General features: G+C 42.8%; 1 protein-coding gene across 1 annotated transcript; it reads right to left on the bottom strand.

Annotated features, from left to right (window-relative positions):
• Positions 1–31808: 31808 nt before the first annotated feature.
• On the bottom strand, positions 31809–64775 carry tafa5l (TAFA chemokine like family member 5, like; the record flags this gene model as incomplete). The annotated part of the gene is made up of 5 exons (XM_079273161.1): positions 31809–31899; positions 33945–33987; positions 44618–44745; positions 54771–54920; positions 64679–64775. The coding sequence occupies 4 exons, from the start codon at positions 64773–64775 to the stop codon at positions 33964–33966; spliced, it is 399 nt and encodes a 132-aa protein (XP_079129287.1). The 3' UTR covers positions 31809–31899; positions 33945–33963.
• Positions 64776–72089: the final 7314 nt, after the last annotated feature.

Here is a 72089-nt window from a genome sequence, read left to right as displayed (position 1 = left end):
ATGACCAGTCAAAACAAATGCTACAGTGTCAATATGCAGGATACAAGAAGCCAAAAATTCCCAATAAATAGAAATGTGCATCCGTGCAGCTCACCATATTAATTATAACTGTATATGTGGTCATCCATTGAGCTTTTGTTGTTGTATGTGGAGGTTTCCAACATATCCGCATACTCCTTTACTGTATAAGATACTCTTTACAACCCCCATGTCTATTATTATCGAAACTCTATCTAGCTAAACAACTACCCAAACAACCTGGTGTCCACATGGGAATCATCGCTCACTTTCATCTCTGTCTGAGCCCTCCTCTCCTCCGCCCTTGGCCCTGATGGCCCTGCTCCAAACCTCTGATTTAAACCCTGCAGCACATCAACACGGCTACACTTGCTCTTTCTCTCTAACAGCTCCCTCTTCCTCCTCCTCCTCCTCCTCCTCCTCCTCCTCCTCCTCCTCCTCCTCCTCCTCCTCCTCCTCCATACTTTCTCTCTCTCTCCTGTCCAGTGGCCCTTGTCTAAGTGTGTATTTGTGTCTCTCTCTGAGGTCCAGTGTGTTACTGCCAGATGACCTGAAGCCACCAGTGGTCCACGGCTAAACCGATAAGGCAGGGGACTCCTCTTCTTGCCGTACCTTCTTTACTCTCCTCGCATCACCTTTGGTTTTGTTATTTTTCCTTTCCTGTCCTTGTTTTGCTTATGTCTATTGGATATGTCAAACCATAAGTGGTATTAGAACTGGACAGCATTAGCTTTTCATAACCCCAAAAACTGTGGTTCCATAATCTGGTGAAGAAATAATTTCATAAAAAAACATACATGATTTCTTAATAGGTTAGTTAATACAGTTAGAGAAAGGTGTTATTACCAAGCGTTGAATTAAATAAGGAATAAAAAACATTTCTCTACTTTTTGCAGTCATTTAAAATTTTAATTTAAAAATGTTGCACTATGACTCACCAACCCGTTCTCACTCCCAACGCGCAAATGAATCATGCTAGCTGGTCACCTGACTTTTTGTCAGTCAAGTTAATGTCAACCAATTTCTTTTGTTAAACCTAATTGGTTTCGGTGCCTAAACCTAACTTCTTGTGAAAACTTAATTTGGAAGACACTCTGCATGTAATGAGCACCATTAAAAACTGGGTGATATTCGGTCTGAACCAATTTATTTGAACGTGTTGATGATTTGTATAGTGTGGGTTGATACTTGTCATAAATATGGAAGTATATATAAACTGTGTGCTGCCAACAGGAAGCTCCCAGGACATCGGAATGAGAGCAGTGTACATTCTGTCTGTTCATTCATGTAAAATAAGTGTGTGCTTACTGCTGGAACACGCATGTGCAGGTACTTTGGCTCAGACTGCTTCTACAACTTTGAAGGTGGCACCGGTCTGCAGACATGCGGAGTGAAGTGCTGACGAGATTAAACGTGAGGCTTCACGCTATCTACACACTTTGTAACTACTTGAACTACTGGATTCCAATACAAACCGAAATTAGCACCATTAGTATAATGTTTTGCTGCTCACGATGCGAGCGAGGCTGCTAGCTTGTAGTGCTAGCATGTTAGCTTGTAGCACACTGCAGCATGGACCAACAGTAAACGTAATGTTAGCAACCGTCTTTATGGGCTGTCGCTGTAGCCCAACGTAATAAATTGAGTTTTTAGGCAATTCCTCATCTAAAATACACGACAGAAAGCGAGTGAGGCTACATACAGTTTGAATTGGGAGCGAGTGAATACAACAAGTGCGCAAACAAGAAGCAGGTTTAAAAAACATTGAAAAGGCATTTAAAAAAACGTTATTGTAAAATATGTTCAAAAGTGCTTAAAAAATGTAGAGCACGAACAAATTCACCATTGCAACTCCCAGTGAAATATGGTGTAAATGTGAACGTTCTATCAAAAAGTCTTCAAATAGTCCTTAACAATCGTCACTTTCAAACCAATTTTGAACATCTTTTCACTGGCGACCATCGTCGTCTTTTAAACACCTGTTCAATGGAAAAATGCTCACTGTGCTGACCAGGCTGCTGTATGTGACGCATTGGTGTGAGAATGTGTTGGACACACAAGGACTTTCTCAGGCCTTTATTACTGACCTGCAAACACAATTCTCAGTGGAAAAAGAAATCTCTCCAGCATTGATCTAGTTTCGGACTTTCAACAGCTTGGTATTTCTCTGGTAATACGCATGTGAGTCAATGGGAAATCTATTCATTTCACATCTCCAAATCGAATCCTACAGTATCTCATGCAACCTAATGGCACAGCTCGAAAATGATTTTGGGACAAATGGCCCTGTAGTGACTTTGACTGTAGCTTTGCAGCCCTGTGTTGGCTTCCAGAAACTCCAGAGGGTTTTTATTAACCGCATCTGGTCCCGCTCTTTATTGGAATTCATCACTGCAAACTCTTTGGTAATTACAGAGACCGTCCTTCATGTCCAATCAAAAACATGACTGATGGCCATATGTAATCTTATGAGTGCATGTCCGTGTGTGTTGGTGGTATGCGATAGAAAAATCGGATTAATGATGCTCATCTCGGCCTCCCTTGGCTGTCCAAATGTAAACAGAGGACTCAACTGTTTGCTTGCAGTGTAATTAGTCAGCGGTGACAGGTCTTTTCTCTCTCTCTGTCTTCCTGCTCGTCTTGTCAACAGGACAGATACGCACCATGCTGTCAACAAGCCTGATAGCCAGCACTGGTAGAAAGGTCAAGATTTACATAAAATATAGCAATCTGCTTCTGTTTTTCCCTCCCTATTCTGTTCTTTCTGCGCTCTCTACCTCCATTTCTTCTTTCTTGTAATGCAGACTGCGGCTGCGATTGACTCGCACACAGAGGCAAGAATGCATGCATGATTGAGTGCACACAAACATACACTAACAGTCGTAAACATTCCTCCTTGTTGAGCAGGTAGACAGCAGAATAACGGTCATCCGTCAGAGTCAAGGTAACGTAGTTCTAGTACACGCTGCCCTACATAAAACCTTGTACAATATATATATGTACCCGCCTGTTTTGTTGTGCAAACGCTGCTGTCATTAAGTTATCCTCGTCAACAGCCAGAAAGAAAGCGCTCCTTGAAAGACAGCGATGGATTGAGCAATTCGGGGGTTCGTTTTCTAAAGCCTGAGAATCTCAGGTGCTATATTTCCTTGGAAGAGAAAAACAGTGTATAGGGAGGATGCATGTATTGTACACTACATACTGTTAGTATCCATAGGATGTTTACTGGTTAATGGGTAAAAGCAACAGATGCATAAAAAATGAACAAAACCATGAAAGAGATTTGGTATAAAAGAGCGAGAGAGACAATATTCATAAATATAAATGGTGCTGGTAAAATAGGGAAAGACATGGATTTGGAGATGACTGGTCACCTTGTGTCACTAAAACGTCCACTTCTCCATGTGTGCACACAGCTAGTTGATTGTCACATAAAGTAACACTTGCCCTTGACATTTTGCGATATGCTGAGTATCCCCTTTAATAGGTGCACCTCATCATTTAGAGCAACACCCTGCTCAAGACGGCGAGTCACTTACAAATAAAGCACAAGTGTAAAGCATGAAGGTGGGGTTGAGAAGTTCAGTCACTGTTTTTCTGAATGCTTGAATGAGCAGCGTGCATGTCATTTTTAACATATCCTTACATTAGTACCGCTAGAACAGGTGCATTATTCAACATTGGTTATTTGCTTTTAGTTGCATCTGACTCCTTGTGTCCTCCTTCATACAATTTTAATGATCTTTCCTCTTTCAAGATTGCTTTCGTACTCTGGTTTCTACGGTGGCCCTGAGGGTTCAGACACAACGACATTTCAGGAAACACATTTCATAAAACACATTAGCAAAAGATAAAACACAAAGACATGAAGGTGAGACTCAAACACGGAAATGGTACACATTGTATAGTGATTCGTCGTCGCTGATTGGATGCCATTGGATTGACTTTGCAATACAAAGAGTGCAATTATAAAAGTATTACAATCTTACATTGCAGTTCACAGTGTAGGCTACAAGAATCAGAAGTAGTTTTTAGTCGTGTTTTAACTGAGCGGGAGTGTAGACATCACGATATTATATATTTATTATCAGCTCAACTCAGTGGCAAAAGACATGGGGGCAAGCTGAGCCAAGTGCCACCTATACCGAGCGGCATAGGTGGATGAGTAAAGTTTTTGCTGACCGTTCAAATAAACCAGCACGTATGTCATTGAGGAACCCAAAGTAATTGTTGTACAGTATGTTCTTCTATGTTAAAATGACAATTTAATTGTTGCAAATGTGTAGGTTATAAAGTGTAAGTGGCGAGAGAGTGCCAATGAGCTGAATTATGTAACCACATATAACGGCGGTCATGGCAATAGAAAATTAAATGGACGTAACATTTCATGACATACATGAAACATCAGACACCAATCTGCCAATACAAGCTCAACTTCAGTGATCTGCCCGCACTGACACTACATATCTTTATGTATAGTTTTGAGGAACTTGAGTATTCTCATCATATGTTAATATGATCATCAAAAAACATATAATTTGCATGATACAGTAATAACTCCTTTAAATCGGCCATTCTGCATGATGGGTACTTTGACTTCTGATATTCAAATGTACATTTTGCAGACACACACAATTGTATCTCTACTTTTAGGACTTTGACTTGTACTTTTTTATCTTTTGCGTACATATTGATCTAAAAAATCATCTTAATACCTCATTCATGTACCACAGCTTACACACGTAATTAGTTTAGCTTAACTAGTTTAGCTCAATTATTATTATGTTATTAAAACACTTTGAATTGAAATATCACATACTGTATCATATAACTGTGTTCTTTTGGCTTGGTTGTATATTGGTATCCTGGCAAATCCTTCTCTCAGACCTTGGTGATGATGGGGGAATGATGTGGGATGTAAAGAGAAAGTTGAAGTAAAAAATAAAGGTAGACTTGACCTGACACATATGGTGTGATTGCTGGTGTCAGACACTTCAGTCCGATCTCGGAAATGATTCAGTGTCGGAAAGGATGTGGCACTAACAATACCAATAACAACAGGGCTGTATGGGAAATGTAATCTTGTCATTTTGTGACACATTGTCACCTACACTCACTAATAATGTTCAGGCTGCAAGTCATACGGAGGGTGTTGTTGATGGCAGTTATAGCAACATGTCTCTCTCTGAAATTACCTGTGATTGGCCAATGTCGCCCCGCCACAAGCTGTCCTTTTTAAAGCCTGAAATCAGACCACTTGAATTACAATATGCTGCAAGATTATTATGAAAGTTCTGCCCAATGGCACTAAAAATAAACCGCCTACCACTGCTTAAAGTACAATTCTGAGGTACTTGTACTGGAGTGTCTTCATTTTATGCAACTTTAAACTTCTACTCCACGACATTAAGTCAAAACACCGTGTTGGTGGACAATGAGTGTGCAGGGCATCTACGATTTTACATACAAATTATATATTAGCATTAGCTACATCTCGAAAAGCATTAAACATTAAAATGCTGCATGCATCAGTAGTAACAAATTAACATACACCTACAGAGTCCACTCTGCATAATGAGTACTTTTACCATTAATGCTGGACTTTGACTTGGAACACAATACAGCACAGAACACACTTGTGTAAAACCTCTAAATACCTAATTGTTGTTGATTAGTATCAGAATCCTCTTTCAAATATCATCTTAAAACACAATTCCATGTTATTAAGTGTTTTTGCTGTCATTGTTTAAAATATTTTATTTTGTATTATAATTCATAACTTGGACTTAATATACTTTTATTCTTCTTTTTTTTACTGTAAAGCATAAATGTAAAAGCATTAAAGTTCCTCATCGTAGCTTTGAGTAAATACTTAGTTACATTGCACCATGCACTGCATACGTTTGCCAGTAAACTTTAGTTACTTGATTGAACTTGAACTCATCACAGGACAGATCTGATGCTACTTTAACTGCCTTCGAGGCCTCCATCCTTAAACCCTCCCACCCCCTTCCCCTACCCAGACACCCTGCTGGCTCTGAAGCAGGAGGGGGGAGAGAGCGAGAGAGAGAGAGAGAGAGCTGGCATTAGTCAACATTCTCTCTGAGATTTCTCCCCACTGATGTGCCACCCACTCCCATGAATGCCAAACAGTTCCTTTTTCATCTCTGCATTTACATGATTTTCGGTAGTAGCTTCGGCTTTATTTCTCCACCCTTCCCTCTCCTCCACCTTCCTGCTCTCCTCCCCCTCTTTCTGCCTTCACTCTTCTGCTCTATCAAAGTGCTGTATCATTATGCTTGGGATAATCCTGATCCCCTCGCCCCTCCCTCCTCCTTCACGTCTTGAGCCTCACCCTTCAAATTCTTCTGTTTTAGAGGGTGTTTAGGGTGTGGGGGAGGGGGGGAGGAGGGGAGGAGGGGGAGGTTGGAGGGGTTGGGATGTGTTTTTTCTTGTGCTACTGCAGAATGATGATGAAACCATATGGAGGCTACCGGTGGAGGGAAGGGAAATGGAAATAGGGAGATGGTGGGGGGAGCTACGCTGCGGCGTAAATGACTTCTTAGCAGTGCAGCGAGATGTGAAGGACAGACTGACGTGAGACGGTGTGGTGAGCAAACTAATGAGCTACACATTTCACACCGGGAAAGAAAAGAAAAGGGAGGGAGGGAGGGGGGCGAAGAGGGGGAGGAGAGATGGAACAGGGGGGGGGGGGAGGGGATGATGACAGACATAGAGAGATGAGAGAAGGAGTAGAGGAGGCAGAAGATGACGGGAGAGGAGAAGAGGAGGAGTGATGGAGAGAAAATGAGAAGCCTTACAATTACAAAGTTGGGAAAAGGAAGAGGGAGACGGAACGAGTGAGAGAGACAGAAAAGTAGGAAAAGAGGAAGCAGGACAAAGGACATGAAAAACTGCCTTTCTTTGCCAGCTTCTCTCATTCCTTCTTGCCATGACAGTGAACAACAAAAGGTAGCTTCAATGAGATATCGCATTGGGTATGCAATCGCACAGGCTTCTCATAGCACTCGTCTCTTTGACTTTTGAAGATTTATATTCATTTGACTGCAAAGGAAATACTTATTAAATGCAAAAAAAGTTCCAATGGGATGTACAGTGTTAGTGTGGAGCTGATATATGGCTGAAAAATGACACGTCAGTGCAGTCCACATCTTATATGACAAAGTTTGTTTGATCATTGTGGAATTATTCAGTACAACACTCTACTGCCTATGGGAAGCTTTGAACCTGAAAGAATATATATTTTTGAGAATGTCTGGATTTACAAAACATAGTTTGCCAAAAATATTGGAGCATTCTACAAAACAGAATCGACATTGGTTGTCTTTGTTATTGTATTGTTTTGTAAAATCCGATTACTGATGAGAAAACAGCACAGTGTGACTTTATGTAGCAGCCGGTGTAGATAAAGATTCTAATCATTAATACCACAACAGACTTTTTAATAAACACCAATCCCCACACCTCATCACCTATAACTTCACAGTTTTCAAAACAACACGAGTAGCAGCATGCTGCAGCAGTATTTCTGGTTATTTTTGGCCTCACACAGGACAAAACTTCCCGCTCTCATCCCTCCTCCTTGGATTCCTGCAGCACGAGCCTTTCAATACCTGGCGTGATGGGTGTTGGAGGACGCCCATGGTTCTCGGTTACTAAAAGCAGGCTTCCATCCAGCTCGTCTGACTCACTTCCAGTGTTTGTTCTCTTCTAGCCCGCCCACCACTCCACAGTCCCTCAATGCATCAAAATTTAAAGCTCAAGACAGATAAAATGTGGCTTAGGAGAAATACAGGGCTTTGCCTCGGAGAGTTAAGGCTTTGCTTGGTGTGAGCTCACAGTAGGTCATAACTTTGCCCTGAAAAACATGGGGGCAGTGCATTTCTTAGACCGAGACATGTCTGAATCCCACAAGCTAGAGAAAAGCACCACTAAAATGTAGCAACTCGAATTCAGCCAGCACAAATAACAGCGAATGGAAACATTAATAAAACATTGGGTACGGTGACAGAGCACCCAGGAGTGACCTTGAGGAACAGTATTTTTTTTAATTTTATCTTTGGCTTCTTAAGCTTATACATTTTAATTGTCAATGTAATAAAGAAATGTAATTTAGACTAGAGATGGACCGGTCGATTGAGACAAAAACGTCACAGTCACAAGTTCTTCAGTGGGAGTGAAGACATAAAGCTCACAATTTGTCACAACTACCCAAGTCCAAAATAAGAAACATTTGGAAAAACTAACTGAATCAGACACTTATTATATCATAATTCATTCCCATGCATGCTGCTGAGAGACTGTATCAAATATGGACGTAGTATTAATGCAGTCACCCATGTGTTTCTGAAGAAAATGAGGTGTCTCTGACACTCGCCAGCTTGCCGGTGATCTACTCTAAAAATGGGCAGAGAGGTGGATGGTCTGTGGAGCTGAGGCGCGCTCAGCTGACGCAGCAGAGGAGACATCTAGCAGCTGGTGTCCTGGTTCGGCAACCACCAGTCAATCAAAGCAGCTGCTCCCTTAATTATGCCTACTTTTAAGCTTTAATATAATTTAAACATGTGAGTTGTATAAAAATGCCCCTTCGCACAGTTGTCATGAACTGGGAAAGTGGCTATAGAGACCAAAAACATTTTTTTGTATTTTTTTGTGTTTATTTCTGCTGTAAAGGCATTTTAACATGGGAGTCTATGGAGATTGACTCGCTTTTGGAGCCAGCCCAGGTGGCAACTTCCGGTCCCGCAGAGTGTCTTAAAACATGCATTCTCTCTATTGACCATTAGGGGGCGACTCCTCCGGTTGCGAAAAGAAGTCTGGTTATACTTCTCACTTGATTTATTACCTCAGTAAACATTGTAAACATGGGTTTATGGTCTCAATAACAGTTTCAAGTTGTCTTCAATACAGAACAATGTCAATTTTGTAAATTATGATCACATTTACAGTAAAATCGACCATAAAGTGGAGTATGCCTTCGAGGGGGGTAATGTCATTGACAGGTATCTGCCGCTACTAGAGCCGTATACGCCATCTCTACATCACTCCTCCTCATTCCCAACATGATAAGTTCTGTTCACCGGTTGAAAAAAGTCAAGATGGCGACGGCCTATGAGCCAGCCTCGCGTGGCCATTTGAGGAACTGCAGTTTTTGGCGCTTTCTCTTTGGCTTTATTTCTCAGCACTGGAGGTTGCCACTTGATGCTGCTCAGAGTAATGCAGTGACAGCACGGTGCTAACAGCTAACGTTCAAGAAAATTGCATTGACTCGCATTATGATGCATTCAAGCTGGTGAGAAAAAAAAGAGAAGGTAGGGAAGGTACCATGATGTGTTCAAATGTCACATTGTAAAATGTTATTTTTGGCGAGAAACTTGAATAAATACATTTGTTTTCACAGCAATATGAAATAGGTATTAGATAGTGGATTATGATCTGTTTAGCTTTCTAACACTAGCTCTAAGAATCTTGTAATATTTAACAAAAACTACTAAGCCCAAGAATGTTTTGAACTAAAAATACAATTATTAATTTTCACATTTTCTGAATTGTGTGTTTTTATGCAAATAACCACTACAGATAGCAACGACAAAGTAAAAGGACAACATACATTTTTGATAGTTTACACTGACTTCGGGACGGTTGAAATATTTTTTTGAGCCTTTGCTAAAAAGCCCTTAGAAAAAAAATCAGAATTGGCAAATCAAAAAGAAATTGGAATCGGCCAAGAATATTGCAATCGGTGCATCTCAAATTCATATTCGATTTTCCGAGTTTCTGCAGGAGCTGAGTTACCATAAGTGTTGATGCAGTGAAATTGGTTCATCCTAACCAGAGGTTACGAAAGGCTAACGCATGTGAATAATCAACATTTCCTCTCCCTCTCTGTCTATTTATCTCTCTCCCTTCTGCGCTGATACATTATGCTATTTAAATCTCCCCCTTTTCCTCTTTTAGTTGAGATAAGAGTTAATTTCCACTGCCGTTTCTGCTTCTCTCATTATTGCTAAAGTCCTTCTTTTCATGCCAAGGAGCCTGGCAGTGAAGCAAATTGCTTGTCCTGCTAATACTTTATTAGAGGCTACTGGTGCGCACGTACTCCTTCAAACTCAGTCGGACCCACTCATTCTCTCGGTCAATCACACGCACTCCTCTCGGCTCGCTTTATCTGGTGACCACTTGTGCTAAAAGCAGACCATACGCACACACAGATGCACAATTCCACACTGAGTGAAAACATGCTGCAGAAAATCTCAATATGCAATTAAGTATTTCATCTTCAAATTACATTTTCTTTAAGTGAGTTCGTCTTCATTTCACAAATCTCTTTAGAACACTAAAATGAGTGGTCAGGACATTTCCCTATTGATTAAAATGTGCTTTGTTCTCTTTTCTTTGAACCTGCAATCAGATCCACTGCATGATGGTTAACATTAAGCAACACCATGAAAAGAAACACTGCATTGCATATTAACTGTTACTTTCTTTATCACCTCATCACTCAGGCTTGTTCAGGTACGTCCTTCTCGAGCAGCTCCCTGAGGTTTCGGAGGCAGCCGCTGCTTAATTCTGGCAGCTGCATTCAGAGGGCCGTGACCTTCGCGTCTTGTTGAGCTGGAGAGAGATGGGTCGCTTTGCAAGCTGTGTTTACAAGCCACACACTGCAGAAATCCACCCAGTAAGCATTTAAAACAAGTGAAACATGCCAATGGGGTAAGATGACTCTGACTGTTGAATGCAGAGACACCGGTGTGAAAGAAACAATGAAGTCGAATATATTGGTAGGTGATTGGAAGGTGATTTTCAAGGACTATTTTGAATAGGATGAAAGGAGGAGCGGCATAAAACGGATCTTTTTAGCATTCTAAATAAATAAATAAAAACCCAAAGACATCAATGTTGGGATATCGCACATTACCGAGTAAAGTGTTGGTAACAAGTAGTGTGGGATTACCATTTGAAATTCAGGAGGAGGAATACGCTTTTAGTATTTTACTAGTTTTGTGTAAACTAGGATGCTTCCCATAGAAAAGCTCAGGGAAGTGGCAGTGCACTGCTCTCTGCTGTTGTTTTGTTCTTCAAATAACTTTCCCAACAACGACAGACAAAGAGTACATAAAGACTGATGGAGACCAACTTCTGTGCTCCCACCTGAACGCCTTCAATCACACACGCACATCACATAACCCCACGTAGACACAAAAACAGAGCAATGGGAAGCTTGTCTGCATCTGGAGGAAGAGGAAGACCTGCCATGATTGCTGGGGGCTCTCGTGTCTGACAGGAGGAGGTGAAGCAGCTCGTCTAATTGACTGTAGACAGCGTCTCTGCATTCCGGGCTGCCGCTGCGGCCTCCACCACGTAGCATTGATCTGATGGAGAACATTGTCTGTCTGTTACATGCCCTCTTTCTTCATCCATCTGTCCTCTATCCTTCTTGCTCAATTTCCCTTCTCTCTCTTTCATCCAGTGCCCCTCCTCCTTTCCTCCTTTCACTCCGCTAATCACTCCTTCCTTGCATCTCCCTCGCAGCCATTCTGTCTTTCTTCCTCATTAACATATTTCACTACGAAGGGATCTGAGCCAAGCCTTTAAGACAGATGGATGATGATGAATGGTGAGGCAAACCAGATCTCTCTCCCTCTCTGTCTTTTTCTTTCTCTCTTGCTTCCTTTCACATGCTCTTGACTTTGTTTTCTTTGATGCACTTTTGAAGCTAATGAGAATGCGCCTTCGGGAGGGAGATGATGTGCTTTCACATGATTCGGGCTAAAAGCTACTTCCTTGGCCATCGAACATCAGTAGAACAAAGCCAGATGGACGCGACAAGGGTTGACATTGAAAAGGAAAAAAGAAAGAGAAAAAAAGAGTGAAAAATGTTCTTCTCAAAAGTCGGTTAAGAACCCTCCTGTGAAAAACCAATGAGATGCCGCTGCCAACTTGTTAGATCTTCCACCCCTCAAGTGTTCTTTACTTGCCTATGATAATGATGTGATCCTGCTTGTATCTCTATTGAATTCAATGGTTGAGGAGGATAAAGATCTGTGAGCAGAGTGACATGTAGCTTTTGCCTTTGAAGAAACACTGATGACGACTGATGTCCCCCTAAGACCCAAGAAGGACTCCGATTGGTCTCAATTATACCAGTCTCTCCTTGGTACTACAGCGTTCCCTCTCTGCAGTCTCCATCTCTCTCTGCATGACTTCACTTGCTCTCTTGTAGCACCGCAGGACAGTTCTGTCCTTCACCTTTTAATCTGGTCCAGATTAAACACCAGCTGCTCTTTGATGATAGCAGAGATGGTGGTCATGCCACGGATCCGAGGGCATCAGATTCCCTTCGGTTTATCTCTAGAAAACCCTAACAACCTGTAGCAGCAGGCCTGCAGTTACGCTGTTGACAGCTCCTGGTGGGAGGCAACATAAATAATGGCCATCTTGCTGTGGTGATGCAAGGTGTGGGTGTACGTTTTGCAGGCTGTTACTCTTCCAGGGGTGTTTGAGGAGCTGCTCGGCTGGAGAACACTGATGTAGGTTGTGGGGTCAAGCAGTTTATAATTCACAATAAGTGACAGAGTTTTGGGCCAGCCCGTGAAAGCTCTCACAGTGTGGAGATCAGGCTCCTGCAGCACTTCTGAAAAGTCCTGTCTGCTGTACAGGGCAACAATGACTTCCATCCACATGCACTCGATTGATATTGTGATTTGTGTTTTGGTCTTGGAGTATAGTTGAGTGGTGAAAAGGGGGAGAGCCCGAGTATTGTTGATTTATTCATGGGTTTCTTTTTAGCCACAATAGTTGCGTGGCTCTAGGGATGGCTATATTGGTTGGTTGGTTGATCGGCCAACTGCTTTGGTCCAGAATGAAATATCTCAACAACTACTGCATGGTTTGACATGAAATCAGGTACATAGTTCATGGTACCCAGAGGATGAATCCGTATGACTTTGGTGATTTTGTAATGTCTCATCTAGTGTCAACAGCAGGTCAAAACATTTACTTCTACAGTGAAATATCTCAACATCTACTAAATTCTGCTGATGGTTCCAAGATGATATGTTCTGATGACTTTTAGTTTTTTACCTTTCCCTCGCTTGACCAGCAGGTTGAGATACAGTAGGAGGTCTTGGGTGAAATTTCTCAACTATTGGATATATTGCCATACAATTTGGTAAATGCAACCTTTCCACAATCAATTGTAATAATATAAAAACAAAAAGGGTTAGGGTTGGAAAAGTAAACCTGTAAATCCCATGTAGTTTAACATACATTCTTTTCTTACCATTTGAATATGTTTTTTGTGCAGAAGATAAACAGGTCATAATTCCCTCTCTTATCTTTGAAAACATCTTCAAACAACTGTATCTATCATACATTTACTACATTTCTTGCCAAAGCTACGTTTTTCGAGACATTTGAACACATCATGATGTTAGAATTTACTTTCGTCCGATATTCGTTTTTACTGAATAGAGCCTGAACGCATCATGATGTATAACAAAAGTATCTGCATTAACGAGCTGTTAGCTCCGTGCAGGACTGTGCTGCATACAAGCTGTTAAGAGCTAACGTTAACTACCTCTCATTCTGCCAATTTCAACATGTATTTGTTGTTCACAATGTAGAATTATCAGGAAAAACACTGGGTGTCCCTTGGACGCATCAATAGTGAGTTTACTGCAACCCAAACACATTTTCTATTGCCGCCGAGACGACGTTAGTCTCAAGCCCTGTAAAACAAGTAGCGTCACACTTGCAGAATTTTGGCATTGTCGAGCTACCGAAGTATCACTTCTCATGACATCCCTCATAAACATATAACAATAAATGTAATAATCATTGCATAACTAGTTTAGAGTACAGATTAAAGATGGACATTCATTAGAAAATGTCCCAAAAACAGACAGTTTAGTTTGGTTGGTTTCACTTCTTCCCCTGTTCTCCACACAAAGCAGAGTAAGTTGTGCAATTGAAAATGAAATGAGTGTAGGCAACAATCACGTTTCATTGGTTCTTTGGGACCCTATCAAATTGTAATAGGTGTCAAGTCAAATATCATTTAACCATATAGCCTATTACAATGTCTCAATGGGCCTTCCAGCAACACAACGGTAGCAATTCCAGACAAAAACAGGAAGTTTATTTATTTTTTTATTGTAAAAAGGTCAATTTGTAGATGTAGTATATACACATTTTATGACCCTCTGGACTATGAGAATCTCCTTTGGTTTAAAACTTGTCATACAGTGTAACTTATCCACACCCCGAACAATATTAAATTGTATGGAATAACTAAGTGATATTGTATATGCCCATATCACCTTGAAAACTGTTGAAAACTAACTATAAATCATCCAAATTACAATATATTAAGGCCACGGACAAATTGAGGAAAAGATTGGAATGAGCATTGCGACTTTCTAACAACATATTGGGAGATTTATGTCTATTATCACCATATGTAGTGGCCATTTGTCGGCTAAATCAAACTTAAACAAATAATAATCAAACGCCACTGATGCACCGTGGTCGGTATCTTTACGCAGCCAGAAGAGAGTCAAATGTCCAAGCAGGATTCAATTTTGGTGTATTTATTAAATAAAGCAAATAAAACAAGAAAACAAACTAATTAACAAACTCCTGTCGTGCTGTCTCTCCTGTCCTGTGTAGCTGGTAAAAACTATACGCCCACCCCGGTGCATGCTGGTCCTACCTTTCTACTTGTTTAAATAGCAACAGGTGCCCACAGTAATTACCCAAAAAATAATAGAAACAAACAAATTACTATTAAAGAGAAAAATAATCTTAACATATGAAACATCTACAATAATTAAACAATACTACTTATAAATGAAATAACAAAATACAATATCAAATAAATAGCTCCAACATTCCGGCCCCTAATTGTGCATAATATCACAATTATTATTCTCAAACGAGCTATTCCTATAATAAACATGACCTAAAGTTAATCTTCTTCTTGACTCCTACAACAAAAAGAAAGATTAGAGAGAGAGAAAATAGAGGTCGAGAAAACATCAGTCCATGATGTTTAGTCTGCTGCTTCCAAAAGCAGACAGAGCTTCGTCACCGGCCTCTCCAGAATGCTGGTCCTGGTTTGAAGTCGCACAGACCGCACCAGCCCCTTTGTATCTGGTCTTGCCTCCAAAACTTTTCCCATCATCCAAGATCCTCTTGGAGCTGTGGAGTCCGCAACAAGGACAATGTCTCCAGCAGTGAGGCTTCTTCTTGGCCTTGTCCACTTTTGTCTCTCTTGCATTATAGGCAGGTACTCAGAGATCCATCTCTTCCAGAAGAGTTCAGCCATGTACTGTACTTGCTTCCACCTTTTCTTGATGTATAGATCACTTTGAATGAATAGTCCTGGTGGCATGATTGGTTTGCCCTTTAACATTAGAATGTGGTTTGGTGTGAGAGCTTCAAGGTCATCTGGGTCATCTGAGACTTTTGTGATAGGTCTGTCATTTAGAATTGCTTCAACCTCACAGAAAATAGTCTGGAGCCCTTCATCGTCCAGAATTTGCTGTTGCAGAACTGAGGTGAGAACACCTTTCACTGAACGAATCAGGCGCTCCCAGATGCCGCCTTGATGGGAAGCTGCTGGGGTGTTAAAGTTCCATTTTATGCCATCCTGGACCAAAGCCCTTTGAATTTTGTCATGATTCAGAACAGCCAGACTTTCCTTCAGCTCCCGGTTGGCTCCAACAAAGTTTGTGCCATTATCCGACCTGATAGTGGAGACTGCACCTCGTCTACAGATGAACCTTCGTACTGCATTTATACAGGAGTCTGTGTCTAGTGTATATGCCACTTCCAAATGCACAGCACGACTGGTAAGACAGGTGAAAAGCACTCCATATCTCTTCAGAAGACTTCTTCCTCTTTTAACATTGATGGGCCCAAAATAGTCAACTCCAACATTTGTAAAAGGAGCTTTATCAGGCAACACTCTCTCCTCCGGCAAGTCTGCCATCTTCTGTTCACCAAGCTTTCCTCTGTTGCGTCTACAAACAACACAGTCAGATATGACTTTCCTGGCAGCGGAATTTGCATTGATGATCCAGTACTTTTGCCGTGACCTTGACAGCATGTGATTTCTTCCAGCATGTCCCAGCTGATGATGGATATGGCGCAAAATCAGCGTGGATACATGCAGGTCTTTGGACAAAATAACTGGATGTTTGGATTCTGCTGGCAGTGCTGCTTTACTCAGCCGACCACCAACTCTGAGAATTTCATCATCCATTACTGGGTCTAGTTTGTACAGCGGACTTTCTTTGTGGATGTTTTTAAAGCATCCTTTCAGTGAGGCAATTTCAGCTTTGAACTTGTGTCGTTGTACATATTGAATGATTGACTGCTCTGCCTTAGCAAGATCTTCAGGTGTTATTCTTTGTCCTTTGAGTGTGGCTTTAAAGCTTTGAACTTTTCTTTCTACTTCATGCTCCCGATTCTTCAGATCGTCCTTTCTGAGGCCTGCAGAAGCACAAAACTCCTTTCTCTTCTGTCCCAATAACAAGAGACGTTCCTTGACCTTCAGAAACCAAGCCACAGATGTTTTTAGTCTAGTCCAAGATGAAAAATAGTAGATCAGGTGGTTGGTGGCATTTTCCAAATCCTTGATGATAGCATTTACCATTAAGTCCCTTTTGACCTCTGGGTCATCTGCAGAAATCACATCAAGATTCCCATCAAGTTTAGGCCACTCCTTCTTTGACTGATAGAGAAACTCAGGTCCACTTATCCATCTCCTGCCTTTCAGGAAATCCTCAGCTCTCATTCCTCTTGATGCTTCATCTGCTGGATTATCCTTGGAACCCACATATCTCCACTGATCTACATCTGCTGCTTCTCTGATGAAAGAGGTTCTGTTTGCCACAAAAGTGTGGAATCGTCTGGTTTCACTAGAGATATACTTAAGGACTGTTGTGCTGTCCGTCCAGAAGACTGACTTCTCCAGCTTGAGTTGCAACTCCTTCCGAAGCATTTTATCCACACGAACTGCAAGAACTGCGGCCGTGAGTTCCAGTCGAGGAATTGTGGTCTGCTTTAGTGGGGCAACTCTGGCCTTTCCCAAGAGAAATGCAACATGTACTTTATCATCAGTTTCCAATCTCACGTAAGACACAGTTCCATAGCCAACTTGACGGGCATCAGAAAAGTGGTGAAGTTGTGCTGTAGCAGGTTCTCCAAAGTCTCTGGGCTTAATACAGCGGTCCACTTTGAACTCAGACATCCTTTGCAGGTCCTCAAGCCAATTAGACCATTGTTCAGCGAAAGAGTGGGAAATAGTGTCATCCCAACCCAAGTTTCTCCTACAAAGCTCCTGCAGTAACAGCTTGGCTGGCATGCTGAATGGGGCTAGAAATCCCAAAGGGTCATAAAGTGAGCTGACCACTGACAAAATGCCTCTTCTGGTGTTTGGCTGTTGTTGTAGTGATGTCCTGAACTTGAACTTGTCAGTTTCAATGCACCACTCTAGTCCTAGTGCTCGCTCCATTGGAAGTTGGTCTGTATCCAAATCCAGTTCCACCATTTCTTTTGGTCTTTTGTCCTCAGCGATTGACAGCAGCACTGTGCGGCTGTTGCTGATCCATCTTGAAAGATTGAATCCTCCTTTATGACAGAGCGCATTCAAATCTTTGATTATTTGCAGTGCCTCCTCCTCTGACGCCATGGATTTCAGGCAGTCATCCACATAAAAATTATGTTTGACTGTATTTGTCACTTCTGGAGGGAAATGTTGGACATTATCATCTGCAGTTCTCCTCAAAGCATAATTTGCACAACTTGGTGAGGATACAGCTCCAAACAGATGTACTTTCATCCGATACTCCAGTGGAGACTGCGCAGTGTCACCATCAGACCACCAGAGGAAGCGGAGAAAGTTGATGTGCTTTTCTGAGACACGAACTTGATGAAACATGGCTTGGATGTCGGCCATTACTGCAACGGGCTCTTGCCTAAATCGGACGAGGACTCCAATAAGAGTGTTAGTGAGATCAGGTCCCTGCAACAGCTGGCAGTTCAGTGATGTCCCTTTAAAAGTTGCTCCACAATCAAAAACAACTCTTAGTTTGCCTTTTCTGGGATGATAGACTCCATGATGAGGGATATACCACACCTTTCCATCACTTTGTTCGAGTTGATCAGCAGGTACCATCTCAGCATATCCTTGAGTTATCATGTTGTTTAGGAATGCGGTATATTCCTCCTTAAATGGAACATTCTTGACAAATTTTCTTTTCAGGCTTCGGAGGCGCTGTTCTGCAACACAGCGATTGTTAGGCAAGACAGAATTTTCCTGTCTGAAAGGTAAGTCAATACAGTAATGGTCTCCAGTTAATACTGTTGTGTTGCTCATAACATTCATGAACTTGATGTCTTCTCTGGACATTTCAATCTGCTCCTCTGATGATCTCTCATTAAAGTCATGGTTATACTGTTTAACCAGCATTCCTTGCAGATGTTCCACAGAGATTCGGTTGGCTGTTACAGCAGGGCAGCCACTCTTACTCCTACTGCTCTCGCCGCGAAGTGGACCATTAATGACCCAACCAACTCTGGTTCTGACCGCATAAGGTCCTTCATCCTGGCTGTTTATCAGCTCCCAAGGCTCCATCACTTTTGGAGCATCAGTTCCAATTAGTAGCTCAACACCTGCGTCAATGTCGTGGAGCTTAACATCCTTGAGGTAAGACCATTGATCAAGATCCTCCTCCCGTGGGACGTTGAGTGCAGAAACAGGCATGCTCCTTTGAGTTAAAACATCAGGTAACTCAATGAAATCGTTTGTGCTCATACCAGACACTTCAAGGCCTGACAGAATATGTGCATTTACGATCTTCTTTTGATTCATTGTTCTCAGCAGAATACTAGTCCTTTTACCCTTCAAGTTCAGTTTTCTTGCCAAGTCCTCTGTACAGAATGTGCCGGAACTCCCTGGATCCAAGAAGGCATATGTCTGCACCGTTTTGTTACCTCTCTGGCTCTTGACTTTGACTGCGACAATAGAAAAGATGGAATTATCTTCATAACCAGCCCCGATATGGCCGCAGGTTTGAGACATGGTGGTTGAGACACTTGGAGGGCTCACAGACTGTTGGGCTTGTTGAAAGGTTGTTCTTTTGTCTTGCCACTCTATGTGAAGGACTCCTGGGTGCTTTTGGTGACACACATTGCAATCCAAGCGACTCCTACAGTCTTTGCTTGTGTGGCCTACTTTCAGGCAACCAAAACAAATACCCTGTTCTTTGATAAAATTAATTTTATCACGATGTCCTTTAACTTTAAACTGTGAGCATTTATCCAATGAGTGACGACTTTGTTTACAAAACAGACAGTTGTGAAGAGAGGAAGACGTCTTGTTTCCTGTGTACTGAGTGATGACTCCTTCTTTCACTGCAGTAACATTGGTGGCAAAGCTGCTTCCTTTTTTCCTTTGCTTCAAGTAACTAACGTTGGAGACCTTCAAGTTGGTAGGTTGTGAGTCCTGAATGTTGCCAAAAAGTGGATCTGAGGCAATTCTGACTTGTTTTTCAATGAAAGCAACAAGATCCTCAAACAGTGCTCTCCGGCCACGTCGCTCTTGCAGATCACAAGCAACATTTCTCCACCGTTCCCTTAACTTATAAGGAAGTTTCAAGATGATGCTCCTCATATTAGATGGTAGGTCCAGTTCCTTCATATGCATCATTTGCTCTGTTAGATTTGAGCATCCTCGAAGAAACAGGGAAAATGATTGCAATGCTTTAAGATCTTCACTTTTAACAGGCGTCCAGCTGAGAAGCTTTTCCATATACGTAGATGCAATTTTGTATTCGTTTCCAAAGTGCTCTGCGAGAAGACTTTTGGCTCTATGGTATCCCTGATCTGAAGGTAGATGTTGACAACTGCACACCAAGTCTCTTGGCTGCCCCCTGGTGTATTGTTCGAGAAAGTGCAAACAGTCACTCCAATTAGTTGTCTTCTCCTCCACTCCATTTTCAAAAGCTCTGATAAAAGACCTGTACTGAAGAGGGTCTCCATCAAACACAGGAATGTTTCTTACAGGCAGGACAGAGCACAGATTTTGCTGGACCAGCAGAGCAGCGATGTCATTTTGTCTTTGCATCACATTTACAATGTCATTCTGATGGGGTTGAGGTTGCACAAGTCCTGCTTGACTTTCATTCACAGTTTGTGTCGTTTGACCTGGAGAATCAGTCTTTACGAGCATCTCATCAATTGGTGTGTTTGACCTTTGTTTAGGCCTAACAACCTGTGGTTGCATTATGGGATCAGACACAGAAATAACATCCTTTTCAACAGGAACAAAGGTGTAGGCATGGGGATTTAATAGTCTTGCTTCTTTGAACTTGTTCCTTTCAACATAAGAGTTCATTCCGTCTGAACATTTTGAGCCACGCTGGGATGAATTTATTTCCAAGACATGAAGCTTTGCACTTGTAGCTGCCAATTCCGTTTCAAGTTCCAATTGTTCCTTTTCTTTCTTCAACTTTTCCTTTTCCCTCTCCAACTTTTCCTTTTCCCTCTCCAACTTTTCCTCCTGAGCTTCGATTAGATGTTTCCTTTTTAGAGCAGCAACGCGCTCCATCAGAGCTGCCTTGTCAGCCTCAGCTCTAATGCGTGCAGATGATGTTGATGAAATCCGTGATAGCTGGGAATGTGTCTTTACAGAGTTCATCTTTACACTTAACACATTAGAAGCACTATCTTCAGGGTTTATTTCATCTGCAACACCTTGGTGGTCGAGAGAATCTTTACATGGCTGCACATATGGGTAACCCATTTCAGACAGCCAGCCTTTTACCCTTTCAGTGAAGTCATAGAACATTGTCATTTTTTCTTTGAAGTACAGCTTTTGCCTTGTAACTTCATCTTGAGGTAAAGGTAAGCTCACAAAAGATGTATGCATGTCATTTGCATCTTGGTAACACTTGATGAATGTAAAAAGCTCAGCATTCACTGAATTTACATTTTTATTGGAAGTCATTAAATCACTTATGTTTCTCAAACACTTTTTGGCTTGTTTGCATTGTGCGGTCCTCTTTTGCTGGTACATTTCCGTGTAGAACTCCAAGCCTTTAGAAGTCATTTTAATGTCTCTTCTTGCTGACGGCTTTTCAACATCCGTCGCCTGAACGTCAGACATTTTGAACACTTCTTCCAAACTGCTTGTCACACATCAATCAAATCCGTCGGACGTGAATGCAGGTAAAGTGCAGCAACAAACAGCAAAGGCGCTTACAGGCCGCTCCTCCAATTCACCACACACACACACTGAAGTCGGGCTTTTTAATGAATGAAAGCCGCAGATAGTGGTGCGCGGGTGTTGCGCAATGTCCATTTGTAGCGATTCAACGCAGTCAGGCTTAAACATCCAGAAGCACGTACATCACTGTGAATACAGACTTTTAAACTCCACTCGTTTCACCGTCTTCCTATACGGCAGTCGTATCACGTACCCGTTTCTTCTGAGATGTTTCAGCGCTGTGTTGATCCGGTCCAAAGCAGTTGTCCCGCTGATATTGAATCCAAGAGTGATGAATGAAACAATCCTCTTTGATCATCCATACGAAATCCAAAAACGATCCAACCCGTTGTGGCTGTGGTGGGATCGGTCCTTTGAGTCCAAGAGCTAAGCTTTTACTTTAGTCCTAGGGCGTAGTTTTTACTTTATGTAGTGGCCATTTGTCGGCTAAATCAAACTTAAACAAATAATAATCAAACGCCACTGATGCACCGTGGTCGGTATCTTTACGCAGCCAGAAGAGAGTCAAATGTCCAAGCAGGATTCAATTTTGGTGTATTTATTAAATAAAGCAAATAAAACAAGAAAACAAACTAATTAACAAACTCCTGTCGTGCTGTCTCTCCTGTCCTGTGTAGCTGGTAAAAACTATACGCCCACCCCGGTGCATGCTGGTCCTACCTTTCTACTTGTTTAAATAGCAACAGGTGCCCACAGTAATTACCCAAAAAATAATAGAAACAAACAAATTACTATTAAAGAGAAAAATAATCTTAACATATGAAACATCTACAATAATTAAACAATACTACTTATAAATGAAATAACAAAATACAATATCAAATAAATAGCTCCAACACCATATATTCAGACTTTTTTATCATCTTGGCTTACCTTCTGATGTCCAGACTAATACAGCTCTGGACTGTGAAACAAAATGATTACGGCTGATGTGGACATTTACGGTGCCCACATTCACACAGAAAAGACACAGATACCTGAAGGTCAAGTGGAAGAGAGGGGGGGGGGGGGGGGGGCAGTCAATTTCAAAGGACCTTTTGTCAAGTCCTTTTTCAAATTCATCAATAAAAATGGGCCCTCAGCCTTTTCAGAAATAAAATTGTCATGCTAATTCATTTTGATTGCTACATTGGAATGGCTAAACAAAATGAATAGCGGGGGCCAGATGCGCCCGCCGAAGCGTAACTCTGGATATTTCATAGTGAATTACCCCTGATCAACTTGCGGCATGGATCTTGGTGGAAATTCCGATCAAATGCCCACATGTGTGGAATTCCAATCATTGCTTTGCTAACTCATTGATTTGCATGCCAAAGAGGTTCACATTAAAAAACCCAATGAAGAGCAGCACTGCTGACTGGGACATGGGTTTTTTTTTCAAATCAGTATTTAAATTTTCCTCCCAAGCGTGCACCGATCCTGATATGAAAAAAAAGATTCAGCAATTTGTGAACCAAACGATGAATATGCTCCCTTGTCATTTGCAAAGACTTGCAAACACTTGCAGAGAGTAATATGTTAAATTTCGTTTTTATTAGGGCTGACATTTGTGCTCAAACATAAAATTTCACTTATCAACACACCCTGAGTCCCTTAGTTGCTATTCTGGTTGGGAGCAGGGACTGAATAAGAAACACAACAACTGACACAAGCTCAGAGCAAAGTGCATCAAATCCATGACGGGTCTTGTAGAGTAAAGACCACAGACCACAGTATGGAGGAACAGTGAGGAATAACAAGCCCTCTGTGTTGCATGAGAGACAGGACTCTTGTGGATGAGGGGGGGAGGATACTTTCCAATGAGCCATCTGGGCACGGGCCCCAGGGGACAAAGAGCAAAACACGCTTGCTCTGTCTGTCTCTCTCCCCCATCCAACCATCCATCTATATATCCGTCTATCTGCCTTTCTACTTTTTGACTGTCCATGCTGAATAAATATTGTAACATTTATCACGAGCCAATATGAACAAATGGATGCGTCATTGTATTTTTAATATATTTACTTTTTTATTGTTAGTAACTGTAGTGTGTGAGGGACCCAAGTTTACATCTAACATTATTATTGTAGCACATTTGTCTATTTACAAATCCAGCAGATACGAACAACAATAGCATTTATTTTTAGGAGCATTGCTGTCCACTAAATGCTCAATTATGTTCACCAACGAATCACTAACTGTGTCTGTCTGTTGGTGCTGAGAAGGTATAGTGTACCGTTTATTTTAGAGCTTTGGGGCTGAAAACAGCCACCTGCTGAATATTTGTTCTCGCAAATCTGAGCTGTCAGTTGTCAGAGTTTTCCAATGTTGACTGTTGACTGCTGTCTATCTCCGCATCTGTCTGCGCATCTGTCTGTCTGTCTGTTCTATCCAGGCTGCAACCTTCGTTTCTGAAAAGTGAAGCCATTGTGGAGTTCCCTTACACTTGCATTCTCTCTAATGGCCATCAAGGGGCTACTCCTTTGTGAAAAAGAAGTCTTATTGTATACAACTGAGAAAACTTCTCACTTTATTAACTCATTAAACATTGTAAACATGAGTTTATGGTCTCATTAACTCGTTTCATTTGTTCTTCAATACAGCATGATGTTCATTTAGTAAATTATGGTCCCATTTATTGTAAAGTGGCAGTCCATAAACCAATGGGTGACGTCACGACGTCTACGTCAACGTCTTATAGTCTACGGTTCTATCCACAAGTCTTATCAGAGTGCTGAATATCAATATTTAAAAGTCTCGGGTGCCGTCTATGATCACAGTGTTGTGGTCAGATAAAAGGGTTGACGAGCACTTTAATACATATTGCACGTTACATTCTTCAGGATCTCATTATAAGGCATGCATTAAGTCAGGATGGAAATAAACAATGTGGTGGCTGAGTTTTTGTCGTTCAGAAAACCAACTGTGTGAGTCAAATGTGAGGGACACTTGATCTGCCTTCAGTGCTCTTATCCATCACTTTACAAGTTTTCTCCATCACGCTCTCTTTGTCTCCCCCTCTCACCCTTTCTCAGCCACCCTTTGGTGTGTCTGTCTCTCTCTGTGTCGTTCAGTTGCAGGGATTGGAGGCCCTCAGGGTATTGATTGGGCTCGGCTTAATGCTGTCAGACTGATGGGAGACATGTGATTCACAGAACTTGGCCCGGGTGCACTCAGCCTCCAACCACACACGCACACACACCCACCCAGTCGCATACATATAAGACAGCAAGAGCATGCACACACACTTAGTTTGTGGGCAGCAAGCATATACACACAAACTCAACGCTGACAGGCTATCGCGCCGGGGCGTAACGCAAATGTTTCGCAGAAGTTGAAAAATTTGAACTCGCGCGTTTGGGGCGATTTGGCGATGGACGCGAATTCGCGTCAATCGCGCCGCAAATTCGCGTCCATCGCGCCGCACCATCGCAAATTCGCGCCGCGCGAGTCTCATCGCGTCTGTGCATGGACTTTGTATGTCATCTACTCGCGCGAATAATTCGCGCCGCGTTTGGTGTGAACGCAGCATCTGTTTCTCTATATTTCCTGACCTCCCTATGCTGTCTGTTGCACTCAATGTAAAGTCCATCTGTTCCATACAGAACACGTTAATTTCATAAAGAATAGGTCACAAATATATAGTCTAATATCTACAAACGTTTTCGGCAATTTTCCAAATCATATGGATGCTGTAGTTTTTAGCAAACGTTATTCAAACAGGAGTAAAGGGTGCATTTATTGAGTACTACTTACTGTATAATACATGGTGTGCTCATGAGTATGCAGCAGCATGTGATGTATGTCAAAATAAACTACAGTTCATGTTAATAATAGAACATGACACCCAGTGCAACAGTGTGGCTCATTGATGTGATGTGTTGTGTGTATGGTGCTCCACACCACAGATAAATAAACTTTGACAATTTGTTGACAATATGACAAATGTATAATAGCTCCAGCCTTATCCTGTAAGGTTGTTTCACCCTTGCACTTCTTCAATGAACAACACAATTACATTCTCAAATCAAATATTTAACTGCGTGATGTCCTTGAATAGAGTGTTTCTGCTGACATCCAATGAGGCTTTGCAATTGGCTTTGTGCCTGTTACATCTCTCTGTTGTTGCCCTGATGAAAATGTACATTTGACCTTTTCTAAAGTGAGTACCCAGCGTCCTCTGTGACTTCTGGAGGTTCTCTTCGTAGGTGTACCAGAGATGAGTAGTCGCCGGTGAGTGAAAAGGCAATAAGCGTTCAGATAAACAAAGTCCTCAGCAGTAGGCCTGTTAATTGTCTGCATGCAGGGCTGAGGATCAGTGGGACAGATGTGGCAGGAAGCAATCATGTGATGAATTGACCCCCGTGTTAAATGGTGCCATTCAACCTTTTAAAATTCGATAAACAAGTCAGTCGGCCTGCGTGGAGATCCATCCCCTCATCACGGGGAATTTCCTGCTGCGTAAATGGGTCAATGGCAAAATGTGAAGCCTGACACGAGGCGGCCTGGCACTTAAAGACAACTCGCTATTAGGGCAGCTCCACGAACACCAATTCTTTTTCAAGCATTCATGCTTTTGGCTTAGTGAGGCTGTACTTAGACACAGCTGTGCCTTGACCTAAATGCTAATATCAACATATGCTCACTCACAATGCTAATGTCCTAATATTTGCCATGTTAACCATCCTAATTTAGCGTGTTACCATGCTAACGTTTGCTAATTAGAACTCAACTTAAAGTACAGCTGAGGCTGAAGTTTGGCAGGTATTTGGTCATGAATCAAAGTTTTGGTCAAATTGAAATTTTGACCTGATGATGGGAGTTAAAGTGTCGACAAATGTATTAAAGTTCATCCTGAGGGGGACATGCATGTCTGTACCCACTGTCATGCCAATCCATTTTCGAGACATTTTGGCTAATAGCCAAAAATGTCAACCTCACGGCGGCGTTAGAGAAGAAGTCATGGGATCATCAGAGCCATTAGGATTCACCAGGGACCATGAACGTCTGTAGAAAATGGCCTGGCCGTCCATCTAGCAGCTGTTGAGGCATCCATAGAGCCATGTCGCTAGCATGGCTAAAAACAACACCAACATGGGAGTGATGGAGCAACTGAATCAGTCTAATTCTGATGCAGTATAATGCTAGTCATGACATCACTCTTGAAATATTACTTCCTCTGAATAAGTAGTAATATTATCTAGCTTGTGAACGACTCCCATAACTTTCCCAATAACTTCCAATATTTCACCTCACTGTGTCCTCTTAGAAACTGATGACTCCACTGGTTAAATGCCGCTACGGCCCCCTCTCTCCTTGACTCACTAAATGAGCCGAGTGAAGGATGTTGTGCTCTTCTGCATAAACGCTCGCAGGAAAATAGTTTATGACTGTAAGACCCATAAAAAAACAACATTAAAATTCACAACCAGGGGAGTGTCACCTGACCCTTGGAGAATGATAAATTAGCTTCTGGAGAATGATAAATTAGCTTCTGTTGCTCTAGCAAAACGACCGTTTTATTGGGCCTACCTTCGTTTTGGCCTCTGGAGCCGACTCCCCTTCAGTGTGGAGGCTCTGGACTGAAAGGCTTTGGCAGCGAGAAAACATTTTCAGATGACGCCGATATCGTTCTGCCTGCTTCCCTCCTCATAGGAAATCACTCAGTGGCGTGAATGACATTTAATTCAGCTGCATGTCTGCTCTTCACGTTCATCGGTGTCAAGTGGGTATAACGTGGCACCGCGCTGCTCTGATCTGCTGCTACCTTATGAACCATCCCGACCCCTCAGGTCGTCTGGGACCGGTCTACTTTCTGTTCCCAGAGTCAGAACTAAACATGGAGAAGCAGCGTTCAGTTTTTCTGCTCCACATATCTGGAACAAAGTCCCAGAAAGCTGCAGGTCTGCTGAGACCCTCAGCTCATTTAAATCAAGATTGAAGACTTTTCTGTTTGCTGCTGCCTTTAATTGAACCACATTCAATTAATATATTAATCAATTTCCTGCATTTCTGCATTTTACTACTGCATTTTATTTCTTACACTGTTTAAAAAAAAATGTTTTAATATAATGAATGTTCTTAATTGTTTTTAAATCTCCTTTTCTTTTGCCTTATGTTTTGATGCTTTTAATGGTTTTATGTGGAGCACTTTGAATTACCTTGTTGTTGAAATGTGCGATACAAATAAACTTGCCTTGCCTTCACCTAAGCAGGTCTGAATTTGACATTGAAGTGTCTGTTGTAATAATAGAGCGCAATGGCCACGGAAATACAATTGTCAGAAATCTCTTGGTCGATACAAGCTGCTGCTTAGGGCTCAGTCCACTGATACCTTTGATTCTACTTTTCACTTACCATGGATGAAGTCTTTCTGCAGCCAGTGCTGCTCTGCTTATCTGGGACAGCTTGTAATTGTTGAGTGCAGCCACCTCCTCAGTGTTAGTTTGAGGGATGGTACAGCAGATTTCATGTGACAGCACTTCCATTTCCCACAAGGCAAACATGCAGGTGTCTGGGCAGCATTTGAAAAGAGATGAAAGAAAACTTGAATCTCATCAATGCATTGAAAAAACAGGGGTTTAGTATCAGTACAGGCCATGCAATCTTTACATGTATAACGCCGTTACCCTGTAGGTGTCTACCTTTAATGACTATTCACTTGCGAACCAATGTCCCTTGAGAGTCATCACTGGCAACTAATTAGCACTATGCTAAGCTAATGGATCAGTAAATGGATTTTTATGTGGACATAAATGATAATTCGCTACACTGCAGCGCTGTTCGACAACGCTTTGTTTAGCAAGCCAGCCTGAGCCTCGGGGGTGTGTTTGTGTCTCATTAGGCTCGGCCGGGGATCTGTTGTGGATGTGGAGGACTCGGTGGCAAAACAGAAATACAATGACGACGGCCTGTAGTGCTGAAACACTTGACCATCCCGCAGCTGAAGGTTTTTATTGAAGAGAGGGACGACATCCCACAAGTGCCGAAACAATTACTTTTTTGAAAACAGAAAAGCAGCCTTTAAGACATGAACCGTCAGGTGCTATTATGTTGCTTGACGGTTGTTGCTATGTGCTACCTGATAAAACTTGGTGTGTCGCTCAGAAATAAAGCAGACGTGGTGAATTTTAGCCCTTCTTCTGCTCATATACCACCATTTATCGTACGCCTATCCATCCACAAGTCACATACATATCCACATACTCTTTTCATTTATCAATTACTGAACAGATTCTCAATTGCAAATGCTAATTGGTGATCATTGTCATATTACATGAAGCCCATACCTATGTCAGATACCTTTATACACTACCACACTATAACATGAAAAATGCATTATAAGACTTTCTTTAAGCCTTTATAACCTGTAATAAAAAGGACATACGTCATTACAAGAATGAACATAATAATTAGTTAAATCAATGCTCAATCATCGTATTGGCATTGAAGAACAGTAAGGTCTGACAACCATTCTGCTCTTCCTGCAGTCAGAGTACACAAAGTGTGGTTTGAGCTTGCCATGATAGCTTCCTCACAGCTCAGCTTTTTCAGCTCACGCCGCCTTCGTACCATTTGTTGATCCTGACAGCAGCCCACATTCAAAACCCTGAGACAGCAAGACAGACATTGGAAATTGGAAGGGAGCAGCAGGGCCGCGTTGAAAGAACATCTCTACTGAGTGGGAGTTGAGTGGGAATACTGGCTCGGTAGCAACCACAGAAACTGCAAGTCTTCGATTTTCTACAACCAACTGGAGCACAAGATATCCTTGATGACGCTGCATGCTGGAGTATTACATTTTCACCTTTGATACAACAAATATTACCTATTTCTATTATCTCGTACAAACATTGTGGCAAGTCGAAGAACACTCTCCATCAATAATATTCATAGACAGCACGGTAGCGCTTTATTGTACGGGTCCATCATTTCCTGATGATTTGGTCTCCTGGAAAGAACTGTAACTTTGGACCAGATGCAGGGAGACAGTTTATCACCAGTTGTTGGTTTCAAGAGGGAAACCTTTTGAAGCAAATTAATTCAAACCAAAGCAAATTGAGTCGAGTAATTATGAGCAACTACGATTATGTCCAATATCAAAATCATTATAACACATTTGTTTAAGGTCTGACATAGCACCCTCATCGCTTTTCTAAATAATTACTGATAGCTGGAGGGCTGCTGGTTCCAGTGGTCGCAACAGCTGCTTCTCCTACTTTTTTAAAGTAGTAAAATTATATTTACTGCTAGAGGATTCCAAGGCTAACCAAAAAACTAAATTTTGATGATTTGAAGTTTTTCCCTAAAAGAGCTCATTGTCCCCCAGTATAAATATTTACTGTATATTTCTGGAATAAGCGGCCATGATAAAAGTGGGAAAGATCATGAGGCATCATGCAGTTGTGAAAAACTGCACATTGTGTGTTATATTCCGATACCCGCGCTTTGTGTGTTATTCTTCAATAACCGCACATCACATTATGGATTGTCCCTCGAGGCATTGGCGGCAACTTTCACAATGTAATATGCTGCCGTTAGAAACCATTATGCAGAAGCCTACATTAAAATACATTCATAGAAAGTGTTACCCAGTTTCATTTTTCATATTTTAGTCATATTTACGGTGAAACGATAAATAAAGGCAGCATAAAATCGGAGGTATAGGATCGGGTGGAAATTGGTATTTTCTCACTCACAGACCACTGTTGACCTGGAAAACACTCACGCACAAACACCGAATACACTCCGCAGCTCCCGGGAGCGGACGCTCTCTTTATATCCTCAAATGCATACATTAAGATGGAGATGTACAGGATCTTTTAGCACAAAGAAATGAAAAAAACAAAAACAGGATGTAGACACATTAACAGGAACACCTGTGCAAATATATTGTAATTGCAACAAACACTTGCTATGTGAAGGCTATTTTTTGAGACTTCGGGTTGACCGTACCTTAGTACATATATTGATATACATGTATTTCAATTGTGTTTCATTTTCATTGTGTTCTTGTAATATCTTTCTGGTGTTCTTGTTAATTTGTCCACCTCTTGTACTTCTCTCAGAAGAATGCCTTCTTGTGCTTCTCCTTTGCTTTACCGCCGCTTGAAATGAGACCCACAGAACATAAAATACATTAATTGAATATATATATATATATATCTATGTATACATCATTTCAAATATATCAAGCATCTGAAATCAGCAAATAGCACGTCCAGCTGGCCAAAACATTTCATATCAAAATATAGTCAATTTAAACAAGGATTCTGAATACATTTAATCACGCATGAATTGATTTTAATTACAGAATTGAACTTATGCAACACACTGTAGATCTGTCCCTAGCCCCCCCCCCCACCCCCGCCCCCAATATAAATATCTCTATGTACTAAATAAAATACACAAAAGAAAAGAAAAGTCAATCCCAGGATTCACCCGTGAAGATTAAAATGATATTCAACATCTGTAAAATCGCAAATGCTTCTCTTGCCAGATGGTGAGCTCTGGTCTGGGCGTGTCCCAAAAATATACAAGAGTATGAATGATGCATTGGATATGACTTATTTCACAGTGTATCTCTGGATGTGGACGCACACACACACACACACACACACACACACACACACACACACACACACACACACACACACACACACACATTCCCACGTGGAGAGATGCAAAATCACGTGCACACAAACACACAGACCATTAACATGAGCCAGGGTTCCATTTCGGCTAAATGCTCCCGGTGGTGTGTACAAGATGTGTGAGGTTCATTGACAAAAACTACTCTTCTAGTCTATGTTGGCACCACATTAAAAAAACATAAGTTATAAGCTAAGACGCTCAAAATGTCCACATTTCACCATCGTGACCTGCAGTCAACTCGTCTCTGTCGTCTCTTCTGTGACATTCCAAGAGACTTTCATGCTTTCTCACAACCGTCCGTCCTGTGTGTATTTAAATGCGGAGGTGTTTCACCCATCAGCCAAATGAGAGAAAGAATCCAATGGACAATACGGCCTGGCTCAACCTCTGCAGAGTCATTACTCTTCAGCAGTAAGCTGCCATTAAAGTAACTTGGCTGGAATATAACCCCGGACGGCTTCATAGCAGGGATAGTAAAGAAGATGAACGGGATCGACTTCTGACAAGTCTAAATCAAGCCACAAAGGTACGGAAAGTCTTCAAGGAGCTGTCCCCTGCAGACTCGATGTTGGATAACAAGGACAAAAAGAAAAAGGTAAAGTACTTCACTGAATATTCCACTGCCCCGTTGATAAATGTTCCTCACAGGGATTTTAGTTCTGTGATGTGTCCACGAATTTGGCTGCGGTGAAGATTCAATGCCGATGGAGTATACCGTGCTGCTCACTCGAGACTTCTCAGAGTTCTCAGAAGTGTCTGCCGAGAGTCTTTCACTGTGGGGATCGGAGAAACTCCGGATTATCACTATTTATTTATTTTAGTATTGAAGGTCAAACCTGGTCTTTAGTTTGGGAATCTCGTTGGTGAATGGACACAATGTTCTGGTGTAGAGATTGGTCTCAGTTCCTTTTGTAGCATGGATGACAATGAACCTGCGGAGGGACGGCGAAAGAAGATAGTTACAAATCACGAGACACGGTTGTTTCAAAAGTCACGATGGTAGTCTTACCAGGTCAAACATAGTTAACATTTCCGCAACATTTCACGTAAGACAACTCCAAACTGAACACCACGGCATTTAAGATAAAGGCTGCCACAACACAAAACAACGTTAAATATGCACAGAGAATACATGTTTGGCCTTTGTTTGAGAAAGCTAATACATTTAATAGCACACTTCATTATGATTTCTTATACATAAAGAAAAATATTTATTTATTTATTTACACAAGAGTGCCTTGACTTTTGGGTGGATTTCAGGACTCATTTTGGGCGACAATGGCATTGATTGCCTACTCATGCAACTGTTTTGTGTCACATCCCTGCAAAAAAGCGCTTTGTCATTTGTTGTTTTGTTAATCAGCTTTAAGCTGTCGAGGATATTATTCTTTTTTTTACCCTCACGGTGCAGGACAAGAAACAAAAACACCACAGTAATAATCAGACCAGCCCCCCCCCCTCTCCCTGTATTTTTAATTTTCATCTGAGCCAGTTTTAGCAAAACACTTCACATACAACATCTAAACCAATTAAACATTAAATGAGAGCTCCAAATCAAGGTTTTGTCATTCTCTGCCTGTGCACTGTTAGATATTATAAAACAGGGGTCTGAATGATTATTGATATAATTGATATAATTAATAATAATCATGAATAATTTCCATAACGCAAACATGTCTGACAAAAAGCCATTAAATAAGATATATAAAACCAGTCATTTGACGTGTTCCATGTCTGAGCGGGGCTTTATTTGAGCTTTAACAAATGAAATTGTGTGAATGATTCTTTAAAGGGATTGGTCCATGAGTGTATGTGCTAATATATTCCTTTCCACGTGGAACACGTTTCACCTCCAATGAAATTCTGGAGCTAATGACTTAATTTAGCCAATCATTTGATCAAGAAAGCCATTTGAATGATAATAGAACTCTGCCATGAATATGTGAAATGGATAAATCCATAAATGTTAATGTTGATTCACGGTGACAGTGGACAATTGTGACACCCAAGACCGCCCATATAAATCATTCAGACACTTAAATATGAGTCGGCAAATCCACACAGAATTGCACAAATTCCCAGGGCTGGCAAATAAATATTTATGACGCCCCCAATTCCCCCTTTTCTCCCTGTCCTTGGTAATTGTGCGTGATTCATTTTGTTTTCTCCGTGGAAGAGGGGATATCAATCTTAGAATATTGGCTCGGAGACGTAAAGCATGTAGATTCCAAATGGCTCTTTTTTTGCAGAATATAAAAGCTTCACAGATACTCAGTCAATGTTCTCGAGAGCGGAATTTAGTTTTAATCTTTCGATTTTCTTGGTTTTTTTAGAGAACAGAAGAATGTTTGTGGAAGTGACGTTAACCACGGCTAGCCTGCTCCTGACTCCTGCTTGATATCGAATACGGCCGGAATCTGTCACCGTGGCATTTCGAAAGGGATTTTTCTTAAATGTAGCTTTTTCTTTCGCTTATTTCTTTTGTCAAGAACATCCTCCCAATCACATCGGTTTTCTTTGTCCTAAACGAGAGCCTGGACACAGGAAGTAGCCTCTCCCTTTGATGTATCCACAGTGGGGCTTTTTAGTTTCCATTCCAAAACTTCCCGTAACCCCCTTTGATTTCCCTTTTCTGTCAGAAGTGAATGCATACTGAGAAATGAGGGATTCCATTGTGTCTTCTCCAAGTCCTGAATGATCTTTATTTTCACTCAGTGGTGAGAGCGGTACTGAAAAGTACATGACGAATACGCACTAATGGCTGATTCATTCCGGGTCTGAGCTACACTGAACTCTTAAACAACTTGGAATTAAGGCGAGGCGTCTGCTGTTTCCCTTAGGAGTAATTATGTCTGCCTTCTACAGGGTAGAACAATCAAAATGTCTTTGGTTGCAAATATGTCGGAGTTAACTGAAGCAGGGTTATACACTCAGTATGCAAATGAGAATGAAGCACATCATAAAAAAACTCACATACTTGCTGTTTTCTCTGCATCCTACGACGGTTCCTTGGGCAAAGGCTGGAAAAGAAAAGTAGAAGGTCAGAGGCCAGCTTTCACTAAGGTTTCAATCAACTTTCCCTCAGCATATTTGCCTCAGACGCAGAGCAGCATATGTCCATTTAAAAGCACAGATGGCGTGTCTTCCAATTATATCTCAGGCGAGACGATGGAAGCTGAAGGTTATTTTGTTCTCCCCCAGTTTTTATGACCTCTGAGGATGCCGTTTCTCTCCTCGACCAGAAAATACGAGCGAGTAATGGCCACCTCATCATCAGCGTTAACGACCGAGAGACCTTTCCTTTCTCCCATCAATGGCATCACACAGATAGAACATTTTTATCACATTTGCTGTAGGGTATGGTGATAAACAGTGCTCCACTTTGTTTCTCTGTGAACAACCACTTCTTGCCTCCCACATTCATCGGTAGGAGAGCGCATGAAAACGTGCCGTTTTGCCCTTGACCGGAGGAAGAAAACAGCTCCCTTGCCTTCTTGATATTGGTGAATGAGCCACTTTTGTGTAGATAATGACTCGGCTAATCATAATCACGAAGCTAATGGTCTGTTTAGCCAATCAGAGGAGCCAAGGCGAGACGCCTGTATGGGCAGCGCATTGGCATTCCCGGCAGCAGCCGCTGCTGCTCTCCCCTCGGCTGTGCCAGGCTATCTGTAGCAGCGAGGTGGACTTGGTATTCAGCTGCCCGCCCCGGCCCGTCGTCCTGCGATCTGTCGCTCTGTCTGTCCGACCGGGCCCGGCGCTGTCAAAGAAATTCAGAGGCGCTGATCCATCATACCTCTCCAGCAGCATGTCATCTAAATGCTAAGCACTTCCACTGCATCTTTAAATCAAAACAAGAAAAGAAATGAGCACGGTGGGGCAGGCGGGCGGCTGGAAGGGATAAAAGCTCATAAGGGCACAATAGAATCTGCAGCGCAAACCCGTTGCTTTTTGATTACATTCATTTTAGAGGGAGCGGAAACGTGGGAGAGGAGAAAGTGGGCGAGAGGGACTGCGCATGAGAAACCCAGAGACCTTGTTATCCCTTCAAATGGACACGAAAAAAAAGGAGAATAGATATTGATACACCCGCCCCAAAGGTTCACCAAAGAAAATAGTACGTTGTTTGATTTCTCTCCAAAAACCACCATGAATGCACCTGAGCTGCTGCCTCAATAGGATCCCCCATCCTCCTCCCGCGACTCCTTGTCTCAGTCGGACTCTTAAGCTATCGATCGGAGGGATTCTTGAAGTCGGAGCAGAGTGCTGAGGCGGCAGAAGCGGCCGGCACTATTAACTGCTCCTACTAATTAAAAGGGTAACAAGGTGAGTTTGGCCCCACGGGACGAGCTATGCGGGAGACGGAGCCGGCTGTTTGCCTGCCATGCACACCGGTAAACAGTGCTCACCGCCTATGGTGTTTACAAGACAGGAATCCAAGGACATCGAAGACAAATTCATCTCCCGCTGGCACGAGGGATGAGGGAGATTCACGGATAAGGAGAGAGAGGGAGAAAGCGGGGGAGCACACTAACAAGAGCTTCACTAATTGCTTATTTTGCAGTGAAATTGAAACATTTGGACCTCATCTCAGAGCTTGGGGTGCCCTCGTTTCATCGCCATATGTAAACATCGAGCACTGTGCATGTGTGATAAAGTTTCACAGTTCAAATGAAGTGCACATGCCCGGATCTCTGAGTGAGTGCCAGCGGAGATTGGCAAAAATATCACAGGATTCAATTAACTCCTTTCCTTATCATCAATACAGCATATTTTAGGATCAAAGTATTTTTAAGATACAGCATGCCTCGCATTACACAAATAGAAATCCTCAGCCGAGGTATAGCACTATGGCTCACAGAAATCTATGGAGCCGGGAGAGAGAGACACTGCAGGTATACGGCAGAATGTCAGTGCTCAGGGGGACACAAAGCAGAGGAGACATATTTGGTGGCACTTCAAGCCGCAAAATTCTCAGCAGCGGCCCACCCAGCCATTATGGAGGCAGGCCATCACTGCAGCAACTAAAAACCCTTCCCCGGGGTCTCTCCTCACAAGTGGACTCCTGCACAGTGTTTTGTTGGTTGTATCAGCTGGAGACTCATAGAGGCTGCAGTCATTACCAGCCACTGGTGTTATTAGACTAACAAGCACAGCTACAGCCAAAATAAAGACCCTGAGTGGATGCCTCATGCCCAGATATGAGGCTGATGCACAAAAGCATCAGTGCAGCAGACCCAGAGCTATCTCAGAGGAACAAAAACAACATATTTCATTCCTGGGGAGGCAGCGACAGACAATTCAAATCCATTGCTGAGGTAAAAGTAGAAATATAATAACGTCAGAAAAATAATGAATGCATGAAAAAACAGTTTTTTAAGGTTTCGGCACTAAAAAGCTGCTTTGATTAATTTTCTTTTACTCTACGTGGCAGTTGTCAAGCCAACACTGACATGTAGTTTTATTTCATTTAGAGTTGTGTATCTGGCCACCTGGTGAATGTAAGTCCAATATTCACTCTATTTACTCTCCTCTAAGCTCGGTTTCTGTCTCTACCGAATCTTGAGGGAAATATCTAGCTGCTAAATGAGCCACTACATTCACCAGCTAGTTGCTAACTTTGTGTGTGTGCAGTTTTTTTGCCAGGTAGTCGTACTGAAAACAGCTGTCTGCTGCTTGAGATGAGATTGATGAGAGCAGAATTTGCAGGGCTGCAAACCAAAACAGTTCACATTACACGTAGAAATTTAGATTCATTGGCGATCGAAAAAATAATACTAAAAACATTTTACTTTAACAATAAATCATGTGCAGTTTGTTCCAGACCGATACTGGTTTACGCTCATTTGTAAACAATATGAAAATCAATGAGCAGGCTCTTGAAGCAGGCTCGAGGTGTGTGAGATTATTGCATTAAACATCAGGTGTTCATTTTTCCAGCAAATATTACATTACCGTTGCGCGCGATGTGAGCAGATCAATTTGAAAAGTCAGCAGTGAACTACCTGTAAGTGATCTAGTGTAAGTACATGGTAGGATTAAATGATATACATTTATCACAAATCTCAAAATGATATTTTGCTTAATATCACTGGAAACAGGTCGTGTTTTTCAAGAATCTTAAACGGGACAAAAAATGATAGATGTCGGCTGGCTGCGCTAAAGGTAGCAGCGCTAAACAATGAAACAGGATGTTTTGGGCCATGCTTGAACATGTCCAGTCCATTGGCACTCTGCATTACACAGGCTACAAAAAACCCCGTGTTGAAAAGTGGCCTATGGCTCTGACAATTTCACACCAGACAAAGCTCTCGAGACAAGCATTGTGCAGGGTAAAACTCACATGGCAGTTCAAAGCCTGGCGATGTCAGAACTTCAAACAGGGGAGCGGGGTAAAGTGTGCTGAAAGTGACAGCAGAAGGGACCATGTTCACTGGGTCTCAGACAATGGGGGGGGGGGGGGGGGGGTGGTTGAGGAGGAACATGCGCCCGGCGAAGGCAAGCAGAAAGAAATAAGTCTTTTAAAAGATGATGGAAGCACAAGAGGAGAGAAAAATAAGAGTGTTGTTGTTTTATGCCCTGTGAATGAACTCCAGAGGAAACATTAGATACTGTAAATGTAATCATGGAGCTCTCTGCAGTATATATGTTCCATAACACCGATGGAAAAAAAAGGGGAAGGGAAAGATTTTCGGAACATTTCTATCAATCCAACCTATTTCAATATATTCTCTGCATCAGTCCACAAGCTGTCTCCACAAGACTGATGATCGTGCCACAGCATCCGACAAACAGATGAGCTGGAACCAAGGGAGTGCATTTGTCTCCGCCGCTTGATAAATCGGGGACCCCTTTAATGAAACTGAAATAAAGACTATATTTGCTTCTCGAGCGTAACCTCTGTGTACTCTGGTGCGTGTGTGCTGAGCGTCAGTCATTTTATAAATGTGCATCTGAAGGCAAAGCGGCCTGGCTACAATATGTTATCCCCGAGGACCCAGAGGGAGGCCGTCAGACACAATATGACAGGAGCACCATCAGCTCACCAACAGCAATGTGAGTGAGGTGAGCCAGCAAGACACAGAACATAAACGCTGGACTTGTTCTTTCATTTGTCTGATGCATGTATCAAAGAACGCGCGGTGGTAAAGTCATGAGGCTAAGAATGAATTAAACACTACCGAGTCTCAGATTTGCATCTCTCTTGGCAGCTACTGCTGCAAAAAACCTTTTTCAACCTAACACTGCTGAAACAGATTCTGTTGTTTGTGCGCGACTGTTAGAATTGACTTGCTGGTGCTCAGAATTGAATAATTTCAACAGCAAACGAGACCGAAAGTCAGCAGTGCATTGAAGGACACAGCATGCATATCTAATATTTGAAGATGCTCTGGCCTGGTTTCTCCAATTCATTCGGAAGACGCAAACATTTCTCCAATTTCCAGTTCTGATTTCCTCACTAATATATTCCCACTATGTTGGAAACAAGACCACTGACAACACATCCTTTTACTCAGGGCCCATTTCCACGGAATGCATCGTTCAGAGCCTACACTAGCAGGAGTTACTGTTCAAGGAGCAACCTCTACCTCTCTGATTATGCCTTTTATCTCGTCTTGATAAATGCTGCTGGTCACAGAGCGACATCGTCGAATGAAAGCGATTTCATTTTTCTGCTCTCTCTTTATCTAAACATGGCATCTCACTGAGGATACAACTCTGTTTGCAAGAGGTTCAGAAGGCAGCAGCTCTGTGACAAATACAAGACCTGTATAGCAGCACTCTATATAACCTAACAATATATACTGAAACTAAAAAATAATGCCAGAGGGGTGAGTGGTTTAGATAAAGGTAGATCTGGTAGAAGGTAGTAATGACATCACATTCACTAATAAAGGAATGTGGCAGCATTCAGGCTTTCCAGCTGAACTTGCTTCGCTTTTGAAAACATTTGATTCAGTACCGACTGCAGGATCATGGCTTTTCATCAGCACAGAGCCAACAGTGCTCTCAGGTTGAAGTGCTGTTTGAATCAGATTTGTGGTTTAAAGATAAGATAATACACAAGTAGAGTAAAGGAACCTCTGTTTCCGGTCAACTAATGCTGCGTTCTGTCTAGACTGCTTGTGTTACATCAGCAGCACGAAAGCAACATCAAAAAGCAGGAATTCAAGCATGTAGTCAAAAGAAGTCCCAAAATCCTTCATGTGGGATTGACTCAATATTAATTATAGTGTGTGTGTTCATGGCAATGACGTAACTTGTCACTTAGTGCAGTCGTGAGGCTCAGTGACGTGTTTTAAATCGTTTTTGGACAACAGAATTTGACGTCAGAATTTGGCCTTTACTGATGATACTTATCAGTAGGATGAAGCCATTGTGGGTCTCCTTTAATGGGATTTATTGTGGAGGATTGTGCCGTATTTCCACCTGTTTGTTGTGAAGTTTGAAATAACTCACTAGAATAAAATAAATGCCATTATTTCAAGGACATTTTGGTAAAAAACAAAAATGTAATGGCAGTTGGAGGAAAAGTGAAATGACGTCACCTCAACATTAGATGTAGCTAGAGATAGATGACACGCTTGGACATTTTTAAACCTTATTGCTTTCTGTTTGTTCTTACTTGGACAACACATTATTATTTCCCATCGTTTACACTCATGACACCAAGGCAACCGGAAATCTGTCATCTCCACTCTCCAACCTCGACCTCAGCTAATCAACAATGCATTTCAACGAGCCGCACACAAGCAGTTGCGGACAGAGCCTGCGGGTGCGCTGCGTTGCCTTTGAGAAGCGAGCTCATTAGAAGTCTGTCTCTGGTCAGATGGGTTGCCAGCAAAGCAGTGACCATGGCGACACATCACTTGGCTGCGTGGCTGTTTGTCGTACACATTGAAGCCTTTATAACCGAGGTGCTAGCAAGTGTTACACAACGACACTGTGGAACTTTCTCACCTCTTTCATAAGAGGTGATCATTTCATAACTCCTTCATAGCCGGACAGGAACATTTTGTCTTGATGTGGTGAAATGAATCCAGTTTTTCACTTTGTTTTGCTCATCTGCATCACATTTGTAACATTCTCCACTCAAACACCTGTTTACCTTTTCTCTGTTTCTCTTGAGGAACACCTTTGACTTCTTTTTTTCCCCTTTCAGAAGAGCTACCAGAGCTAACTGGTGATAATGTCTTCATGTTTTCAGCAGCATTGTCAGGACTATACACACTTCACTAGCTTCCCTCCCTGGCCGACACTGGAACAAAGAGCACATAGCTGGAGGAGCGCCACCAGCGCAGAAAAAAAAGAAATTAGCAAAGGCGGATAATAGGGCTCAGTAGAGCTCTCGATAAGAGCTCTCACCAAGCAAGGGAGCAAGCGATGCAATCTCACAATGCTCTCGCTCGCCTGAAAGGATGGAAAACATTCAACTGTCCTGAATTCAGGCTGTCTGCCTCGTCATTATTCCACCTGACAGCCAATTCCATGCATTCACACAGAGACGACCAACTGTGGTCTTGTGTAACCTAACTATTCAAACCCCCCCCTCCCCTCCACACCGCCATCAAGTGTACGAAACCAACCTGATAGCACGCCGCCCCACCCTGCTCGAATTGCGCTTTCCACCTCGGAGAATATCATATGTAGACCTTTCAGCGGCTCACTAGTGAAGACAAATTGCCAGCTTGTTTGGGGGTGCCTCCAGAGAGTGATTCATATTAATGGCTAGCTGGCAGTGGAGAGCGTGCTGCATATATGCAAACTCCATTAGCAGGTTAGGCTGGAGAGTATGACCTGGCAGTGCCAGCGTGAGCTGCACACAGGAGGGTGGGCTGCCGAGCGGAGGCTAAGGGGGGCTGCGTATAGAAAGAGCTGCAGGGGCAGGGGTCGTGCAGTTAGTCTGGGGTGTTACTTCATCAATATATCAGGTTGACGTTTCTATTAAGACATTTATTATGATAATTTATTCCTATTTATTGCAGAATTGGTTAGTGTTACATTTGTAAAGCCTTTACGTTTCATGGTGTTTCAGAGGTCATTATCATTTACATTAAACTGTTCTAATGAACCATTTAACACAATCCACCTAAATTGAAACAATTGACATCTTTGATGATTAGAAGGGAAGAGAAGGATTTAATAAATAGCTTGACAGCCACCATTCTTGTAAAAACATTGAATTTTGTTAATTTCTTTACCAGAGGACCTTGCTTGACCACAGTGAGCAGAAACGTGAAGGCCTAATTCATTGACATATTAATTCATAGTTCATATTCATGACTTCTTCCCTTGAAGGCTTGTTAAGAGCCTGTGAAAGTTAAACAGAGTGCTAATATCCAGCAGGTGGAGCAGTTAGCAGTTAAAGGTTAAAAGTCATACATTTTGGCACACTGCATCTGCAATTGGCTGCTAATATTCATCAAGATTAATTGTGTTGGATAAACTAAACAACTTGGATTTTCTTGCAGCAGGTCGATCTTCAGATGTTAAGTTTTCCACGAAGTGGCACTCGAGGAAAGGCCACGTAGCTGTTTAAATCAGAAGGTTTTTATCCCATTGGGAGCATGACTGTGCTTTAGCAAAATCATGAAGCTCTTATTGCAAGATTCCTGGTGTGCAAAGTGTTTTTGGGCCTGAGGGTGGCAAAGAGTTTTACATCCGAGGAGAAGGAGTGTGCTCACTAAATCTCATGGCAGCCTGCCTTTTAGATTTTAATATCTCACTTCTCCACTCGGACTGATAGTGACACCAGAGGACTCATGATAGCACTCAATATTGAAGCGGCATAGGCTGGTTGAGCAACTCCAGCCTACAGTAGGAGTTAAGGTACTGTGAAAACTGATGCAAAAACAATCACTGAATCAAAAACATGCTGGAAAACAGAGATAGTTTCCTGGAGGAAGATACATATTTATGTTTTTGCTCATCACTGGTTAAACACAATTAACATTGAATGAAAATTGTCGATTTTATCAAAACTGCTGCTGGCTTGCTGTCTATTCCATCATTTTCCCGGGTAAACTTTCATATATCATTTCAATGATTTAAACATATGAACTTCCAGCCCACTCTACTACCAAGTCATCAAAACCGGCGGCTTGGTCAGTGGTCAGGTGAGGTAGCATGAAGAGCAATAAAATCTGTATAGCAATGAAGCAGCGGGGATGGATGGGTAGAAATACATTGGACTCTCACCCAGAAAACCAGTGTCTACGTCCTGTGTGAAAGCAACGTTGATTTATTTTAAATTACATTCATTTAGTTGACTTACGTTGCTACATAGCTACTACATACTTATTCTAACTCAAACTATGACGTTGCCCTAAACCTAACCAAGTGGTTTCCTGTAAACCCTGAAGTTTATTTTGAAAAGACAGTGTCTGCACGTAACGGCTGTGAATTGACTTGACGCTAGATGGGATTGTAGAGAGTCGTAGTTTGAAGCTGCTGTGTTTGACGAGATGAGAAGGAGAACGTGAACGCCACAGAGCTTGTGAAAATAAGAGGTTAACACCAGCGGGTGACGTCAATCTTTTCATCGTGTCAGAACCACTTAATCAACATTTCACGTCCTCTGCTGCTTATCTCAATGTCAGGTTGTAGCTACAGGTTGTGAGCAGTAATTAGGCTGCCACACAAAACTGAAGTGTTTCTCTCAGCACCCAGAATACAAATCTAAATTGGATCTTTAAGTCATTTTTTTAACTTTGGTTACCTTACAATTGTTGAAAGCTGAACTTAAATAGATTCGATAGGGGAACGCTGAACTGGATTCAGATTCGATACGACGCGATCGAACCCCAACCCCATATATGTTTAACTGATATTAGCAGCATGATATATGTATTATTAGATGCATGATTTGCCCATCGTCGGGTACATTTGTCACTTTATTTCAGTGGCTAACTCCACCTATGTCAAGCCTCCGCACCACAGCACGGATAATGAGTGCAGCCATTATCAGCCTTCAGAAACCCACGTTGTCACACTGAGTGCTGCTCTGCAATGGGATTAGCATGTGAAGACAAGTGCTCTCACAATTAGAACTCGCTCTGCACACCCAAGACACTCGCACAGAGATGTGGCCAGACAGAGCTTGGCCAGTGGCCGAGCGGCAGCCTGGCCCTCTATTCCCCCCCCCCCCCCCCCCCTCTCCAGCCTGATCAATCCTCCTTATAGATTTCTCATTTTCATTTATCTTCCAGGATGCGCTTTCCTCCCATTTTATGTCTCACAACAAATACCTCTGGATACATCCTCTCTTCTGCTGCCAAAGCCTCCCTATCCCTGTCCCCCCCCAAACCCAAACAAAGCGCACACAAAAAAAACAGCAGCAGCAGCAGCAGCATCACTTGTGATTAACTTCTGCAGTAAAAAAAATCTCCTCGGCAACAGCTTATTGAGAATATGTTGTGGAACACAAAAAATCTGCATTTTTCTTTTTCTTTTTCATAAATGTATAAAAGCAAAACACTAACCTAAGCGTGCTGTCAGGGTAGATTACAGCACGATGGGAATGCGTGCATGAAATGTGACGCAGCTGCCCGGGGCTGCTGGACGGAGGAGGCGGAGGAGCGAGAGAGATAAAGACACAGCAAGTGATGAAAGAAAGCGAGAGTGGAAATCAAGAGATCCAGTCACAGGTTGACCTTGGTCCTCGTGTACATGACGATGAGGACATGCAGTCTCTCCTGCTCTCTATCCATCCTGTCATCACTTGGTTTTAGTTGTTGTTTCTTTTCCCCCCTACTCTTTCAAACATTCATATTGATTCTTCCTTTCTAATGGCACGACAATGTAAAAGATCCAGTGAACCCTCGCTCAGATTGCAAACGCTTGCTGGCTTTGTGCATCCTGAATCAGATGAGAGTTGATCACAGAGCAAAGCCTCAGTCAGCTCTGAGGCATTGGATGCATGTTGCACAGTGAGAGGAGCCTACAGAGGACCAGACAACACCATATTGGAGGCTTTAAAAATGTAACATGTTTTGTGTTCATTTAAATCCCTCGCAAATGTCTGATCTCTTGTTTGAGCAAGTGCACCGAATAGTTTCAAATGATTTATTCATGGGCGGAGATCCTGAAATGGCGAGTATTCCTAGTAAGATACTGGTGAATTGAAGATGGTCTGAGAGGAATTCACGTTTACAATTCCTGGTAAAATGCAGAATACTAAGATCAGTGTGGTATGCATTTTTTCAATACTAATGAGGTATCGGCGGTGCAGAGCTAAGCTAGCATCTTTTATCCATCTTCTTTTATTTATTGGTGACGCGCAAACAACAGAGCAAAGTTAGAGCTGGGTTACAGACAATGATGAAACAACCATGTTCAGAACACTTTGTAGTAGTTTGTGCCTGTTTATTTACTCTCTTTATAATATTATTTTAAAGAAGTGGGACCCAGAAGTTTGGTTTCACTGATTTGTTCCAATTGCACGTTAAATTGTGAATTATAAATAGTGACTTCAAGGCACAGAAAGCAGTTTAGCATCTGTTTTCTACACCCAGAGTATTGATGCAGTCTTTAAAGCCTGGGAGCTGGCCTCACGTACCACTTCCAGCTTGCGTTGCCCACACTGAAAGATGGCGGCGTGATGCTGTTAAGTGCACATGCCGTATATTAATGTCATGTCTTGTAAATTACCGTGACGGTCTTGATGCGACCGCTGCCCCTGGTGCAGGTCCAGCCGGATCGGTTGAACAGGTAGCTGCAGACCTCCCCCTCCAGGCAGGGAGCCATCTCGCACCACTGACGACTCCGCACGATTCGCGCTGAGAGGCCGAAAGACAAGGGGGGGGGGGGGGGGGGGGGGGGAAAGAGGCACGTTACACTCGCACACCCACAGAGAGAGACTTCAGATTGTCAACATTTTCAGTTGTATGGTCACCAGACGGGAAAGCATCTTCAAATGTTGATGTGTCTACAAGCCTGTAGTATTTCAATTAGGATTTTGTTGAACCACCATGTCCGAATCGCCTGTGGTAGTAACCTTTACAGACCAGCTGGCGGCCCATAAATTACTCTCCTGTTAATGCTAGCGTTCACTGCAGCTGCACACTCTCATTGTTTCCTCCTTTTGACATTTTGTTCGACTTAATATTCTTCCTGAAAGCGTTTTTCTTGAGGTACTTCTAGGTAAAGGGTTCTAGTGTTGAAAGTAATTGTACTTTAAAGCACAACATTGTTGGATTTCTTTTCCTGAAGTGACGTTGAGTAAATCGTTCTGAAACTTGCACTCAATGGACAATGCAGCAATGATGTTATGAAATGTTTCCATTGTGTTTTAATGTTGTCATTCCTATCTGCATTCTAAATTTTAAAAAAGTAAATATATCGTGTTATGCACAACAATGTGGTGTGATAAATCAGGATGCCCGTTGAAAATATCACAATAACACTATAAAGTGTTGTAATTGTGTCTTATTTTCTGCTAATTCATATGCACAAATGATTAAAGCACAGCAGGAACATTTCAATCTGCAGATTAGAGAGGTGGATCACAGATTAGAAAGGCTTTCGGTCTTCTTAAAAGTGATTTGTCTGCTGCAGACATCGGTCTGTCAGAGTGAGAGCCAGTGATGCTCTCCTTCTCCCTCTGCAGTCCTTCTGCATGACATTGAATTAGCATGCGCCTGTAGTCGATGCTGATAAGCTCTGATTGTTCTTTACACAGCGTGCTAAAGCAACACCGAAAGGTTATCGGCTCTCTGTGGACCATGGCCAAGGCCGCCGCTCCTGCCTCCACCCCCCCCCCCCCCCCCCCCCCGGGGCAGCACATTGTGGAACGAAGTAACACAGTCGGCAAATTGAAAGAGACAAACCACAATTCGTTGAATGTCCACTGGAGAGCTGAGGGAGGGGGAGTGAGGAGGAGGAGGTGCGGAAAGGGAGGCCTTGTGACATTTAGCTGTGAGGTATTCGTGGTCCAGGCCTTGTTAACAGTCCGAAATTGCTCTTTGGAGTGTCATACCCCGACTGCTGCTCCGCAATAAAGATCTGTCATCTTGTGGTATTTATTAAGCCACCCCTCATGTATGTAACTGCGTGCACACACACACACACACACACACACACACACACACACACACACACACACACACACACACACACACACACACACACACACACACACACACACACACACACACACACACACACACCGCTCTGTAGATATAAAGCCTCTCAGCAAATAATAGATATTGTTGACAACTTGGAGGAGAAGCCGTGTTTCTGCCCTCACAGTGCAGTCAGGCAGCAGTGGAACAAAAACAATCCAGAACCCTGTCATCTCATTGCACCCAACAAGCTGATGTAAATATTAAAGAACGGAGACAAAATGGTCGATTCGGCTTCACCCTGAGCAGAGGTTCCTTGGCGAGCAGGGAAGAAAATCTAAAGTGACCTTCCTCTTGACACAGCAAGACACTGTGGCAAAATTTTCATTTTCACAGCCATCCGTCAGGCGCAACAAAGCGGAGATTTATCAGTCAGTTGCAGATGTAGTTTTGAGTACATTACAGGGCCAGCAAAACTCAATTTCCAGGGGCACGGAATAAAAAGCTGAGCTGGCAAAGTGGCGGGGGTGCTGACTAACTGTGGAGTGCATCAGCCCAGCCAGCGAGAGGCTGGCTGAAATAAATGCTTTTTTTTCAGCTCCACAGTATCCAGGCCCTCAGTAGCTCGCCCTTGTTACTTTTTCAATGCCATCAATGACAGTCTGACTTGAGCTATGATGACTTGATGAATTTCCCCCATGCTGTAAACCACGGAATGTTCCGTTACAGCGTTGGTTGGGATTAGTGTGTCGCCCGTGACAATTTCATCAACAGCGGCGTCACGAAAAAACACAAGCAGCTACAAAACGGCAACGCTGCAGTTTAGCGTTGGGCCTGTCTCGTTCCATCAAACCTATCTGTCCAATATGCTGGCACGCGCAACTGTGGGAGCATTTAAAAAGCTTATATGGTACAACCACCCACACGCACATCAACGGTATACCGAACAGACTTTAAGCCTCGGAGCTGAAGCTGCCTGAAAAATATCTGTCTGCTGCTATTTTCCCATCTAACAGTATCTATTACATGCTGCTATTATGCAAACGGCTGAGAATCATTCTGCTTTTATTGTGATAGGTGTCTGTTTGGATATGATTTCAGGGCCTGTTTGCGATGGTGGCAGCGTGCAGCAGCAGAGGTGAACCAGCTGGCTGCGGGGGTTGGAAGAGAGAGAGGAGAGAGAGGAGAGGAGAGGGAGAGAGAGAGAGAGAGAGAGAGAGAGAGAGAGAGAGAGAGAGAGAGAGAGAGAGAGAGAGAGAGAGAGAGAGAGAGATCTGTCTGGTTTGACACCTGGGTGGCCCCGTCCTGTTGCGGGCACTGTCGGAGTCCCACGCGGACCGTGGACGTCGGGCCATGATCGTCAGCTGCCAGCGGTCCCTGCTGGACTACGGTTTCTGGACCTCCAACTAGATCACACGTAAGACCATCTGTCCCCCCCGTGCACAGTGCCAAGCCCTTCCCTGCACAGCACAACACAGCACTGCCAGATGAGACTCAGAGCAGGGCAGTGAGGCACAACAGTGAGTCCTAGGCCAGACGCACTGTTAGTGTGATGTAATACTGCCTCTGCAGAAGTAAAAAAGAACATCGAATTTTTACACACGCCACAGGCAGCTCATGCAAAATGCATTTAGATGAGAGACAACAAACAACAAAGAGACAGTTGCGAAGACGTAGGAAAGACATGAAGAGTATGTTGCATTGAACAGACAACACACTGTGAAGTGGAGCACGCCACCAAACAATAAATTGTGTGTCCCCTCTGGTGATTTAATAATAATGCAGAGGCTTCTTTTGCCAAGCATCCAACAAGATTAGCTAACTAGCTTATCTGGGCACCGGAAACATTGTCACAGGTTTTAACAGGCTTTCTGGCTGATGTTAATTAAGCTTCAATAATGGTTCAATTTGACTTTCAGCCCTCTGTCCTCGACACAGCACAACCTGCTACCAGAGGCCTGATGGTCTTTCAGTTCTAATTATGACAACAGAAAACAACATTAAATGCATTTTAAACCCAGCCAGCAGCAGAGCTATGAATGACTCAATACTTCATCCCAAACTGTGTGTTATGGTGAGCAAGCTGCTGAATTACTGAGTTTCTGTTGCGTTCCTTTTTGGGCTTGTTTTGAAAATGGCTTCGCTTTTTGTTTTTAATGCATTTGTGAAACAAGATGTCATCTAACCAGGAGGTTAGCCCGTCTGGCGTGTTAACGATGTAAATATAGGATTGATTTTATTGTCAGTAAGGATATTTCATTCTAATTTTCCTGTTGATTCACAAATGTTGCTCTGTGGCAAACATTACAAACAGTCACTGCCAGATATATTGATATTTCTTGTTGTTGCAGCGTTTCGGGGCTGGAAATCACTTCTTTCAATCCTCTTTTTGTAATTGCTGTCAAGCTACTGCTAATGAGACTCAACTCTGTGCACACATCTGGGCAGGAAGTGTTGACACTGACGGTAGCTCCACAGAGAGAAAAAAAAAGCATTGCATATAATTAGCGAACAGACACAGTGTATCTATGTTAGAGAAAGGAAAGTCACACAAATGAGTGGGTATGACACGAAGGTGTTGCTGTGCAGAATAAGTGCTGTGGAATGTATATTATACTGAATTCATCAAGACAATGAGTAAACATGGAGGGAGTGTTGATCTTGCATTGCCATCAAACAGCGTCGACGACAAATTAAAATGAGAGCAGATCCGGGAAAAAAAGGAAAATATAATCAAATATACTTTTTCTGTTTCTTAAAAGTCTCTAATATACTCAAACAACAGTCTGCTTCTCTCTGCAGCTGAGGTCAAGAAACAGCACAACAAATCTTCTCAACAGTGTGTCTGCGTTATAAATCTGAAGAGAGCTTTTCCTCTTGCTTAATCTCCTTTCAACATCACTTTTTGGCTCATTTCGTGCCAATAATCATTGTGTGAAAGTGTGAAAGCAGAAGCTTGCAGCCGCCACATAAACCCTCTCCCCGCAGCCTGCAGACACTTATCACGGTGGCCATCAAGCATCATGCGATACAGTGCGATGTGGTGGCATGGCAACAACGGGCTACGGAGCGGGAGCGGGGGGGAGAGAGTCAGGGAGCAGATTAGAGTGAGAGCAGGGAGACAAGCAAGAGAACGCACATAATCCTCCTGTGTACAGTGTGCAGACTAAACCTGCACAACAGTGACACACAGATGCACACAAAAAAAGAGGGCAAAACTAAAAAGGCTGTCTTTTTAATGTGCTGAAAAAGACTAAGAAAAGAAGTTGTTGCAGAGTGAGAAACCGCTCAGTGAATTAAAACAAATGAGGAATAACATGAGTAAACACGTCATGCTGCAGAAGAGATGCAGCCGCCATCTGGGCCAATCAGGCGATCAATTCTTGGGTAAGTCACATACATTAAACTTTATTCGCTGCGGGGCTTAGGTAAGCTTGTCGGTATGTCATTATGGAAGTGCGAATGCCAGCAGGATGACAAGGGAGATAAAAAATATTTGTCCAATTGTCTCCTTAAAGCCACAAGCTGCAGACTGTCGTCCCAAAAGGCTACATCGTACGGAAGCCTTTGATTTTAGTTTCCGTTCATTACGGGCAACAGCAAAGAGATTTAAATCCTCAAGCTTTTTGCTGGTGATTATAATTGTGCAGATGAGTTTCTCCAATTTTTCACTCGCTGCAGAAAGTTGTCTGGCGACACTCTGAAAGGTCAAACTGCAAATACGGTCGAACATCAGTGCAGCAGTGTGAGAAGTGGCACTTGCACCATTCTGCTCACAGAAAACAAAGCTTATGATCACGCACGCGAGCCTCTGTTCCTTGCTACGAGGGTGGGATTGTGAATGGTGCAATATCCAATGTGACGTGTAGTAATGACAGAATCGCTGTGCGCTAGATTCCACGTCAGTCAAACTGGCAGGGTAGGAGAGAATGTTTATCAAAGTTTCAGTCATGACTTGTAATCCCCCCCCACCACTATAACTGGCAGCGGAAATGTTTGAAAACTGTGTTAAGATGTGGAATTTAAGATGTTGGGTTTTCATTTCAAATCCAGGCTGTGGTACCTGAGATAATACACTTGACGAGGGAGTAAACAGACTCACAAACAGGCAGATCCATTACTGCCCACTCGTACATCACAGTACTAATACTATAAAGTTTAGACGACAAACTTCATAATAGTTTAAAGTTGGTACATAAGACATTAATGTACTTTTTTAAATTATAGGCTGGAACCGCTTGCAGACAGATTTGCAGCTAGACTGGCGGATCCCAATAAGAGCATTTAAAAATGTAGTGAAGGGATTGGAGTTTGTAATTTCTTTCTATGTCTGTCTTCCTTGGCATATGATTCTGCAGTTGACACTTTAGGCTATGTTGTCTTGGCCAGGAGTCACTCGGTAAAGATTGTGTCTGAATGGAATGGCTCAATAAAGGTTTAATCATAATTTTAAGAAGTGTGCTGAATGACATCAACCAAACGGTGACTTTTGCACATAATTAAGGTAAAATCTGATACTAATAATTGTGTGAATTTTTCAGTGTAAACAAACTACATGCTTAGACCCAGTCCAGAGTATGTCGTTTTGAACCGGGGCACATCTGAAGTCTGAAAGAAAATGAATTGAGTGAATAAATCAGTTTGACCGCTGTCCATGGTGCTGATTCTGGAGCTGTCTGGAAAATAACTGGTAACTAAGTGAAGAACACATAAATCACATTATAACCAAATAATATGATAATATAATATACATCATTCTGAAAAGGGGACATTCTGCATGATGAATACTTTACTTATTTTACTTTAAGTATATTTTTATGCTGATACTTTTGTACTTTAGTAATATTTTGAGTATTCTACAATATTTTTACTGAGTACAGTATTTCTACATTGTGGTATTACTACTTTACTTCTAAGTACAAGATCTGAGTACTTCTTCTATCATTAGGCGGGATGGCCAATAAGTTATCTTATCTTGTCAGCATATTGCCTCACATGTTATCACTATATATATATCTTATTGATGCAGATCCTGGTTGCTGAGACTTGGTGACGCCACAACAAGCGGACTTAGTTCCTGTCAGTGCTTTCGTGTTTAGCATTGTGTTTAAGCACCTCTTTGGTCGTCAAGCGGTTATAGGCCATGCCTTGTAACTGCAGCATCCCGGGTCATTCATTATTCATGCTTACTCCAAAAGAAGCCCCTTGTTTGTGTCTTTGTTTCTACTTTTCTGCACTCGGGTGCTATTTAGCCACGTTACATTACGGTATCTCTCACTGGTTTCACATCCCAAAAACAAACATCTGACGTCATTATTAGCCTTTATCGCACTACTGCAAACAAAGATGCACTGTGCAGAAGTTTCACCTGTGAATCATAACTTCAGAGAGAAAAGCTGTATTATTCTTGCCAACAACTTCACTTTCCAAGATAAGTGAGCTTTTATGTGTCTTTTCCACCCTAAGAACCTCACGTATTAACCTGCCAAAAGCTCTGATGGATCGTTGCCTCAGCGACTCTCCATCTCATCTTTTTGTTTGTTTAGACTATTTTGCCTTTATTGGATGTTGAGTGTAAATACAGTCGTGGGGAGTGAGAGAGGGCAACAACATGGAAAAAACTGGAACTGAAGCGGGGACACTGCGGTTATATGCACCGACCTCTTTTCAAATCAAGAGTTTTATATGTAACTAGAATTCTGTGAATTGACAGGAATGGTGTGCAGGATTACCACTTTCTCTGGCAGTCAGACACTGCTGAGAAGTGATTTCTCTTTTTATGTGTCTTGATATTGGTGCATTACCCAATTTTTTTGGTCTGTGGGACTGAAAGGACATCACTTGATATTATCTGCGAAAAGGAAAAGTATTGAAATCGCAAAGAATGCTGTAAACCTTGACCAGAATAAGTTAACAGTATAATTAAGTGACTCACTAACTAAAAAAAAGCAACTAAAAAAAGCAAAGCAGGTGTTGCAGCGACGTGTAGGTTTTAAAAGAATCTGATGTGCTGAAAGTGAAGAAAAGCAAGATCAGAAGAGTCCAGGTAAACACACCATCTCAGGACAGAGTTCCTGCCCTTTCATTACTCACTACACTCGGTCCGCGTCGATGATCCAACTTTCATTAAAGGTCACTGTTCTATAACCACACGTCTCAGAAAGGCAGACACTCCTGCTGCTGCAGTGAATGAGTTACATGAAATTGACCCAGAGGACAGTGAGTCCTTGCTGCGCTAATAACAGCTCAGTGAAAAAAAACTGGAAAGCAAAGCCTCAGTGAGACACAAATGAATAAACATGTCTATAAGTCAGTAAATTTGGTTTATGTGCTTTAAGAAGGACGAAAAGGGTATTTATGGGACATCACATCAAAAGCAAAAGTGTTACTGAACACACCCTCAGATGAAAGGTCAGAGAGGAGATGTGGCAGCAGTGGACCCATTGCTCTGCCGCAAAAATTCCACTTTAAATTCCAATATGCAAAAATTCCACTTTAAAGCCTCGTAATGATGGACGCCGTTTTCAGCTGTCAGCAGAAAGCCATTCAAACGAGCCAGCGAGCAACAGGTTGCATCTTTAATGCACCGGCTATTAATGTAGTGTAGGGTGTGGCGCGGCGGGAAGCCAGTAATAATCAATTTCCTGCTGCTGTAATCATAGCTCTCTGTAAGTTAATTAGCATCTGTTGAGTGTTGCGGAGAGACGTCTGCAGAGCGGGGCCGGTGGTTAAAAGCAGTGTGGCGAGTGTGACACAGTCTAACGTCAGGGCTATTAGATTAAGGCTAACATGAGTCATTGGGCGATGGAACTAATGGTGCATCTGATACATGTGATACTGTGCGATCCAATCAGTGGCGCAGATGGACTTTGTCTCATCTATTTTATCGCCCTCGTCTAGATACTGTCCAATAACACCAAGGGGGGGCTCCGAAGTACAAAATCTTATCTTAGAAAGTGCATGAACACCACGCATTCTCCTTTGCCAGTGATCTTCAGTGAGCTGGAGTACATTAAAAACACCAGAGGAAGAGGAAAATTCCACATGAAGGGGCACAAAGCGACGACTAATTTGTTGCTGACTGCAGGAGTTCTAATGCAGACAGCCGATCACATAGTTGGGAGTCAAACTGTCTAAAGGGCATCAAAAAGGGGAGACACGCAAAGTGATTATCGATTGGCTGGTTAAACAACCAAATTACATCGCCAGTTGCCTTGAATGGAGAAAGAAGGAAGCCCATAAATCTATTGGACCTATTTTTTCTTTGGTTTGCTGACTTTTATTCAATGTCTAGGATAGGATTGGGTGGTATGTTCCTTGATCAGGATTTTTCTTCCAAAACAAAATGATGAATTACGACAAATACTTCATTACCATCAAAGTTGCTCCCGACTTGGAAGTCCTCCATATTGGAGCTTTTATCAATGCTGCTTTCACTCTCTTAACCCTAACCAAACTGTAACACCAGAGAGAAGAAGAAAAGAGGTTCAGTTACAAAATACATTTTTCATGATGTTGTGGCATGTGACATTTTAATATGTCCCTGTAGGCAAAGCACAGGGGCAGTTAATGAAGCACAGCGTTGGTTCAGGCAGAGCGCTGATGTTGTGCTTGTGTTGGCTGATTGGCAACAGCTATTTGCAGTATCCAATCATATTCATGCAGGTATCGGAACGTGACACTTATTGCTGTTTCCTTTGACGACCGTGCCGACAAAGTTTGCTGCTGCACCCTCCCAACCGCCACCTCATGTGCTATTCGTGTTATCGATGAGACTTAATGGTCATGTGTGTTTTTATTACGAGGGATTAGCGGACTATAAATGGTCTATTCTAAGGTAAGTGTCTCTGACTGAAATAACATTATTAACAACTACGTGTTCCTGCATTCAGGCCTCGGTGTTGTGCATGCTGGTTCAGTGGAATGGGACCCCGAATAGAATGAATCCATCAATAATGCTAATAGTTACACCTGTGCTGTCCCTGTTAGGATTTTTCATGATGTTCCCGTTATGTCAAAATGTCCGCCCTGAAAACAGTCCATGTATTCTGCAGAGTTAATGAGTCCAACTGACATTACTTGTCATTATCACTGTTTATTTCATGTATTTTTAGTCGCAGCTGTATTTTACTCCAATGATGTTGACTATTTTATTTTTTGTTCATCTTGTTTATGATGTATCATGTTAGTTTCCCACTGGGACTGGTCTCTGGAGTGTAGTGTGAGGAGCCTCTCTGCCGGTTTCCAGTGTTTATGTCGAGCTAAGAGAAGCTAAGCGGCTGCCAATGGCAGCTTTACTGTGTGTTTACCGGACAGATATATGACTGTGGTATCAATCTTCTCGTCTAACACTTCAACAAATCAGCGTATTACCCAAAGTGACAAACTATTTATTTAACTAACGTAAATATGTATTATATAACTTCACAGCACATCATCAAAGTAAAGCCAAGAGTCAAGCGTTTATTCCGCATTTTCTTCAGTCAAATCTTACTTCAATCAAATAAATGCTCAGAGAGCAATTCTAGTTTATGTGACGGTGTATTAATAAGGTCATTGTAGGGAAATCAATGAAATGGTCAGACAGGTGAGACAGTGATGCCTGTCATGGGAATAGGTTGTACTTCAGTAAGTGAATTCAATTAGAGTAAAACAAAACTGTTTCTAAGGACCCGCTGAGGATCCATTTTTCATCACTTCAACATTTATTACCCACATGCGGGGAAGGTCATTGAACTCACCGTCTACACATGCCGGCCTCGCCCTGGTGGTCCCGGCGATCTGGCCTCTCCGGCAGGCGCAGCGGGCCGTCTGCCTTGCGATGGTCCGTCTGGGGACGCTGCTGTCTCTGTTGAGCATCACTATCTCGCAGGTTCCCACCGCCAACTGGCCTGCCGAACACAGCAGCGAGGAACAAAGTACACAACATAACATTAGCATAATGAGAGTGCAATGAACATATTGCAAAGGAGAAGCTGGGCCACAAAGGGTACGACAACAGGCAGCCTGGGGAGAGGGTCTGCATAGAACGGAACAGTTTGATGCTCTCATTTAACAATCTCAAATGGAAAAATGAGAAAGTGATTTCAAAGCTTTACAAGCAGCGGGCTAGAGGGCTTCTTCAGTTTGTATACAGTATGGCTGGCTGCTCTGTTGATAGAAGTATCTCATAGTGATCCTGTGGAAAACAAATCCTTTTAAGAATCTGATAAAAAGGATATTTTCTATTTATCTATAACAAGCCTACCAGTCCAAAGCTCCATGAAAGTGGTAAAAGGAACTCGTTGATGAAACATGGACCGGTGGCGGAAATTGTGTGTGACTGACTCGGTTGACATGGCAGCGGGCCCCGTGGTCCTACAACAACGGACCAATTTTCAAGTCAAGTTAAGCTCTACTGAAACGGCAAATGGACAAAATGTCTTAAAGTCATGATTACCTTTGCTCAGAAACCACCGCAGAGTTCTCCCGGGATTATAAATTGATGGATGACTCCATGGCCGAGGACCTGTGGCTACGCAGGTTTTCATTTGGAGTTTCAAGTTTGTCAGAATTTGATCTCTGAATGATTTAGGATACACAAACTGGGGAAACGAGTCTCAAGTCAAACAAGTCAATAGTGTGTTTTCGCTACAAATGTACTACTTGTGAGGGGAGGGGGTAATTCAAAATACATGTTCTTTATCTTGATTATTGTATGACAAGGGAGTTAAAGGAGTTGATAAAAACACGTTTAACTCTTTACTCGGCATGGAATGATCGTGATGAAGTGAACACGCTTCCAATTTCAATAAACATTGAGTGACTTTGTAATGCCAAGAGATGAATTGCCACTCGGTGTTTCAACACGCAGCAGAGCACCTGTCTCAAATTATTGACAAGGTGAGGAGTTGAACTCTGCGCCCAGAAGCAGCTGTAGCGCATGCGTGGCTCCGACGATCGTTTGTAATGAGTCACACTGAAAACTTTCCAACAGCCACGGGCAGACAAAAGAATTGCTGAAACAATGATGCTTTCAATGGAGAGATTTATTCAAATGAACCCTCGGCATGGCCTGTTGGAGTCTCAGTGAACACTTAATGACGAGGCAGCAGTTTTGTTTGGGTAAAGTATTTGGAAACCCGAGGGAACATATTTAATTGTCTTTTATTGAGGCCTTCCTGGTGTGTTTGGGGGAATTATTATACGTTAGTCTTGTGTTTTTGAGATAAACAAGCATGAATCACAGTAAATTGCTCGAGAGTGTCTGCTGCTTTCAAAAACACATTTGGAAGAACAAATTCAAAATATGTAGATGACACATTTTAGGTTGCACCTTTGCCATTTCAAAGCAGAGGAAGGTTTATTGCAGCCTCAAATGATATTAAATGATATTAAAAAAGCAAGTCAATAACCTGCTGAAAAATATTAACGTGAGAGTGCATCGACTCACAGCACATTTCTTAAAAAAGGTAAATCTTAGAAAAAGTGAGGGAAACTTGCTTCACCTTTGTAATGATCTGGAAAAATGTAAAATATGTTCTTCCTTCTCTTCGAATAGACAGCTGCCAGTGGAAGGCATTCAGGCAGATACGGAAATAAAATCAGCTCAGCGAGGGTAGATTAGAGAAGAGTCTGTGCTGCAGTTCTTGTAAGGTCAATCCCTGGCATTCACCAACCATCACTCCTTTACACTGCTGCTCCTAGTCGCTCCCCAACACCCTCAAAGGCTCATTAAGTGAGACGCTAACTGCTGCATAGAATGAAATGACTAACAATGGCAAAGGTTGAAGGGGTTGTTGATCAACACAAATGACTCATAAAATTGCCTCGGCGGTGCTCTGGGAGGTTTCAGAAGCTGCCAGTTTCAGAGCAAGACATCTTGGAAATATTCCAAATGACGAATGCGGTTTTGTTTGATTATGGTGTCCGTGTGACCTTTCATTTAGCAACATCAGAAGGTCAAACTGTCCCCTGGCCGCGGAGAGAATGGAGAGAATGGAGAGAATGGAGAGAATGGATCTCGCTCATTTTTGTAATCCCGTGACCTTTCCTTTAGTGTCAACATTGGGCAACACTTTGGCCCGTAACAAAACGGAGTTAGCCTTAACCTCACGATCCCCAGAGGAGGCATCCTAATGTTGTTGGCGAACCCGGTGACCTTTCTCCGAGCACCGCAAATCGGGTCAAATTTTCCATTTGCACACAAGAGCTCGATCGAATCAAGAGATCATACTGCCGTGAAATGACACCTTGACGTTCTTCAGAGGATGAACCGTTTTCATTTTTGCAGCGCTCCACAAGCTTTCCCTCCAGCTCCACCGCTAGCCGCTCTCTTTTCCGCCGAGGCGAGTCCCTGTATGGTCAGTGGGGTGCTTGTGGGACAGAGGTGCCATCAGATATTTCAGCGCTGAACAGATGAATGGGCTTCATGCAAAAAAGGCCTGAAGGAGGTGAATAGTAAGAAGGAGGGGTGGAAAGGTAGGGGGGGGGGGGCTTTGTAATGGGCCCCTCAGCCACGGCCGGCGCTCCATCATACACGAGTTAATTCATGTGACAGGGGGTTTCTGTCACTCAGCGGCGTGAAGACGCTTGTCCTCGTGTCTATTTCACATGATGAAATGCACATACGGCGGCGAGGATCCTGTCAGACATCTAGAGGGCCACAGGAAGCCGACACGGAGCACAGAGGCCGTCTCTCAGCGCTGACTGGCAGCCTGATGACCTTATCACTGAATCACAACAACATACAAGTGCAGAGCGGCAGCGCGAACGCACAGGGGTTGAAACACACACACACACAAACAGCTCAGAGCAAAGACGCGAGTATGTGCTCTACATGTCGGCGCTTTGATCAGACACAAACCAGGAGCACACATATCTCAGTAGCTCTGGCTGAAATAGGCTGCCAGGAGTCCACGCTCGCTTTCACAATGTTCCCCTGTTTCAATGTGCGTCATCGTTGGGCTGAGAACTGGTGGGCATGACGAGGTTATTAAACTCTGGATGCATTACACTGGCTGGCTAGTATAAAACTACTAATTATCTTTCCTGTCAACATCGCAGACCGTTCCTTATTTAGACGGATCAATAAAACGTTCACTTTGTTCTGGCTTATCTTCTTTTTTTTCTTGTTTGTGTCTTTAATTAAGACTGTACAGATGCACCAGTAGTTAGTCCTGACTGATAAAATATACTTTTATCAGATTAAACAGACCAACACATCAGACACAGCACCCGCACTGCTCGCATATTCAACTGAATCCAGATTGGGAGCAGTGAGAAAGGCTCTGCTTCTCCTCAGGGGATTTGCCATAAAGTGATATGACAGGCTGCAATGAACGAACGATGACAAGGATTCCATTTCCATGTTAAAACAATCTCCCTTTATAGATTGTAATTACTCGCGGGCTGCTTAAGATGGAAGCGAGGTTTTACAATGTTTTATTGGGCGCCTCTGCAAATGACAGATTCAAACCATGTTTATTACAAATCCCACTTCATGTAAAGCTAGTTCAGTTAATTGTTCATGACAATATGTATTGTCGTTGGAATTATTCGCCGTAAAGACACAGCCATAGTGTGGAGCCAGTCAGTGTGGGCTTGGCTTAAACGTCCTGGCATTGAAACAAACCCGTTTCTTTCCCTGAGAGTCAATCAGAATCTAAACACTACCCTGGCATCCAATAAAGTCTGAGTGATTACAACCATCCCACTGTATGCTCCTTTCGTGAGAGAAGTGCCGATCTCAAGGATGAAAATGGGACATAGAGAGCATGCCAGTCATATCAACGTCCATCAAATCAGATGTGAATTCAGCTGATCTTTTATGGAAGATTTTAAGAATTGTGTGAGATGTAATACATATTAACGGTGCAGGTAATCAGTTCAAATAGATTTTGTGGTGGCTGCTGTTTTCACATTTTGAAATGTAATGAGAACTGACTCAACCCCCATACCACCAAAAATCATAAGTCCATATACAGCAACCTCATACTGCTCAGATTTAGGCTTTTCCTCTTTAAAGTCTTATATTCATAGATGCAAATCATTTTTCATCATTTTGTTATGGATGAATTGACCAACTCAAATGGACTGCTCATCTCGCGCTTTCCGACCTGAGCAGAACAAAGCGCGTTACAAAGCCTCTTCTTCAGAGGCACTCGCATAACGCCGGTGGTGATGAGGCCATACAACGGGCAATTCGGTATTCAGTGAGTTGCTCAAAGACACTTCCAGATGTGGACAGGAGGAGTTGAAATGAGACAAAAAATCCGTAACGATTAATCGATGACCCTCCGCCTGTGTGTGGTTAAGGGGGGAGAGCAGTAAGTCCTCACATTTGACAAGCTGAAACCCGACCACGGGCCTCATGCAGGAACCACTCGTACACACAGATTTGCTTGAAGTGGAACAAGTGATTTATGAGAATGTGTGGTGTTCGCCAGTTTTCTCTTATTTAGATTTTTCTCTCAGCTACCAAGAAATTGCTTTCAGTTGTGTAAAGATAGTCGTCCGTTCTCCGCAGGATGGATAACACTTGTTTGATTCAAACATTGCAAAGCCTTAATCTGAATGAATTTACATGCTGGAGAAGAAGAAAAAGAAATATGAAATGAACATTCTATTCACCAGGATGTGAATGCTTCCCGATGTATGAAGAATTAAGCAATTAAGACATTTGTGCAGGTAAGAGGTTTGCAGAAACTGATCTGGAACACTCTTATAAATAAACCTCACAGAAAAAAAAGAGATTTGAGTTGAGAATTTGGGTTGCAACTATATCACCTTGTTTTCACCTTGTGAGTCAGTGTGTGAGTCATCATGGCATGGCATGGCATGGTCTTGTCCTGGAGGGACCTACTGTAGCAGGAACTACCAGAGAAGTACTTTGCCAGGTGCTTATATTTCTGTCTGTGGACAGATTTTGACGAAGTCACAACAGTGCAAGATGCATTCACGAAACTTTACAGGTGGGTGTGGAGTGGAGACCGAAATAAAGGTTGGGATTGGGTTCCAAGCCAAGACTGTTGACTTTATCATTTTTACATTGTTATATTATATTTCTGTCGACCGACTAATGTTGTTGTCGATTCCGCCCAAATAAGAACATCAGAGTGTTCTTACATGAGGTTCATTGTTTGGATTCTTTGCTTAAAAATGATTCGATATTTATTTCTTGACAATCAACCAATCGATTAATTGGAGAAGTATTTCCGCCTCGCCTATGACGTACATTAGTTCATGTACGTCATAATGTTATTCACAGTGTCACATTAGCCAAAAACCGAAACACGCGCTTTATATCAATGTGCTTGGTTTAAGGGGAATACCGCTGCTCAATTTCACATGATATTTGAATACTGTACAGCAGTCCGATCAATATTTATGCAAGTGAACAACTCTCTGCTGAAGTCGGAGGACCTGTAATGGTATGCAATTTAATCTGAAAGCTGACAGGAATGAATCAGGAACGATGGCAAAGGGAAGAGTGGGAGCAGCCAGGGTGACTCCTGGAGAAGAGTGGTATGCTATGCTGCTGCAGGATGAGGCTCATTTAGCTGCAAGCAGTAAAATAAGCACGGAGTTGGCCCACAGTCAGTCCACCATTCATTGTTCTGAGGAGCGACTCTCACTTCCTGATGACAATGCAGCTGGAGAGTGTGTGCGCTACTCCACAAATTGAAACTTCTCGTAGCGGCAGTAGGATGGCGCTCCCTCGGGAGGAAAGCCGGACTCAACAGCGTCAGATTGTGTCCTCTCTCACTGGAGAGCAGAAGCGTGCTGTTTAGTTTGCTAACGTCGCTCTCCTTGGACATCCAGGTCCTTGCAGCTCAATTTCGTTCTCAAACAGTTACCACTCTCTAACACTCAGCGCTGCCATTGTGCGACATTGCCGAGGGCTGCTTTAAAATAGAAAATATTCCCCTTACATACACCCAGTGCAAGGCCTGGTCTGCGACATGCCTTGGACGGGTGCACATGACGGAGGTGGCTTTCTGATAGATTTCTGTTGCAGCGATGCAGCACAGTCTGGGCTGCAGAGACACTGCAATGGAGAGTACACTCAGACAATTGGTCGTGGATGAATACAGGCTTGAGGCGTAAAGAGTGAATGTACAATATGGCTTGCAAAAGCAAACAGTAGCTCAGCTGAATGTGATGCAGAGAGAACGCTAATGCCACAGTGACTCACTTTCGAATTGCATAGCCCTCTAGGATGCCCTCCTTCTTTAATGCAAGGCCAGAGAAAAGGGTGAGCGTCAGAAGACCCCTATTGAGACCACATAGGGTACAGTAATACGCGATTGCTTGAACCGTGGCTTTAACATTCAAGCACAGCCCTCTCGGTAAATACGTTCACGGCATCAGCCGGAAAATAGATCAGGACACAAGACTGAAGGAACATAACTCAAATCATTTACACCACTCTGCCAAATGATGGAGCGGTTTCAAGCCCAGAGCTTTCCGCAGAGAAAATAACAATGCAGAAAAACAGAGCGGTTCACTACACTCAACCACAAGGGAGGTCAAAGCTGAAGGCTAGAATGAATTCATAATCAGGGAGCTATGAAATATGAGCTTTGTGTGCTGCCAAATTGAGTTAGCTGTAAAAAATATTTTCATTTTGTTCCATAAAGATGCTCGTACTTTTACAGCTCTGCCACCTATAGAACAGACTTCGATGATTTGCTGCGTATTTACAGCCAAGGTCAATCAAAGCGGGTCACTTTTTGCTTTATGCCTCCTTGAAGAATGGAATGGAAATCATCCTTTTCACTTCAAAAAAGTGGGTAATTCTTTGCTACTCTGATTAGTTGAATGCTTGGATGGATAGGCCCTGCTCCCTGAGTTCATGCACCCAAAGAATTTGAAATTCATCATTCTGGTGAGGACTGGCTGTCTCCCACGCAAGCACTGATTTGTTAAAAAAAAGTAAACCTGATAGCTTCTGAAATACTTTACCAGGATGAAATCAGTCTGGTTTATGAATGGCATTTGAACAGGAGACATCAGAGACACATGACAGAGTCCACAACGCAAAAAAAGAGTGGACCGCCATCATCAACGGAGCTTTGTACTGATTTTGAAGCCACAGTGACTCATGCTAAAGTTTTGTGACACCGCCTGTGGACGTACCTCATAAAATCATCCGTCAGTCCTGTCGACAGTTTGTACCGCAGAGCAGGAAGACTGGACAGATTGTTGGAAATGTCTGCTTCTCACATGAATTATTCATAACCAAATCAAAGTGACACGTTAATCATAATACACAACATGTGCTGTAAAAACTAACATTGCTGACGGTTGCACTTATATGACACCAAGTTTAGGATCTCTAGATGAGTCATCCAACGTATTGTGTTATATTAATGACACCTTTAGCTGAACATGAAGTGATGTTGAAAATGTCTAGGTTATTTGAACACAGATAACGTGCTATGTAGCATGAGAGCTACTTTTCATAAACTGTCTCACACAGTCATGTGATCCAGTGTTGATATTTTTTTTCATATTAGGAGCTTTAAAAAGCTTGAAACATCCAAAAAGAAATCAGGATTAAAAACAAGATGTTATACATCTTAACAAACCGTTTGATTGACAGGTGATCTTTGGAAAGTGCAGTGCATGTACACTGTAACAATGAGTGCTTAATAGCCTCGTAGATGCTCAAAGATCTTGAGGAATGCCACTTCTAAGATGCAAAATGGCCTCATTCCATCAGATCAGATGTTCCCACTTGAAGTTGAAATTTATTCTTGGCATTTGAGTTCCTTGAGCTGAGTTAGAGCAAAGGCCAACTGTCTGTCCACCTCCAACTTACAAATGTGGATAAAAATGCTCCATCCCCGCCTCTTCACACACACACACACACAACCCAGAGCAATGTGGTTGATAAAGCAAGCAGGAGTTGCCACCGCTCTCCGACTGCACCACTGATCCGGAATGTGGTCCAGCGAGGAAATCCAGACATTTCCAAATTTATCGTCGAATAAACTGGCAACGTTGAGCGCGGCTGACAGGCCATTCATCATGGCGGGCCCTGGCCCAATGGCGTGCGCTTACAGGGCTGCTGCTCTTTGATTTCCTGTCCTGGCCGCCATGACAGATGAGGTACAGAGAGGGTGAAGGTGATGCAGCCTCCCACCACCACAAGGCTTTACCTCTCTGGCCACGAGTTCAACCGCACATGTTGCTGCTTCCAACAGGGGCCATGGAGGTGGAAGTTTGAATAGCTGGTCATGAAAGTGATGAGTGGTTTGATTCCATCAGTGGTAGGCGGTCATAAACAATTAAATGTATACTGTAAAGTAGCTGATGAAAAAAGGCAGTAACTGCCCTGACTGGTCACAGCTGCCAGTTTCAAAGGGGGGATTTTATGAGGAATTGAAGATGACAAGTACGGATTAAATAATACTGCATGCTTCATTGCTGAAATTCAGCTCAGGGCTGGAAGGAGTGAGCGACACACAGAGAATGTCAAAGCTCAAATCATATCCAGAGGTTTTAACTTGGCCAAATCCAGCAGAAATCGATTTACTCGAGGAATATCATGGGTAGTAAAGTTCACCAGAGATTGATTGAACAATTTTGTGCAATAACACTCTAATGCGATTATTTTTCGGATGAAATTGAGTCAATAATAAATGGCTTTAGAGGAGGGTTGCTGTTAACGCCTCAGATAATTTGCGGAGACTTGAGACGGTTCATGGGCGGCAATAAGAGGCTGGTGAGAGCAGCACTTTGGAAGAAAACACTGCAAATTAGAGGCAAAGGGAGCACATTTCAGAGCACAGACAGTTCATTTTTCACATCAGTGTCTACTTTTGTTCCCGGCAAGCTGCCAAAGACATTGATGTCGGCACTATCCCTCCTCCACAGCAGTAATTATGCTGCTGGCCAATGCTTGATTAAAAGATCTAATCTGCAAACTTAGTGTTCGACATCTCCCAACAAGTTCCAATGCTTTAAGCCAGTTCTCGGGTGGGTCGTTGACGCCACCGGAATCCGAAATGTTTAGTTGTGGACAGCAGCCAAATGAAGTGCAGGGAAACATCCTTTTGCTTTCTGTATCAGGGTGGAGGTGTAATTGCACCAGCAGATGTATTATTCAAGAGGTAAGCGGATGGGTATCGCCTTAACCCGAGTGAAAATATAAAAGCTTTGAAGGCAGGAGTCGGGCCTCCTCCTGTCTGCACTGGGAATTATAGCAATCAAACTGTGTTGTGTCACCTGAAGCTCAATTATGGCTGCACTAAATCATCATCACACAGGGTAGCAAAGAGCTGCATCAGAATCAGGAAAACCACAGGGTTAGTTCAACAACAAGGTTCTACATTATATTATTGTGAGAATATGGCCACTGCCCTATATTACAAGTAATATACCAATAAAGAATAGTTCAATAATGTCACCACAGGCCTGCTGCTGAGTACCATCCATTCACTAAAGGAACATTATTGTATTCAATCAGATTACATAAATACCACAAGGCCACCATAAATTGACTGGCGATGAGCACAGACACATTAGACATCATGGGGATTTATTCTAAGCAGCACAGGATCCGACCACACCATGTGCAGCTGCATCCCAAATAAGTAGCCCTCAGAGACAATGGTGGTGCTGACAAAGTAAAAAAGAAAACGACAACTAGAAGTGTCCTTACCCTCTCTGAGCAGATGGGAGTAGATGAGCCAGAGGAGCAGCAGGCAGCAGAGTGACGCACCTCCACCTGCGGAGAGCGTCTTCACTCCAGACTGCATCCTACACCTTGAGCCTTTCTTGTTTTCTTTTACAGATGATCCAAACTTTGAACGCTCGTGCCGCTCAGATGTCAATCAGATCGGCGGAAGAGTGGCTAATCCACTGGCGTTTCCACAGGCTGTCGTCGGCATCCATTTTGAGGTTATAAAAGGAGAGGGACTGATAGTAATCCCCCCTTGCTTTTCAAATTCCCTCGGTGAGCCGCATATCCATCCAGGCTGCTCAGCGCACGCACGCACACACACACATGCGCCCATGGACGCACGCACATACACACAGAGAGGGTACAATGTCACCAGATCTGGCCAAGTTTACGCAGCTGTGGTCTCAGGAGCTGAAATTCACTGGCAGGCTTCTGCAAAAAAAAAAAAAAAACTGTCCCCCCCGCAGTCCTGATCCGCACACAGAGACGCTGATGATGCTTGTAGTGAATTCAGCCGCTCACATCAACCTCTTCGCACTGTTATTATTCCCAAGCAACTTCTGCCCCGACCGCAGCTCCGTGCGACTCTACAGAGAGACGCGCAAGTTAGACATGACGAACGTACCAATCAGCAACTTGCCCGACAACTCAACACTCCAGCGTCCGACGCCGGCTTTTTCTTTTTTTCTTTTTTTAACCAAATAGCTGAAGGCGCAGATGCGTCATACGTCGCCACATGTGCACTGCAGCTCCAGCTCAAAATGTCACGTCAAAACAAGAGCGACGGGTCTCACGCAGCGCGCGCTGCCGCCGGAGAAAGCACTCTCTGAGCGCGTCGACGACGCGGGCGATGCGGTGAAGTTGGACACACTTGTCACCTGTATGAGCCTTTGTGGAGGGCGCTGGGAAATTATCAGTGGTGATGCCTGGCACCTCGGGCAAAAAAATGTTGTTTTTAAATAATAAAGCTTCCCGTTCGCAAAGTCAGGTGTTTGTTACAGATGAGTGTGTTAACGCAGCCTTATTCTGTCCCGGTCGGCTCCATTTGCATTGCAGGCGACGCCGAAGAAGAGGATTTCCTCCCTTCAATCCATGAAAGGAAACACTGCTGCTGCACCCGGAGTTGCCTTGAGTTCCAATGTTTCCATCTGCTCTCTCCCTCCCCCCTCTCTCTCTCTCTCTTTCTCTCCCTCCCCACACATACACACACTGCCCCAATTCCTTCTGCAAAGTGAGAAAAAAAAACTTTGAGCTCCCAGGATATAAATCCCAAATTGTATGCGATGATGCTCATTAATACACAGAGATGTCCCATCCCGGCCCACAGGGAGAAACAAAGCAGCACCAGCCTCCTCCACATTCTGACATCTTCTCCATGTTTGTATGCCCTCTTTCATGGGTGGAAAAACTCCCTTGAGGACTGCATGGTCTGAGGACTACAGTTAACATTCAGCTCACTGGCATTCTGGGGGGAAGTGAGAGGTCTGTTCCTTCAGAGGACTGGTGGTATAACACGTGCAGTGCCTCAGAGCTCTTTATGGCACAGGTCACATTTCTATATACTGTCTCCATATCACATCAAGTCTCAAGTGTGCACATGCTTCTCCAAGATGCCAGTTGATCTTCTGAAAGAGCACCATCTAAGCCTCTCGGGGACCATTACTGTAACTCCCCCCATTCACTGCAGTGCTTTCAGCCTTTCACTGAATGGCTTTTTATGATGACAAGGCCCGTCTCATCATCACTGTGGTGTATAAGAAATGATTGGGTTTCAGACTGGATTTGCTGAGTATTAAAGGGATACTTTGCCGATTTGCCACCTTGTGTCTTAAAACCTGCTGTTTTCTGTGTTACTGTGCCCAGCTGCCGCGGCGCACTTGGGAAATGCATGGTGGAGGAACTACGGGGAGGGCTTGGCTGCCGAGGTGCCATTTCTTTTCTTCCCTCGTCTGCAGCTCGGCTCAGCCAGCTATCAGAGTGGAGAACCACGTTTCAGTCTGTCAGAGTGATGCCCCAGCCGGGGGTTGCAGTGTAATTAATCACAATCCATCACTGTGACTGACGGGGCAGTGAACAATTCTGCCAGTTTATTTTTTACCCATCATATTTATTTTCATGTTTACCAATAATATAAAGACTTATTCTTAATTGCATTTGGCAATGTGCGGAGTGCAATGTAGTAATTCAAGTGTGTGCACTTTAAAAGAGCTGTGGTCATCAAAAACAAAATATAAATAAAACGTTAAGGTGATTCATTCAGAAAGGTGCTTATGCAGATGCTTTATAACTGGTGATTATTATCTTTTTACTAAATGTTTTCATTGATGCTACAGTGTTATTTGGCTGTCATCTTTGATCGCTGTTTGGGAAAGTAAAGAAGTATATTTGCTCAAGTTCAGACAATTTTGAGGTACTTAACTTGAGATTAGATTAAACTGCACGCAACAGGATTAATACTTTTTCCATCTCGAGAACATAGTGGGGACACGAGCAAGAAAAAACACATTCGTCTTAGAAATGTTTAGAGGCCAAAACAGAGCCAAACGGATAATCATTAGGTGGCCAGAAACAAATGAATGCCGGATCAGCCGCACATCCCCTACATTGGGCTAAGTTGGTTTGTCCTATACATGACCTCCCTTGTCCCGTATCAACGTACGGTATGATATCTTAATATATATATGATAAGACAGTTATTTGGGTTTTTTCGTGTGTTTTCCTAATGTCTAGCAACACAAGTGATCAGTTCCCCTTGCACAAGCCCCTGCAGTGTTTAGGGAACAAACCTACTTGGTTAAGTTTAGGAGAATATTGTGGTTTGGGTTTAAATAGCTACGGAAGTGGCGTTATGTGCCAAATACCGTTATTATATTTTTACTCAAGACATAAACAGCAGTCTCCTGGTTTGCTCCGGTGTTTTCACACCCACCCATCCACACAGTCTTCCTCCTTATGCAGAACTTGTCGTTTTTCATGCTGCGTCACTTGTCCTGGCCCACGGTTACGTGGATTACAAATTAAGTTAGGTATAGCTACTAACAGTGTATGATAACAGCCTGCCCCAAATTTTACTCTACCCTGATCAGCAGCGGGCACTCCTACAGATCCTAGATCTGATACAGCAGCAGTAGGAGATTGTGTGCTGATCATGTCACAGTGGAGACCATCTGTCATCCAATCACAGGCCCCCGTATGCACATCAGTTGTGTATAGCGTAAATGCGCCAATTCCTGCGAATGTCTGGTGTTGTTCGGTTGTTTTGGCTTGTGCAAATATAGATTAACATACAGAAAAGAAAAGACTGTGCAGCTACAACAAACAATGAGAAGCAAGAAAGACTTGGTGAAAGCCCTTCAGCTGACTCAACGAAAGCCTTCAGTACTTTATTCCGTCGGGCATTCTCAATTGGCCATGGAGGTAAGTGTGATAGCTGTAGATGCAAGCATATGCTAAGCCCTGCATGTGTACCTATATGGTTAAACAAGGACTGTCTTGTTAAGTTAAACGCAGCTTTGTTTCATGACTCAAATGTTGTGAAGAAGATGCACTTGGGAGCAACGAAAGCTGAGATGATTACAATAAATGTTCAAGGACCAAAGACTGCAGGATATTTTGGATGATGTGTATTTCTCAGTTGGCGCCGGTGTCTCAAACAAACAAAACGGGGAAAATGTTTCCAGTGCGTGTGTGAGATTTTCCTCCGTGTCTAAATGAGCGCAGCGCAAGTTACCTGACTTTTATGAAGACGGTGATGAAACATGAAATGATGGAACTGTCTGGAAAAACATGCCACGTCAGACACATCACAGCATATGCAGCAGATAATGTCAGCTTTGGAAAACGCCGCTCTGTTTACCAGTTATTGAGCAGTGCCAACAATCACATTCTGAAAGTTAATTGCCCCGCTCACACAGCTCAGAACACCTGCAAGCACGCCTGCCACCAGCTGTCAGTGGATATTGAGTCACTTGTTGGAAAGATCTACATCATTATGTCATGCAAGGACTCCTTGGCTGTGCCAAAGGAAAAGAGACTGCCACAAAATATGGAAAATGTACACTTGGCATTGCATTTGAAATACTGATGTCTCGAAGTACTGAGTGTCAGAAATCCTTCACTCATTCACTGCAGGAAGTTCTTTGTAGCGGAATATACAGTGAGCTCATTGTACAACTAAAAAAAAAAACCGGTTCATGTAATTGTCTCTGCCCCGTTCATCACGTCATTGCTGTCGCACCATCCAACCATCCAGAATACATACATGCACTTTTGTGAGAAGGCCATATCGTTTGCTATTCCTGTGTAGTTACCTCTAAGTGAAATGCGAGGAGTGAATTTAAGTTCACCCTCATACGCAGTGATGCAGCGTATTTATGTCTGGGGCTAAAAACAGAAAGAGTAAGGAGCTGACCTGGCAGTAAGCATATTTTCCCAAAATAATAAATATAAAATACGTTGTGGTCTAAATAAGCCTAATTGCTAGCCTCCTTTGGCAGAACTCATTATTTGTAGTTCATTTCTACAAACAAAAAAAACACACAAATGTGAGCATTGCAATACTCAACCTTCCACAGTAAAAGTGCTTTTATTTAAGCTTGTTGAAATGAGTTATGTGATTTAGCTTACCTTGATTCTCTTAAGTTTCTGATCTTGTGTCTCTTCAATCCAGCTTCTATCAGTTACTTCACAGGCAGACAGGTGATATGAACAGAGGGATTGGGGGAGACCAAACTCCTAATCAAGGACTCCAATTGTAGAGACACCAAAGTAATCACTATTGACATGTCACACCTGTTTTGTAGAGAAAGAGTTGTGGTTAGAAACACTCTCTGTTGGGTGATCAGTGCAGTGGTGGTATAGGTCTCTATGCCCGCATGCGTTTCTAAGTGGTGGGGTAGTTTCAAATCCCATATGTGTTAAGTAGTTGTGGTCCCTCTGACATGGTACTTCATGTGAAAGTGTCTTTTACAAATGCGTGGTACAATAGAGTGTTCACAGGGTGAGATGATGGCTTTGGTGGCTGGCACTGGTCCTGGTCCAGACAGGGCCTTCCTGGGTGCAGGTTTATGAAGTACCTGCAACTTAGTGACTGTACAGGCATTCTTTAAACGAGAGATAAAGAGAGAGAGAGAGGGAGTGAATCTGTCAGAGATGGTGTGGGTACGCAAGGGATGCACGAGGGACAGAGGTCCGGGTCAACTGCTAAAGATCAGCCATAGATCTAGTGGGATTCAGTGTCTTGCTCGAGGGCGCTTCAGCAGGGAATCTTGCTCAGATTTTCACTGTGCACAAGCTACCGCTGCACATTGCAGCTCATCTGTTCTTTTTTATAATTATGCCTGTTCACGCAAGTTTTCACATAAACGTGGTTTTACTGGAACAGGTGGAGAATTTGTTACAGTTAATTTGTTCCATTTGTCAAAGCATTGGGGGTGGAAGAAAAGCAAATTAGGACACCCCCAAATGTATGAGCATGAGCATTAGGAAACGCAGGCATTTTAGGGAATGTGATTTGTTAGCTCATATCGAACCAAGACAGGCCACAGCCGTGTGGACCCACAAGTCCAATCCCCGTTTCCCAGCCACCGGCTGTTCTTTGCTTGCATGCCGGAGAAGAGCATATGGCGCCTCAGTGCATCTTTGGACCTTCTGCAAAATATTGAAACAGTGGGCGGATACTGCCACTGTACTTACTGTGTAATCATCACTTAAGTTAGTTTTTGGGAACTAAAGAGATAGACTTTCTGTGGTGTATTGTGTTGATTAACAAGCAATTACCACCAGTAGACTTGGAAGGCGGCTCTGAAAAGTTTGGAGCACTCATTTGCAGATGACTACAGCTGTTTAATTTCCTTTGTTGAGCCAGCTTCATAGTGAAACAAATGATCAAGGTGTCAGAGTCACGGCCCAACCCACGTCTGCAGCATTTGTATTTCTCCATTGTGCTGTACGCTCACGACAGATATTCAAGCACTGGTATTTATTTTTGCCAGAGTGGGCTGAATACACAGCTTTCAAATGTTGCTCGCATGGTCGGCTATTGGCTCCCATGTTATTCTCAGCCATACTGTAAGAAAAGGTGGTGGTGTGCTTCAAACGTAACATAACAATGCCATGATGACCGGGAAGCTGTGTTTGGTCACATGTTAGCAAAAGTTAGAGTATTTGGAAAGCAGAAGACACGTCTTCCGATCCTCTGATTGAAGGACGACTCGCTCTACCTCTGAGCCGCAGTCACCCCAAGGTGAGTTCAGTCAGAAGGGAAAGTGAGTTTTTACCTTGATTCACTCCGAATGGCCGACTGACTGCACAAGACATGCAACTGACGCGCTAGACTGAACTCAGAACTCAACCGAGACTGACTGTGCATGCAATCACACCACCTAAGATTCAACAGCAGCATGTCTGTGAACAAAACGATGCTGAACTGTGTGATGGAGAGTATATTCCACACAGATGTATAATCCTAAACACGAATAAGACAATAAAAAAAATGTATTAAAACAAATGAGCGTGTGTCCCTTTTTTGAGGTGCAGCGGACCTTGAAGGAACAACACAAACATATTTGAGTGCAACAGCAAGGTCCCTCACGAAATTACTGAAGACGCAACGTGCTCCTCATAATGATTCAGACTGAGGAGTTCTCCTTCCTTATGGCTTCCTACTGTGACTCCAAGAAAACACCAGCCTGCTGCAGCATTCGCGTGTCTGTAACTGTACAAATCTAATGAGACTATCACAAGGTTAAACTGACATTGGCATTTTCACATAAATAAATGTCAATAATTCAGCGTGGCCAGTTTGTGAGGGCGTTTACATTTTCTGTTCCAAACACCCGGGGGCAATAATCTTCTCAGCGCACCATAAAAACCTAATAGGTCTCCATAGATTTGCATATAATAACATTTGCATGTACTAAAATATTTAGTGGATCTTCAATTATATATGCCCGTGCGATGAATCAATCGGATATGATGGTTCACAACAACACAAAGTCATGTGACTCTGGGACACAAACATGACAGTAACGAACATTTAGAGCAGGGGTCTCAAACTCCCGGCCCGCGTGCCGAATCCGGCCCGCCACGTCATTTTATGTGACCCGCAAATCCGTCAGCAAAAAATTTAAAAAAAGTTTAAAAAATTTTTTTAAGTTAGACTTGATAATAAAAAATATCCCCATACTCGACATTATGAGATAGAAAGTCAAAGTTATGAGATAGAAAGTCATAACTATGATAGAAAGTCAAAATGATGAGATACTTAAACACACAGTCATAGAAGCAGCTCTTTGGCTGGTTACTGTACATTTGACATGGAAATGTATTGTGAGTACATTGAAGACTACTTTAAACTGTGAATGCAGAGAGTTATTTAACAATATGTTAC

The sequence above is a fragment of the Melanostigma gelatinosum genome, assembly GCF_949748355.1.
Source record: "Melanostigma gelatinosum genome assembly, chromosome: 8".
NCBI classification, from domain to species: domain Eukaryota; kingdom Metazoa; phylum Chordata; class Actinopteri; order Perciformes; family Zoarcidae; genus Melanostigma; species Melanostigma gelatinosum.
Note: the sequence above shows the minus strand (reverse complement) of the source record. Positions and strands in the feature narration are given on the sequence as shown.